This window comes from Magnolia sinica, chromosome 15, assembly GCF_029962835.1.
Source record: "Magnolia sinica isolate HGM2019 chromosome 15, MsV1, whole genome shotgun sequence".
NCBI classification, from domain to species: domain Eukaryota; kingdom Viridiplantae; phylum Streptophyta; class Magnoliopsida; order Magnoliales; family Magnoliaceae; genus Magnolia; species Magnolia sinica.
Genome location: NC_080587.1, coordinates 4437165 through 4509253, shown reverse-complemented (window position 1 = coordinate 4509253; position 72089 = coordinate 4437165). Strand labels below are relative to the sequence as shown.

The following is a 72089-nucleotide window of genomic DNA, read 5'->3' as shown; positions in this document are numbered from 1 at the left end:
ACAGGCAGAGTTAGCAAGCAACCTTCATCTCAGACATAAATTTGTACCATATGCAATATGTGATCATGTGTTTTTTAAGGGTGAATGGAAATTTCAATAAAAAGAAAAAACCAGATTACAACAGGAGCTAGACAAAAAGCCAGCAAAACCCAAACCAAACCAGACAAAAACCCAAACAAATGAGCCAAAACCGAAGAACCAAAATCAGTCCAGTCTTGAATCGACCATAAGCATTTCACTTCTTCCAGACCCACCTTCAGCCAACTCATCCACCATAAAGTAACCCTCTCTGATGTTTGGATGAATGGGGATTTGCTTGCCATTGCAAAACTGTCAAGCTTCATCAACAATGTCTGCTAACTTCCATGTACAGAAGCCAGATAAAGCCCTTGCAATTGCATTCCTCGAGCCCCCCTCCACAACAGCAGGGATCAAATTGAAACAAATTATCGTCTTAACAGCCTGCAGGAGAGCAGCCGCCTTTGCAAAGTATGCAATCACGTACTGGTGGGTTACCAACCATTTTGAGCAGCCAATTACTCAAGCATGACCTTTCATGCGTCTAGCCAATTCTCTCTTAGCAGTTTGCCCGGTAACGACCCTGCTTTGCCTGTTCTCAATCTGGGATGTGCACAGTAGCTGAACTGGGGATCAATAAAGCATGTGACTAGTGTAATGCGTGCCCCTGTCATTGCCAGTTCCAAGAGCTCGGATACAAGAGGAAGGCAGGCATCCAGCAAACAGCCTATCATAAAACTTTTTCCTATCTACCATTTAAAAGACAACCCAAATTGCTGGGAATGGTTTAGATTATGATGATGACAACGATAACAGGACACGAGTATGCAACCAGTAATGAACTAATGTACTATGGATATATAACTTAATGGATGTGTGTGCCATGAAGGTTTCGCCGAACATAGACAGCAAACCAAATTTATATTACTTTGATCATCATCACTTGTGTACTTTAGAAATAAACAGTGTTTGAGTTGTCGGTATCGTTACAAGTTTCGCTGGCCAGAGATAAAGATATAATATCGTTATCGCCGATAATATCGCCGATAACCGGAAATTCAGAGAAAAATATGATAACAGTGAAATTTTTTCATGAAACTTCAAGACATGCCTAAATACACATATTTGTATATTTAGAAATTAAAAATTTGTAAAAAAATGCATTAAATAATAAATTTTCATTTAATGGGGCCCAAAAAAGCATACATTTCCATAAGAAATTACTCTAATAATAACCAAAATAAATTTATCTTAAGTTTCAAGTTGACCACACCATATGAAACAGTGGTAATAATAATTTCCACCATTGAAATCTTCATAGGGCCCAGTGATGTTTATTTGTCATCCAAACTGTTCATAAGATCACAGGGACATGGTTGAATAAAAAATGGAAATATCATGTTGATACAAAACTTTTGTGGCCCCCAATAATTTTTCGATGGTAAACATTCAATTCACACAGTTTCATGTGGTGTGGTCCACCTAAACTTTGGATATGCTTCATTTTTTGGCTTGTGCCTTGAAATCATCTAATAAAATGGATGGACTGAGTTTGATCAAATACACAATTACTATGGGCCCACATTTTACTCAGTGTGCAATTCACTTCGTTCCAGCACAGTCCGTAAGCGAAATGGCAGGTGCACCTCATCCCAGCTATTGACATCAGCAAGTGATATGGGTCTGATCATGAGGTGTGTGTTATATCCAAACCGTTAATCCATTTGAAGAGCTTGCCTTAAGCCTTTAGACGAAAAATAAGACAAATAACTATGAAGTGGACCACACTGCAAAAAACGAGTGGGGGATTGAACGTCTACCATTGAAATTCTTTTCGACGTCACAAAAGTTTTGGATCAGTATGAAAATTGGTTTTCCACTTCATTCAGATATTTATATTTTTACGAACAGATTGGATGCAAAATAAACGTTATGGTGGGCCCTACAAATTGTTTAACGGTAAAAATCATTATCTCTGCTGCTATCTATGGTGCGGTCCATATAATCTTTGGATATGATTCATTTTTTGGATAATGCTCTAAAATGAACTCTAAAAACAGATGAACGGTGTAGATATAATAAATACATCACTGTGGGGCCAACGTAACTTTGATCTCCTTTGAACCGTTCGTACAACTCGGAGCGCGAGGAGCGTTAATGCTGGACTTCGCACGACACGTACCTACAGCAGCTATATAGCTGGTGTGAGGTACAGTAGCCCATCCGCTTCTCATGAAACCCTATCTGTGGGACCCATTATGAATTATGTACCTTAAATCTGCACCGTCTATTATATATGAAGGCTTATTTTAGTGTGTGATATAAAAAATGAACCAAATTCAAATCTTCAATGGACCACACCACAAGAAACTTTGTGAATTGAACGCATATCATTAAAAGTTTCTTGGTGGCCACAGAAATTTTGAATCAAGCTGATATTTATTTTAACCCTTCATCCATGCCTTTTTATATTTAAAAAAAGGTTTGATGACAAATAAACATCACTCTGGGGCCTAAGAAGGTTTCAACGGTGAAAATCATTATTCTTATTGTTTCTTGTGGTGTGGTCCACTGGATCTGTGGATATACTTTAATTTTGGGATTTACCCCTAAAATAAACTAGAAAAATGAATGGACGGCGTGGATAAATCACATACATTCACGGTGGGCCCGGAAAGTTTACTCAGTACGCTGAAGCGCACCGTGCGCCTGTTTGCTTCCGCTGAAGCATAAAAGCAAAAAAAAAAAAAAAAACAAAAGAAAAAAAAAAGGGTTTCGTCTGCGAAGAGGGTTTTCCAGCGGACGGGGGCGATTTTCGACGAGGTTTCAAGCAATCTCCCTAAATCTCTGGTTTTTCGCCAAAATCTCTGATTTTTCGCCGAAATCATGTATCTGTGAGTCACACGAGACGAGCGCTGTCGATTGCTGCCCATGAGATTCTTTGCTTCCGAGTTCCGATCAACCATCAACCAGGTATTACCGAAATCAAAGGTTTATTTTTCCATTTTTACCTATTTTGTCGGAAAAAATCAAAGATTATCGAAGATATCGCCGATATTTCGCCGATAATCCAGAGAGAAACGAAAAATGGGGGTTTCGGTGTCGCTAGACTAGCGACACCGATATTATCGGCGATATTATCGACATTTCGTCGACAATGCGAACACTGGAAATAAAAAGATCTTTTAAAGGTCTTATTAGCAAAAAATGGAAGAAAAAAAAATGTGTGTGCGTGTGTGTAAAAAATGGAAAAAAAAAAAAAAAATGTGTGTGGGTCCTTACTCTTGCTCGGGTAGTAGACTCTCAGGAGTTTCAACTCCCGGTCAAGGGTTTGAGTACCCATAGGTGGTGAAATTCCACCAGCGTGAGTGCATGGGGGGTGTGTGTGTGTGTAAAACCAAAAAAAAAAATATGCATACTCACAAAGGGCAGACAAGACATGTTTAATGCCCTTTGCAGCGGCTTGAAATTTTGAAGGCTTATTGAGCATATAAGATAATAACAGCTTAGAGGAGACCTTACTGGGGCATGACTGAATAAATATCTGCTTACATAAGAATACCTGTTGTATACCTTTTAAAAGTGCTTAAACTTCTTGAAGGTACTGATTCTACTTGATACATTTTATCACTTGAGTGGTTCAAAGTTAAAAAGACCTCATTATGGCATTGTAAGCGTGGATCAAATTAAGGTACACATTCAGGGGACATACCTGTTTTATGTCCTTCCTAACTGCTTGAACTTTTGAAGGTTTACTAACCACAGCCTGGCTTTCTGTTTTTCCACTATCAATTGCCAAAACAGGTGTCAAAGGAGAACGAACAGGTGTTATGTTTGCATCAGACTCTGCTAGCAATTTCCTCGAGCTGGAAATTCCCTACAATAACAAAAGATCAAACCATAACTGATGGTGAAATAGTAGCAGATTGGAAAGTGGAATTGTAACGTGGTTAGGCTGCATAGGCATGAGAATAAATCTCATAGCGCAATCCTTCTTAAGGGCCAGTATGACAAAATCAATACTGTAAAAAAATTTTAAGGGGAAAACAAAAAGGAAATAAAACTAAAAATGATAAATACAATTCCAAAGCAAAGATAATGTAGTCCCCACTCCCTATAACACATGCTAGCCTACACAGATGGTGAAAACAACGAAAATACAATGCTGAAATGTGTAAACTATCGGACATAAGGCCCGCATATTTAAATGGATTTACGAAGAGAAGTGTAGGAAGAAATAACCATTTGATAGAACTCATTGAGCACTATCATGGACCCATATCAATAAATAAAACATGTGTTGCAGGCCATAAGGGAACAAGTATTACCGACTCTTGTAGATAACGATAAAAAGACCGCGGAATGACATCTGAAGATAGACCTAATGCCCTCTGTAGAAAAGGAAAGTGCCCTGCAACAAGAATCCATGTTACTCAACCACCATCAAATCCATGAAACTTCTTAGATCACATCGGAAAGCAGGAAAAACAAGGACTTAGTGGAGCAATTATGCCGCTGAGTGAGGAATCATGGTGTATTGAGCCTCAGGAAAATGTATGGTTCGGTAAGACTCCCAATAACACACCTTCAGGGTCAATGGCTCAGTGATCCAAACCATTGATCTGATGGACCCAACATGGAGGGGAGATTCCACCAAAACCTCCCTACGAATAGATAGTCAAGAGACACAATGCCACAACAGTCCACGTTCAACAGGGGGAAAAATGACAGAGATCAAAATATTAGGATCTTCTGAATCTGGGGTATTCTTTGGGAATCCCTTATCAACCTTGGGTCCCTTTTATTTCTTTTAAGGCTCTAGAGTACATCGGCACAACAGTTTGATATGTGGATCACTGAACCACGGGCCCCACATGCATCAATTCGGAAGATTCACGAAACTGTTCATTTCCTGAGGATCAGGACCCAATAATTCCTCATGTATCCCGTACATCGCAAAGCAGATTCAAAGATCGATGAGCATGTGAATTTTTACACAGCAGATTATAGACAACTTTGAACACTTTTTTAGAAGGTATGATACGATGCCAGCACCAAGAGTTTGAAGAGTACTCTGGTCTTCAGTTTGTACATGTGGGCATGCTACATGGTTTAGTAAGGCAAACAATCGATATTAAGGATCCCACTGTGGATTGCTCCCACACCAAAACCAAAAATCTCCCTGGTGGGGAAAAACCTAACCCTTCCAACTGGTGGACAGCAAAGCAAATAGATGGTCAAGAAGAGAACTGCATCAACTGTCTGCATTCAACCAAAGAACGAGGCAAAACATTCTACAGGTAGGATCTTATAATCTGGGGCAGATTTGGTGAATGGGCCATACATACATGGTGAGGCCCATTATATCAATGGTTTGGATTAACAAACCATGGGTCCCACTAATAGAAACTGAGAGTTCAATCACACTGTACAAACTATTGACCCAAGCAATGTATAGTACCCATTTGTTCAAATTTGTTCCTACGAGAAATTACATAACCCCAAGCTGAGGATATGCATGGCATCCTCGAGCTCTCAGTTTGTACAAGTGGGGCATGGCATGGTGATCCAGACCATTGATACGACAGGCCTCAACATGGACATGGCTTCCCAAAATACCTTCGATGGACCAATCCCAACAGTTCAAACAGAAAAACTGATGGTCAAGAAAATGCAGCAATGGCCCACATTCAATAGGTCAAAAGAGACAAGTTGGATATCGACAATATTTGAATCCAGTAAACTGTAGGCGAATCCACCATCCACTTTGGTAGCCATGATCAACCTTCCACTTTGGTGGACATGGCGCCCACTTATAACAAGCTCGGAGCTCGAGGATAAGAAAGAGACATGATCACACACCAACATTGTAAACCTTCACATAGAGCCACATGTATTCAGCAAGCCACACCGCGAAGATCACCAGCCGTGAATATCAGCCCAATCCACTCATTAGGCAGGCCACAACTGTATGCCCAGTCAGGCCATCATCTGTCTATCGATTCCAAAGCATGGCCCACCCTATTGAGTACACCATCCTGATTTTCAAATTTCACCCAAACACAAACTGCTCACATCGCATACACTACCTGTATGCAATCATTCCTCTGCGGAAAACAGTGGAAATTCAGCGAAAGAAAGGAATGAATGGTTTTAAGTTCAAATTACCTGGTAATGGAGCCAGACATATCCGACCGCTAGAACATTCGACACCTGCAGAGAGATTCCGATGCGGGCTATTGCCGACACGACGGATTATAGAGTGTAATATATGCCTCCGCCAACCCACCATGAATCCAGATGCTGTAAGCAAGATTTTTCCTTCTTTCCTTCTTTTCTTTTTTTTTTTTTTTTTGCCTTCTTTTTCCGATCGACGGTCTTCAGAGATTTAGGGGCCGTTTGGATGCCTGTAACTTCTGTAAAATGTAAGAAAATTACAGGTGACTTTCTTCAAGTTTGTGTTTGGAGGAGAAATGTTACAGGTAACAAAATCTCAAGCTGTAACTTTCTATCAGGTAAGATTGCAAGAAATGTAACAGAGGAATTAGGTGTTTTTCAAGTCACAGGTTACTCTGTTACAGGCAACGGCTATCCATTTCGAAGTTGGGGGAGGGAGGTGGAAACGCAGCTGCAGTGAAAGTGCACATACCTGCTCTGACCCAACGTCTCCTTCTCCCTCTCTCACCGTCTACTTCCCTCTCTCTCTCTCTCTCTCTCTCTCTCTCTCTCAGCGTCTCCTTCTCCCTCTCTCAGGGTCTACTTCCCTCGCTCTGCTCTATCAGGGTAAGCCCTAACCCTTGTTTGTTTTTCTTTTTTTCTTTATTCTTTTTTCCTCTGTTTTTCCCTCTTCATCACTTTTTTCCTTTTGCTTAAGTGCGGATCGGGCGCTGTTTGGCCAGGGTTGGATCCCTAACTGCGGGGCCCACCTTGATGTACTTTCCTTACATCGACACCGTCCATCCGTATTGAAAGTTCATTTTAGTATGTGATCCAAAAAATGAAGCTGATCAAATCTCGAGTGGGCCACGCCACAATAAAAAATCTTAACTAAGTCACTACCATTAAAAACTTCATGAGTCCAATATTTATTTGCCATCCAACCCATTGATGAGGTAACAAACACTTTGTTGAAGAGGCTACGCAAATATCATCTTGATTTAAAAACTTTCGTAGCTCACAATCAATTACTACTGTTTCCTATGCTATGGTACACCCCAAATTCAGATAGTAGATTGTGTCCTAAAATGAGCTTTCAACGCCGATGAGAAACGGGGATGTGAGGATTGCGATCCCACCCACCTCGATGGATCTTCTCGCGCTTGGATAGTGACATTGGCCAATGGCTAGATCGTAACTGGTTGGTGCGTTGTGAACGCTGCCATGTTGCATATGTTTCATCCATGTTCATAAATTTTTTTATATCATTTTAAGGCTTGATCTCATTACGAGGAAACTGAGGCATATCTCAATCTTAGGTGGACCACACCGCAGGAAAACAGTAGTGGTTGTTCATGATTTAAAAAAAACTCATGGGGCCCACTATAAAGTTTATTTGATATCATACCTGATAATTAGGTTATAAAGACCGGGATGAAATAAATAACAAATATTAATTTGATTTTAAACTTATGACCTCTGATAAGTTTTTAAGTTACATATAAGGGGGCCCACTTTTACATGTTTTTTAATATGCGGGCTTACTTTTATGATTAACTTAATGATTAATTTAGCTTAAAAATCGGTTAAATTATTCATCTAAATTAATTTAATAAAATTATATATTTTTATTCAAGCTTTTTTATATGTCAATTTAAATTTTATACAATTTCATACTCCATACTCAGGTGAGTGTGAATAGACAACCGCTTACTTATAACTAACTTATGAGTTATTCAAGCACATAAATTAAATTACCTATAAGTAAGTTACGACTAACACACAAATAAAATTACTTATATTTTTTTTTCACTCATGAGTAGGTTACTTTTGACTTACTTATAACTTAAAAAATTTATAGCCGTCCAAACGCAGCCTAAGTAACTTACGGGCCAACATTTTAATTTTTCAAAAAGAATGAAAGATGGAAAAACGCACCTTTGTGCTTCTTAAACTATGACCGATCGAGGATACGTCCCACCAGATGGACGGTGTATGTTGGGTTTTTTCAAAATAAGAAGAAAATAAATTTTAATTTATAAAAGATTTTGGAAAAAGGATTGTGGCTTTTGGTGATTGTTAGTTATCATTCATTTGTGAATAGTGGTGTCTCTTAGTAAAGGGAGCATCATTTAGATTTGAAATGGATAGATGTCATTGTTGAAAAGACATCGTGGAAGAAGATGTCTTTTTATTAAAGGAGTCTTAAGCATCTCTTGTGATTATATATAAACTCAACTTTAGACCAATTTGAAATCACAACTCCTACAATCTTCTCTCCATCTTCTTCTTCTTCACCATTTTCGTTTTTAGAAGGTTTTGGGAAAGTACAGTTTTCAGGCGCTAAACTGTAAATAGTTTTCAAGCAGTAAATTGAAAACAAATTTCAGGAGGTAAATTGTAATAGCACAGAAGTCAGAGTTGTACGTTGTATAAGTGTGTTCGGGGTACGGTTATTCGGTTTTGCAGGCCGAAAATAACATTTCTCCGGTCTTGGAGAGGAGGCTTATTGTATGATAGGGGCGGATTTGCTGTAACCCTCTTGCAAATTGGTTTAATCACCAGTAGGGTGCAAATATCGCCTTAAATATAGCGACATCGTAACGCACCTTAAGTCTATCTTTAAGTGATTCATTTTCTATTTTTCCACCTCAACCATAACAATGAAGAGAGAAGCGTAGGTGGGTTTGGAGAATGAAAATCCAACAAATTGAAGAGAATGATAATAGTTTATTGTAGGAAGAAGCTGGGATTTCTGACTCATTTCTCAAACTTCATTCGGATTTGATCTTCCCCACTGAAAAGAGTCGAAACGACAAGGACGTGATCTTCCTCAAAAAAAAATCTAAAGCCCCTCACTCGAAGTTACTACGTTGGGAAGCTAGGTGGGGCCCACTGAGAAGCTAGGAAATCCGCACCGTATGCTTAAAACTTTGTGAAGTCCATCATGATTTATGTATTGTATCCACCATGTCCATTCATTCTACTAGATAATTTTGGAGCTTTAGCACAAAAATGAAATGCATCCAAAGCTCAAGTGGACAATATGAATTGAACGTCTATCCATCGTAGAAAAATCATAGAAGTACCGTAAATTTTAGATCAAGTTGATATTTGTGTTTCCCTTCATCCATATCTACCTGATCTTATGAATGGGTTAAGTGACAAATAAATGTTATTGTGGGCCCTAGGAATGTTTAAATGGTGGAAATCAATATTTCCATTGTTTCTTGCGGTGTAGTCCACTCGAGCTTCGAATATGCTACAAATTTGGAATCAGCTCTTAAAAGGATATGGAGAAACAAATGGACAGCATAGATAAACCACATTCATTCATAATGCACCCAACAAAGTTTACTTAGTAAGATAAGAGATTATAGGTAACTCAATACACCATTTGATTTATATGGATCATAAAATTAGAAATAATGTACAAGGCAACCCTCACTCTCTATTTTGTTTTTATTCATGTGGCCAATTTAAGTTATAAATATACCTAAATTTGAATCCTACATTTTATATAATTGCCATGGTGGTCTATAAATATAAATCAAAATCGAATGATTTCCTCTAATTATTTCAAGGGTAAACTTCTACTCAAATTGTTCCCATTTGAATAGCCTGTCTAGATCATGAATACAGAAGACATTTATCATTATGGTTAAAATGAAATAATTCACTTGGTGATCAAGGTAGATTTCACTCAAACCATTATAGTGAGATCTACTTTAACCAGCTTACATGTTAAGACAATAGCCAAGGTTCCGTGCACATGGACAAGTGTAGGAGACTCTCACACACACACACACACACACACACACACACACACAAGTGTATATATACGTGTGTGTGTGTGTGTGTGTGTGGAGAGGCATGCTCACATGCGCACGTGTACACCTTTGCACATGTGTTATGCGCGTTTAATCCAAATGACCTATGTGATGCGGCATCCCATGAAACCCAAATGGATCAATTTTCACCCTAACATAAAATTCTTGTGGGCTATAGAAAAAGAGAGATGCAAATCAAGGGAGGAAACTGTTTTTTTTTCCATGGCCCACCAAAGGTTTGGGTCAAAAAAAAAGTTGGACTATGGTGGTTTCATATGGTGTTCCATCACGTGGACCATTTAGATTTTAGACTTAAATCACATGTGATGGAGTTCTCAAAAAGTTCGCATGAGTTTCGTGAGAACTGATGAGCAGCTAAGCATTTGGATATACGTGTGAATACGTATGTATGTATGTATATTGGAAATGGTTTCATGCCGTCGACCTCGTAAGAATTTCCCACAAGGTCGAGCTATGTGGGCCCCACCATGATGCATGTAGAACATCTACCCCATCAGTTGGATGCACCACTCCATGGTGGGTCTGGGGCTTAAAAATCAAGTCAATCCATGACTTTCGTGGGCCACACCACATATAAAAGTTGAGAGGAGTTACCCTCCCATTAAAACATTCATAATCATTTGTTGAGTCCACTGAGATGCGGTCCACAAATCCGGTCATCCATTGTGTGTTTCCCACTTGGATGAGGGGTTATATCAAGTTTTAGATGTATCCAAATTTTAGGTGGGCCCCACCAAGTGCTTTTATATGTTTTAGGCATGTCTTCACATGATTTTAGATGGTATGGCCCACCTGAGTTCAGCATATGGCTGATTTTTGAGATATTCAATATTTTAAAGGGTACCCATCAAATGCACAGTGTTGATGTTCGACATGCATCACGGTGGGGCTCACGCAGGCCAACCGCGTAGAACTATATATGAGTAATGCTCACACACTACTAATTGGACATTGCGTTCTTGTCCAACTAGCCATGCATTTAATGAAAAAATTCTCTTTTAACTAATGTAAGTAAAATAAAAGCTTCCACGGTAAACTAATTCCATTTTGGCATGGAAAAGGGCCCACATCTTGGGTGGGCCCACCATTGCACTAATGTAAAATCAACCCCTTCCATCAGGTATGTCACCCCATTTTAGATCAATGTCTCAAATTTCATTCACTTCCTTATTTCAGGTAGACCACATGACTGGAAATAATGTACATGGAAAGGTTCACCCTCTGAACTATTTCCTTCGGTGTGGCTCACATAAATCACATATGGACCTAATTTTTGGGACTTAGGCTTAATTTTGGTGTGATATCTAATGGCTGGAATGGATTTCATAGTTTCGTTATGATGGACCCTGTGAAAATCAAGGGTGAATATCTCTCTCCTAATTGTTCATCTGAATCACGAGTTAGACTGATTTATTTGCTATGAGCCTATTAATGGATTATACGTTTAATGGTCGGAGGGGCGCGTGGGCCCGTAAAAAATCAGAGGTCAGTCCCTGTGGTACCTGCTCCCAAAACATTACTATTTGGCATAATTTGAAGTTGTAATTAATGCTCATGGTGCTGGCAGAGAACTGGGTTATTTTGGTAATTAATCCTCGTAATCCTGGTAGAAGAGTTATTTAAACACAGCTTTGGTAAAGAGTGGCCCGTTTGGATAAGCCTACTATGGTGTTAATTTAAAATCTACCCGAACATCTGATGGGTCACCTCACTTTACACCTAAGGCCCAAAATTTAAGCCCATCCGTACTTCAGGTGGACCACACAACTAGAAATAGTTGATAAATAAAAGCTCACTGTGGCCTACTTGAAAGATGGATGGACCTGAATTTTGGCCCTAGGGCTAATTTTTAACGTGACATCTAATGATTTAAGTAGAATTGGTATAATCTCCATGGTGGCCCCGTAAAAATCAAGAGTGGACGTCTTTATTCCAACCATTTCTTTGGTGTGCCCCATCTGAATCATAGGCGGGCTTGATTTTTAGATTCCATGCCCAATATAAGATTACACATCTAATGGTTGGAGTGGATCACAAATACACATCAAGATGAGCCCCATAAAAAATAAATAATTTTTTTTAAAAAAATCATCAAGACAGAGGGTCCGTTGAAATTCTTTATTCCAATTAAAAAAAAAGTCCAAGTTCAATGGCTGGAGTATCGTTTAATGTCCACCAGCCAACACAAATCAGCCAATCTACTGTGTAAATATGACATCCAAATCGTCTAATAGGTTGACCCATTACAAGCATTACTTTTTGTAAAAAACACAACTATCATATATACAAGTCACTAGGCCACACACAATTTGGATTATTTTAACAGTGAGACTTTCTATCTTAACTATTTACCATGGTGTAGCCCAATCGAGCGTTGAATCGGCCTTAGTTTTGAGCCCTTGCCCAAACACGAGGTGGCCCACTTGATGGACGTGGTGAATCTACTCCACGTGAACTCTTTCTTTCTAAGTATGGGAAAGCAATGCCCCGTTGCCCTTAGGAAGGTCATGCAAATGTTATCCACATATTTGGGAAGAGACATGGGAAGGGAGAGTATATGTAGGATGGATTATACACCCATTATAAATTTAGATCATCCAACTCAAAAACAAATCCATGCATTAGATATATTACATTGTCAACGTGCTAGGGGTAAAAAAAATATTTGATGATCTCATGATCGAACATGTCAAATACTTATGAAAAGAATGGGTTGTTAATAAAACAGTCGAACGATCCAGATTTATATGCATACTTGTAATTTCCTTAAAAGTGTAATTTCTTAGTTTTTAACATATTAGATCTCTTTGGTGGATCTCAACTGATGAAAGGCTTTGATCTTTGACATGTATGCCACTTTACATAACCATGACATGCATTCTAAAATCCCTTAATATAGGCATATGCAATGTATAAAAGCGGGAATTTTCTCATCTAGTTGGTGTGAGCATTCCTCTATTGTGAGATGGTCTGGATGAAAGTGCTCTTATGCGCGAGTTTAAAAGAGCGAGTTTTCGTCTCTGGCACACCTCTTCTCCTTATTCTCTAACTCTTCGAAGGGAGTGGCAGAAGCCTTTCACATGAAGTTCTTCCGCTAGGATGCTAAGTGGATCCCACCAAGATGTTAGTGATAAATCCACGCTGTGAATACATTTTCAAAAATAATTTTATGGTATGAACCTAAAATTGAGGTAGATCAAAATCTCAAGTGGGCCATACGGTGTTGATTGAACTCTCGCCATTAAAAACTTTCGGGGGCTACGAAAGTTTTGGATCAAGCTTATATTTGTTTTTTTGCCATCATCCAAGTCTGTATGACCTAATTTACGGGTTGGATGTCAAATAAACATCACGATGGGCCCTAAAAATATTTTAATGGTGAGAATCAGCATCATCGCTGCTTCATGTGGTGTGGTCCACTTAAGATTTGGGTCTGCTTCTATTTTGGGATAATGCCCTGAAATGATGAGGAAAAATGGATGGACAGTGTGGATAAAACCCATACATCACGTGACCACTCAAAGATCCTGCCCATTCATAGCGGGCAATGGTAGGACGCGATTTGTGCTGATTTCGCGAGAGGTTATTGGACGCGGATTAGCTACTGACAGGTTGAGCAATGTTACTGAATATTGAATTGATGTCATCAAGTTCTGTGGGATCCATCATGATGTATGTGTTACATTCACACCGTTCATCCATTTGGAGAGATTATTTTAGGGCATAGAGCAAAGAATAAGGCATATTCAAAGTTGTAGCGGACCCCACCACATAAAACAATGGGGAGAGTGACTCCCACCATTGGAAACTTCCTGAGGTTCACCATTATGTTTATTTGAGATCCAAACTGTTCATAAGTTAACGCATACATGAAATAAGGGAAAACATAAATATAAGCTTGATTGAAAACTTTTGTGGCCCTTAGAAGTTTTTAACGGTGGGCGTCACTCTCCCCATTGTTTTCTGCGTGGGCCCACTAAAGCTTTGTATGTGGCTCATTCTTTGAGTCATGACCTAAAATGATCTCTCCAGATGGATGGACGGTGGGAATACAAAATATGCACCGTGATGGGGCCCACATTACCTGGTGATGTCACTTTAATAGCGAGTCTGGCTATTCAACCTATCCGTAGCTAATCCACTTCCAAAGTCACTGTGCTGTAAAGACGCTGATTTCTTGCTAAAGCCTTTTGCACAAAGTTCTTGCGCTAGAAACCTAGGTGGGGCCCAATGTGATGTTTTGAGAAATCTACCCCGTTCATTTGTTTTTTGAGCTCATTTTATGACTCTATACAAAAAATGAGTAGGATAAAAAATTCAAGTGGGTTGTGCTAAAGTAAAAGATAGGTAGGGAAATTTCTACCGTTGAAACCTCTCTGGGGTCGACAATGATGTTGACATGCCATCCATACCATTCGTAACATCATTCCTATTGAGATGAATTGAAAACACGAATATTAGCCTGATTTAAAGCTTCTGTGGCGCCATGAATATTTCAATTGTTTATGTTCGAGTCTTACGTTTTTGGCCCACTTAAGTACTGAATCTTGTTCATTTTTGGCCCTATGTCCTAAAATGATCTTACAAAATGGATGGACCGATTAGATTTCTCACAAACGTGACGGTGGGCCCCACCTAGGTTTCCAGCACAGGAACTTCCTGCGAAAGGCTTTCACAGGAAATCTGCGTCCTACCAGCGCGGTGTCATGCCCCAAACTCGGAAATCGAACTCATAAGAACCCCGATCGCCGAATCCAATGCCGATAGCCTCCGTAGTACCATTCTCTGCTCCCAGCGCTTATATGCTAGATTCCGATCCTGGGATCCCACAAGGAGAATTTTTCGGTGTACATTTATCTCATAATAAGCATAACCACAAGTATACCCAAATCATAAAGGCAACATCATCATCACATATCTACTAATATAAACAATTGAATACAGTGCTGAAAGGAAAATACATATGTCAAAAATCAAAGCTCCACAAGTCCGCTGCACACTCCAAGTTTAATGCTGCTGCAACCTAACGCCACCTGCACGTATCTATCGTGCATAAGCTTATAGAAAGCTTAGTGGATGGTGAAAGTGTGTACACAAGGTAAGTGTCAAGTAAGCAATATTAGAGTAATCAGAGTAAGCGGAAATACTAACAGACACATAAATCATACAATATCAGAATAATGCGAAAACATACTGATAGACCCATAAATACCATTGGCCTTATTCAGGATAAACGATGCAAAAATATAATGATCAATATCATATACTGAGGAAGCAATGTGGATCAACTATGCAATGCGAGATAATACGCCAAATATTATGTGCTGAGGATGCAATGCAATATACGATACAAATGAAATGACCAAGCTAGAGTGTGAAGTCGGGATGATAATATGTAGTATCGCAAGTTACAGGGTCCATCATAAGGGACTTATATCTAAACCAATTTCATACCTAAATTTATATAGTCAGACTCAATGTGATAAACTCCTGATCTTAGGTTAGTCGCGCCCAACCGAAATCCTGGCCATGTGAAGGTACACAACAATAAGTTGCGTACCACCAGCCCGAGTGGATAGTGAATGAAATGAATGCATGAGTATGCAACTCCGACTCAATAAGTCCACATATCAATACAGTTCCTCTCTGAGAAATCATCGGGGTCTATTACACTCCAAACCAGGTTGCCGTCTCATCGCGCACAACAAGGTGAGTGGAAAGAGACCTCACTATCCACCTGCTAATATCGGGCCCAGCTCGTCGATAGCGGACCCATTCCTCGAGCTGGTCAGACTCAGCCTAGCATTACCCCATCCTCTTGGGCGGGTAAGGCCGTACCCCCTTCCAACCGACTACGACACAGTGGGAGACACGGTCTAACGGTATATGACGCCCATGCATCCACTCGGTTTAGACGTTGGAGCAACCTCTGAAACCAAGAGGGTTTAGAGACTTTCACCCAGGGATATCTATAACACCCCATGTAGAATAGATTTTCGGTGTCCCATCTAGCCATCTACGAAAATACTTGTGGAGGCTACGACCCTGATGTCGCTAGGGCGTACAGTAATCACAACACACAATGTAAGATGCATGAGTCATACAATCCAGTCGTGCATCAATCCTGCGCATACCATGTACTCATGTGAGACAATCTCCACCTATCATGGAGTCTCATAACAATATGCCCAATGTCACATGCAATGGTCAACCACATCTCATAACAAACATACAGATGATGTGTATGAGCATGTATTGTGATGTTATGCTGTCACACACTCATAATCGATATCAATAACTGGCACCGACAATCGGCATTGACAATCGGCCTCGACAATGTGGACATTTAACCAACATTATCCCTAAGAAGTGACTCACATAGAGCCTAACATATAGTGGACCCATGGCCTTACAAAGGGCCTGATATATAACACCATATGCCTCACTCAAGAGCTTAATACACATCACAATGAGCCTTTCACATAGGCCTAACATACATCACAATGGGCTCCATCGCCTAGCCCTCAAATGCATCACAATGGGCCTCATCACATAGGCCTCGACAATCGGCCTCGACGATCAAAATCGGTCTCGACAACCGAAATCAGCCTCAATAATCGGAATCGACACTCGTAATCGGCCTCTACACTCGATCTCGACAATCGAAATCGCCGTATACAATCGGCCTCGACAAATCAGAATCAGCCTCGATACTTAGCCTCGACAAATCAGAATCAGCCTCGATAATCAGAATTGGCCTCGATTATTGAAATCGATCGATAATCGGAATTGGAAAATTGGTCATGTTAATCGAAATCGACAATCGGTCATGACAATCGAAATCAATCGATAATCAGAATCGGCAAGTCGGTCACGACAATCGGAATCAATCGATAATCAGAATCGGCAAGTCGGTCACGACAATCGAAATCAACAATCGGTCATGACAATTGGAATCAATCGATAATCAGAATCGCCAAATCGGTCACGTCAATCGGTCACGATAATCGGAATCAATCGATAATCAGAATCGGCAAATCGGTCACGTCAATTGAATCGGCAATCGGTCACGACAATCGAAATCAATCGATAATCAAAATCGGCAAATCAGTCACGTCAATTGAATCGGTAATCGGTCACGACAATCGAAATCAATCGATAATCAGAATCGGCAAATCAATCACGTCAATTGAATCGGCAATCGGTCACGACAATCGGAATCAATCGATAATCAGAATCGACAAATTAGTCACGTCAATCGAATCGAAAATTGGTCACGATAATCGAAATTAATCGATAATTAGAATTGGCAAATCGGTCACGTCAATCGGAAGTGACAATCGGTCATGGCAATCGAAATCAATCGAATCAGAATCGATAAATCGGTCACGTCGATCGGAATCGATAATCAGTCATGACAATCAAAATCGACAAATCGGTCACGTCAATCGGCAATCGGCAATCGGTCATGACAATCGGAATTAATCGATAATCAGAATCGGTAAAATCGGTCACGTCGATTGGAATTAGCAATCAGTCATGACAATCAGAATCGACAAATCGGTCACGTCAATCGAATCGTAATCGGTTATGACAATCGGAATCAATCGATAATCAGAATCGAAAAATTGACCACGTCAATTGGGATCGGCAATCGGTCATGACAATCGGAATCGATCGATAATCAGAATCGACAATCGGTCACGACAATCAGAATCGGTAAGAATGAGCTTAACAAGGCCTAATGAAAGGTCACAATGAGGACATCTAACCATCATGGCCCATCAATGTGTACATTTAACCAACATTGCTCTGAAGGAGTGACCCACATGAGGGATTCGTACGCAACGTAACGACCACACATACGTCACATCGGGCCACGTCCATAGGCCTCAAATACATTACAATGGGCCACAACCCATGGGCATCAAATACACAATAGGTGAGCCCTACACATGGGTCTTATATACATCAAATGGGCAACGTGTCATGGGCCTAATACATGTCACAATGGGTCGCACGATAAGGGCCTAACACACCTCAAAATGGGCCTCGTGGACATCAAGTTGGGCCTCATATACGCCAAGTGGGCCGCATCAATGGGCCACACTAATGGGCCTCATACACATCAAGTGAGCTGCATCAATGGGCATGCTACACAACACAATGGGCCTCATACTTGAGCCATAAATACACAACAGGCGGGCCCTGCATATGAGCCTAATATACATAACAGGTGGGCCCTGCACCTGGGCTTTAAGTACATAACAGGTGGGCCCTGCACATGGGCCAAAATACATCATGATGGGCCTCATGGATGGGCCGCACCAATGGGCCTTAAGTGGGCTTGGACCACATCAAAATCATTTCAACAGTTGTAGGTGTAACATGTGTACCATGTACACAATTATTCCATGGGGCACATGGCCCACTAATGATGATTAGCACTGTCCAAACGCTACCTTAAGTAAATCCGCACCATCCAAACATTGGACAACACGTCCAAACATTGGACAACATGTCTAAACATTATCCAGCATTGTCCAACATAATATGGACGGTGTGGATGAAATGATACATCATGGTGGTGTTCACGTGGTGGCCCACAAGAGATTTGAACCTGCCTCAGTTAGGCACAAGCCTTAAAACGAGCTTGCCAATGGATGGACGGTTTGGACATCACGTGCATGCTATGGTGGGGACCCACCGTTCAAACCAATGGACGGCTAGGATGTAAGGTGGGTCCCACGTTACTGGGCAACGTTAATACAACAGCTATATAGCTGCTGTACACGTACACCAGCAATCCGTGTCCCAAAAAGGTGGATCCCACATGGGGCCCACACGTGTATTATACCACTGATATGTATATATATTATATACATAATATAATATTATATCATATTATAATATTATAATATAATATAAGATTATAATATATATACATAACATATATATATAATATTATTATTTATATAAGCAGGTGTGAAGTACTCCAGTGGACCCAGCCTCCCACCGTCCAAAGGTTGGACGGTGAGGATGCAACACAACCATAGTGGGGCCACACGTGTGGCCCACCATAACGTTTATTCTCCATCCAATCTGTTAATAAGGTCATAAAGACCAGAATAAAGGAGGAAAAACAGATTTCATAATGATCCAATACTTCTGAGACAACCCAAAAAAAAGATTTCAATGGCAGCCATCCAATCCCACTGCTTCTTATGACGTGGCCACCCGAGCTCCACATATTGCTGATTTTTGGTGGGGGCCCACTGCCCTAAGGGGCCTACCCAATGCACGGTGTGGATGTTCTACCACATCGTGGTGGGCCGTACAGAAGGGACCCACGTTCATGGCCCTCTGGACGTCGCAACAGCGCAGGATGCCGCTGTGCACGTTGCAGCAGCAGCGCCTGCTGCTTTGTTTTTTTTTTTTTTTGAAAAAAACTGTATTCTCGCAGTTTTTCTTAAGTAGGGCCCACATCCAGAAAATCCAACCCATCCATTGGACTCCATTCCTTGAGAATGTCCAAAAGAGCCTAATATCCAATATGTTTTGGTGTACCGAAATATCAGGGTGAGTTTTAACGGTGAAAACCACCATTTACTACGCTATAGCCCACCAGAACCTTGGATTGGCTCCATTTTTCGGCTCAACGCTTAAAATGAGGTAGGAAAGGGGATGAACATCTTGGATTAAAAATATATACAGGTGTGGCCTGCATGAGCCTACCCATAAACCACCCTTTTTGGACAAGGTTTGTGTTTTCCAACACCCACCGTTAGCTCACACTTCACCGAGTTGTGCTTAAAACATATATTTTAGGTGGGCCCTGCTCACCTATGGACATGCTGTCCTGGTGGGCCACCCAAATGGTTGGATGGTGTAGATACATCATGGTGGGTGGGGTCCATCGAAGTGGGCCACACAACCACCTATCTTCAACAGAAAAAAATGAAAAAAATAGAGAGGGAGAGAGGGAGAGAAAGAAAGGGAGAGACACGCGTGATGGAGGGAGCCCGGCACTATGGGCCCCTCCCTTGCACATGATTTACAACATACATCGAAGTGGGTCCCATCCCACACGTGGGTCCTTAGAAATTGAAATCAACGGTGGAGATCCTTTCTCCACTAAAATGAAGGTCTAGATGACCCATTTTTCAAACATATAAGGAAAGTAAACATCATGATGGGGTCCATGGAGAATGGCCCCATCATGGAATGACCATGATAATCAAGGTGAGGCCATCGGCCACATCTTAGGGTCCAAAGTGAGATTCCAAACCATCGATCGGTTGGCCTCACTTGGCCCATCATTAAAAATATCAAAATCTAGCCCTATAAGAAGCATCCCACCTTTAATCTCTTCTTCCTTGGCTTCCTTAGCCAATGCATGATATGGCTCCATAGATAGGAACAATTTCAACGATTGAGATGAAACTTGGATGGTAGAGATGAGAGATGAAGGGGTAGGAAAGGTGGGCCTCACACATGCAATTTTCTCACCATGGGAGGACCATTTTTGGACGTTGGGTTGCTTGGAGTTTTTTGCTTGGAAAAGTTTGAAAATTAGAGAGAGAATAGTAAGTGAGAGAGAGAGAATGATGGGTGATGGAGTGATGGATGGGAGAGAGGGATGGGTGTAAGAGCTCTTTTTTGACTTTTTTGGCAAAAGGTGTAAGAGGAGTTATGGGTTGTAAGAAACTTTTGACTTTTGGGGCTTGCTTGGGAAAGGGTGAAAGTTGATGTATACTTGACATGATGGGATTGATGGGATTGATTGATTGATGTGACACCTTGTAGAGATTCTCTCGGGATTCGCACGCGCGGCGTTTCCTCGCACCGAACGCTGGCCCACAACTCCCAACCAGGGTATCGCATCAGCGCACGAGTTGCGACATCGGAACCGCGGCGACGACGCGGTCGCTAAGGTATAAGCCCTGGGTTGAGTCGACTCAGGTTGACGGCACGAGAATCCAGGTCGCGCGTAAATACCGATTAAGGGTCGAAGGTCGCGGGAATTCGACCGGGAAGACCGCGGAAGCCTATGAAACGGTATGGTCTAGGATACGAGGCTTACAATGACACTCAACTGAGATCCGTTTGCAAATGAAGTTTGGGATATCCAATAGCGTAAAGGGGACCCATCAAATGCACGGTGTTGATGTTCGACATGTATCACGGTGGGGCCGACACATCACGGTGAGGCTGACCTTATAGTACCATTCCTCCCCTCCCCGCGCGCACACACACATATTTATTGTGATTTTTATAGAAAATTATTAAATTTAATAATTTTATTATTTTTTTACATTTTCTTAAATTTTAAATTTTAAATTTCATCTTTAAAAAGATTAATCATAATAATGCTAGGAATGCTCTAATAAAGATACTTTATAACCATTTATTTTTGGTAAGACTTACCGTTTTGGATAAGTTATACTCAAGTTGAAATATAATTCATATTGGAGTTTTAACATTGCTATTTTGAATACTTTCTAAGATGGTTTTATTTTTTCTTTACTAGTTATATGATTAAAAAATCTATACATTAAACACTATTTAATAAAAAAAAATTGAGTTATATCTTTTTATTTTTTGGTCTCATGAATTTAAGAAACTATCTGAGAGTTTCAAGGCCTTTATTACTGTTTTACTCTTGACTTTTTCATGCTCTTTCTAATCACAAGTGACCAGGTAAGCTTGGTATTGCTAGTATTAAATCTGATATTCTATACCTGTACAAAGTACATGGACGTTCATTACTATTTTATTAGCGAGAAGTTACGTAAGATAAATAAAATTAATTTATATTTTAAAAAATACTCTAATTGTGAATATTTTTAACTAAAACACTGAGTACAATCAAATTAAAAAATATAAATAAAACAAGCCCGGCAATGATAAATGAAAGTAGGATTTGACGGTGAGAGAAAGTGTTGATAATCATTATCAAATCATGATTTAATAAAAATAGTATTGCAACAAGCTTTAGTAGAGTTTAATTATAAAATGTGGGTGGTTAGGAATTTTCTACCTAAAATTGTTGTGTTATCTTAATTAAAAGTAATGATCTTTTATAGCAAACTTTGGCAAGGTCGAATTATAAAAAGTGGGTGGTTGAGAAATTTTCTACCTAGAATTGTGGTGACGAGAGGATTACAAAAGATACAGTGACATAAAGCTCTTGATATTTATACATGCTCAGCTGTGCATTGATTTTCACAGGAACTCATGAGCACTTCTTGATACGTCCTTGATTACAAAATCTAAACCATCCATGCGATGCAGCACTTTATAAAAATTTCTCTGTCTCAACTTTCAACATAATCCAAAACTCTGTTAAGCCATGGAAAATGGAAACATTAACTCCATTGATTTGCCTGTCTTTTTTTATGGCCCACCAAAGTTTTGGATCATGCTGAAAGTTAAACTTTATGGTGTGTTTAGCCAGGCGCTAGATATGGGATAAAGACGTTTTACGAGGGTTATACTATTTACATCCCATCCCCTTTTCTATTTGGCACGGTGGGATAAAAACTATTCCACCCCACCCTCGTAAAACAATGCCTGGATTCTGCCTTTCCCGAGAAATAGGTTTTCACGGCTTTGTAGGGCCTGTCAAAATATCAATGAGAAATCTACTCCCTCGATTATTTTCACCTGGCTACATTTAACTATGAAATTGTTTTGAGGCAGCTATAAAGTAGTGAGTGGGGCACACCATGAGAAGCAGTGGAGATGCAAACCCATCCATTTGTGACCATCCAAACACCCTGCTGGATATCTCATGGGCTATCCCAAACCCACGGGATCAACGGACAAACACTGACACCACCATCATTACCTTAAAAACCATTCCATCCCACCTAATCCCATGGGATCGGTCCGGCCAAACACACCCTTAGTGGTTCCATCGGGTGCAACATCATATGGACCGTTTAGATTTTGTGCTCGTGTCACATCATACGGACGGTTCAGATTTTGTGCCCGTGACATATGTGCAAAAGTGTACACAACACCGTGCATTTGATGGGTCCCCTTTAAATTATAGGATATCCCAAAAATCAGCCGTATACGGAACTCAGGTGGGCCATACCATCTAAAATCAGCACTTGGTGGGGCCCACCTGAAGTTTGCATGCGTCTGAAACTTGGTCTGAACCCTCATCCAAGTGGGACACACATAATGGATGGGCTGGATTTGCAAACCACATCTCGGTGGGCCCAAAAAATGATTATGAATGTTTTAATGGTGCACGGCCCCTCTCCACTTCTATATGTGGTGTGGCCCACACAAGTTACGGATTGACTTGATTTTTGAGACCTAGGCCCACGATGGAATGGGATGGATTGACTTGATTTTTGAGACCTAGGCCCACGATGGAATGGGATGGAATGGTGCATCTGACTGATGGGGTAGATGTTCGAAACGCATCATGACGGGGCCCACACAGCTCGACCTCATGGGACGGTCCCATCAGCTCGAGCGCACAGTACCTTTTCCCATATGTATATATATAATCTTACCCGTGGTTTTGTGATTTTCTACGTATAGGGTGTCACCATCTTCCGAGAAGAACAATAGGCCATCCTATTCATCAGCCGGGCCACCAACGCACATTGGATGTGGACCCTTGGTTAGCCGTTTCTCCACCGACATTCTCATAGGGTGAGCCATACGATGAATCAACCGTATCAAATATTGGGCCAGCGAACCCTCGTAAAGAGACAGCTTGATGAATGCCCTGGATCTTAGGCACGTATTCCTTGCATTCACACGCGGTGCACGTGTAGATGCTCATGGCTTTTCGGACCCGACATATCAAGACCGTCGGTCTCTTGCATCACACCGTCTACGGACAACCCCCGAAAAACCCCCCGATTCAAAGTAGTTCACAAGCTCGTGTTTGGGAACGTTTTCAGCTGAATACACGTCTTTGGTGTACTTCTTTATCAACCGTTAATATATAGGTCATATATCAAACGGTCAAAAATATTCCACGAGGACTTTTTTTGAGTCATAGTCCGTTCAGACAGTGGAAAACATATCAACGGTCTAGATTAGAAATAAAATGTCCCCGCCAACCAGAAGAGAAAATTCACGTATACTTTGCAAGAAGGATCGCCGTGTATCATGTAATGATATAAATCGTCGGCGTCCCATATCCAAATGAAACTTGGCGCGTTTCCTTCTGTCCGGAAGTAGGGTTTTTGCTCTCCACCCGTACAGAGAGCGAAGAGAAAGACCAAAAAGCCCTTATCAAAGCCCCGTATTTTACATTTTCGCTTCTTCGCTTCTCTGCCATGGCATTCTCAACGGGCCTCCGTTTCACGGCGTCTTCTTTCCTCTTCCGTCATAACCGCCGTTTATCATCTACTTTCCTCTACTTAAAACCCCGTCCCGTTCTGTCAGACCTCCGTTTCATCTCGTCCGTCTCTCAGAGGCCGTCGTCCGTCGGACGTCTGCGGGCGAAACGGAGGGACGGGATCGGAAAAGAGGCGGAGAAAGGCGACGGGGACGGGGACGGGAACGGGAGCGTGGCGCTGAAGGAGAGGAGGGACGGAGCTGATGGAGGCAGGATCGTCGAGGTGGAGATCGGCAAGGAGCTGACGGAGGCGTACATGGCGTACTCCATGTCGGTGCTGCTCGGACGGGCCCTGCCTGACGTCCGCGATGGACTGAAGCCTGTCCATCGGCGGATACTGTAAGTGCATTCTTCTCCCTTTTCCCCCTTTTCGAGACATTCTCCCATTCTCGTTGTGGATTGCATTCTCACTGAGATAGTACACATGTAACTCACATTGCTGGAATTGAACCGTACACATTGTAGGTCCCATTTTAGATGGGTTATGAGCTAAATGTCGCACTGAAATGATGCTCTCACTGGCTGATTGGTGGACATTTGATATTGACGGTTAAAATGGGAAGAAACAGACGGTCTGGATTTGGTGAAGATATATCCATTAACCAGAGGTTAGGGTTAGTTTTTTCGATTAGTCTGATTTTGGGGTTATGAGTTTATTTGATGTGGGTCCCAAGTTTGGGTGGTTTGATTTGAATTACACGTATGCCACGTGTCTAATTTCTGAGTGGGCATCTCCACTTATATATAAGGGATTTTTACGGCAGAATTCCATAGAGATTCTCATTTTACCAAAAAGTGCCTGAACGTGCACTCCAGTGGATGAAATGACTGAATCACCCTCATCTAATGTTTATTTATTTATTTTTCCATTGGAATAGTTCAATGTGGGCGTGGTTTGTTGGCGACATCCAATCTGTTCAACAGTTACACCTCATCGTGATGATCAGATGAACTGAAAATCATGTGGATCCAGCATCAGCTGGGCGGCACATGAATTTAGAGTTTTCTGGGTGGTGTAATTGTTTTTATGGTTGTGGCCCACCAATGATTGGATCACCTTGAATTTTCATTTATCCGATCATCACACTGGGCCACACCTATTGGAAGGGTTGGATGTCATACAAACAGCATGTGGGTCCCACAATCCTCGGCTCCACCACTCTTTAGAAGAAAAAGTGGATGGGGACATTTTGGTCATTTCAACCTCCAGAAAGCATATTCTCATAATTTCAACGTGTGGGAAAACCACAATCCTGAAGAATTCCGTAGTAAAATTCCCTATATATAATATCGCAAGGACTAGGAGCAAGCAGACATTTTGCACACCTACAATTTGTTTTAGGAGAGTTGTAACCTTTTAAATGGGATTTGCAATATAGATCAGGGATATTTAGGAACCTTTGAAATTCTGTGTGCTTATCAATGGATTGCTTGAATTTTACTTTCTTGGCATCAACCAAAGGCTCAAAATTTATTTTTAAGCTTGAACGAGCGAGTTGGTTTTGCCCTAACTCACCTTGTTTCGGTCAAATTCATCCCAATATTGGCTTTGAGTTATTTTATTTTATTTCGTGATTTTATTTTGTTTTGTTTTGTATTTTTGAGAGGTAGGTAAAAAGGTTAGGCTTTGATGCATCTAACACAAACTGAAATACAGTTGGCTTGTTTGAGTTGACACGGTTTGTTTGAAATGAGTCACACAGGCCGAAGCTAGATTTTAAACCATGCTTGAGGCTGGATTGAGATAATTATGCCCGACCTGTGGTGTGGCCAACCTGAGGTTTGGATATGACCAATTTTTTTGGGGGTTCCATTCTCATGATGGTCAGCATTTGACCCATGGTTCAGATGCCACACACAGGGTGGGCCCCACACCAAGTCAAATGTATAAGACACTTGACATGGCCTGAATATTCTCCGATACATAGGTACATAAGTACATACATGTACATATGTTTGTACGTATGTGTTCACGGTATTGGGCTATTGTGGGGCCTACGTGATGCGTGCATAAGCTCCATCCTATCCATCATGCACATCCCTTCATGTTCATCAGAGAGCCCAAAAATCATGCTGATCCAAAACTCTGGACGGGAGCAATTTAAAATCACGCTTAACCTCGATATTTGTGTGCTGGCCCCCTGATTTTTGATGTGTTCCTTATCCTAGTGGGATGCGTTGGATGTGTGGCTTGGATGGCATATGCACAACATGGCGTGCCCTGCATTTGGTCTAGAAGGTTTTACTGGTCGGGCTGGGCGTCCCTCCCAACTGTTCCTTGTAGAGTGTGTCCTACTTGAGTTTTGGTCATGTTGATTTTTGGCCCCTAACATCAAAGGGCGATTCTAAAGGACGGAGTGTATTTAATGCACATATAATGTGGGGTCCACTTGTGGTGGTAGTGGTACTAGTACCATGTGATCCAAAATTGAATTTAGAGGTTTTAGGCATGATATTGGTCCCTTAAGTGGTCACTACACCAGGATGAAGGGGAAACCTAAAGAAGAAGAAGAAGAAGAAGAAGAAGTAGAAGAAGCAGGAGGGGGAGGGGGAAGCGGAAGAGGAAGAGGAAGAGGAAGATGAAGAGGAAGCTTGATCCCAAACCTAGGTGGGCCACACCATTTGAATTTTGAGATTTTAGGCATTATTTACATCGTCTCCTGTAGCGTGGCCCACTTGGCTCCTTGATTAGCAATTTGGCACGATGGGGTGCATCTGAAGGTATAAAAAATGCTTATGTAATGCAAGTTATGTGAAGGTAACAGTGACCGCTGTTATGCGTTACAGGGTCGTAATGGACGTTATGGAAAAAACGCGGAATACCATGGACTGCATCTAATTCATGGTTTGGATGCCATATGCACATTACAATGGGCTTACATAGCTTGAATCCATGGGAATGATCCATATTTGACTGTCTTAGATCATTACCTATATGAACGTATATGTTTATATTTACTTGGGTTGGGAATTTTATAAAGAGAAACACTCCAATGATCTTAGAGCACTATAAATTACAGTGCTCCTAGTTGCATCGGGACACTTAAAGAGTCCAATCATTGATCTAGACTGTTCATTAGGTTCAACGTACGTTTCATGGGCTACCATGCAAACATCAAATCAGTCGGACAATGTTAATCATCTGATCAATAACCTTTGATATTCACGTTGAAGATTTTGACAATGTTAATCATCTGATCAATAACCTTTGATATTGACGTTGAAGATTTTTTTTTTTTTTTTGAAACACAAAAATAGGTCATATAAACAATTTAATCCATCTATTTGTAAGGCACATCATGGATTGTTTATGATTATAGAGAATCACACTTGTTAGGCAATCCTCACCATCCCATCCATGGCTTGGAAAAGGATGGCTTAAAAACATAAGTACAGAAGGCCAAATCAAGGATGGATTGGATCATCTTGTAATTGTTTGCATGGTAGCCCATGAAATGTATTTTGGACTTTAATGGTCCATAGTTCAGATTGATTGAGTGGACTATCCAAATGACTTTGAAGCACTGGAGCATTGCTCTTCTATAAATGCGATAATAAGTGATTGGTTTAAATGGGTAGCTGGGATCAAACATGTAAAAGTTCATTGTGTTTTTTCTATTTTAGATCTGTATGCTTGATCTCTTATGCGGTTTGTTTTTTTTTTTGTTTTTTTGTATTCTTTGCTTCTTTGTTAGTTGCCGAGCAACTTTTTAATAAAATGAGCTTATTATCCCTAAAAAAATAATTGGTTTAACTGTGAACTGGATGTATGACTATCATGTTATTTAAAAAGTTCACATTATCTCTCTTTAAACTCTCCCCCGGAAGAGCAAGCTCTTATCTTTGGGATGCTGAATTACTCTCACTAAAGCGTCTCTCTCCAATATGCCTCTTTATTATATTTCTTTGTTTTGGTGCCCTAGCTCAGTTATTAGTCGAATTGATAAGCTTAGAAGGGAGTTTCTATGGCAAGGGGGTTCCTTTGGCAGAAAATTTCTACTGCTCAATTGGAAAGAGGTTTGTTCTCCTTATTCGGAAGGGGGAGTTGGGATTACACGTCTTAATTTGGTTAATGAAGCTCTATTGGGAAAACGGGCTTGGAGCTTTGGGGTGGAGGGGTGTAACCTATGGAGATCCATCCTTGCTACAAAATATGGGGTGACTCAGATGGGTTGGAGGACCAAACCATATTCCCTTTACCATTCCTCTCCTTTATGGAAAGTTATTGCCAAGGTGGCCACCAAGATCTTCCCTTGTGTGGGTTATTCGGTTGGGAATAGGACCGGGATTTGCTTTTGGGAGGACCCTCAGCATGGGGAATCCTCCCTTGGATCCTCTTTTTCGTCCTTAGCTTCTTTATGTCTTGTGGCGGACATCTTGGTGGTCAATTGGTTTTTAGTTTCCAATGAGGAAGGGATATGGCTTCAATCCTTTAGGCGCAAAGATTCGATGATTTGGAAGCTAGAAAGCTTGGGAGTGTTCTCAGTGCTGTTCTTCTACAGTCTTCTGGCTCTTCTAGTCAGAGCTATACACGAGTCGAATCGAGTCGAGCTTGGCACAACTTGACTCGGCTCGGCCACTAGCTGACCCCAGCTCGAACTCGGCTCGGCTCGATCCCCGAGCCTGACTAGACAACTCGGCTCGGTTTGGTTAGCAGCTCAGGCCAGTTCGAGCCAAGATCAAGCCTATGCGGCATTTTCTCAAACACATGGAGTGCACCTTCAATTTTTCACGGTATATAAAACAACAACAACAATTTATAGGTATTTTATCAAACACTCAGTTGGCAATATCAAAATCAAGATACAAGGGTATTTGTTTCATAATTCATATTCATACCTTCCTCGCCACCAGTCGACACTTTGTTGAGTCATTTCATCACACATGTGGTGAGCAACATCAATATCAAAATAACCGAGTCACCGAACTGGTTCGATCCGAGTTCGATTCGAATTGGGGTTCGATCTGAGTCGAGTCGAGCTCGGGCAAGCTCGAACTCCGCTCGAAATTTTTTCGAGCTAAACAAATCGGCTCAACTCGGCTCAAACTCAGTTTCGAACCGAGTCAAATCGAGCTTTTTCGAAGTCGGGTCGAGCAAGCTAACTGAACTAACTCAGTTCGTGTACAACTCTACTTGAAAAGGTCTCAGCCTTTGTGTGGTTGGTGGGTATAAACTAGATCTTAATGATTGATAATCTTCAAAAGAGGGGTATGGTGCTGCCGAATGTGTGCCTGCTATGTTTGGAGGAGGTAGAATCCGTGGATCACTTTTTTCTCCATTGTTTGTTTTCTGTGTCTATTTGGCCTGGCATCTACAACCTTGTGGAAACTCCTTGGGTGATACCCTCTTCTATCACTACCATCTTTTGTTCTTTGCACACCTACTTCCAAGGGAAGCTTGGTAGGAAGAGTTGGAGATTAACTCTCCTTGTGGCTCTTTGGGCGATTTGGGGAGGGGAATAATTGCTGTTTCTGTAATAAGAGGCAGTCTTTGGTGGGGGTGTTAGCTAGGGTTATTTTGTTTTTTAGGGATTGAGCATTGTAATGTGGTCTTGGTTATCTTCCTATTTGTGGGTTGGGTCTCTAGCTGTATTTTAGTCTTTGTTTTTCTGTTTGTATATTTTGTTCTCCTAGGGTAGCTTTTTCTTTCTTTTTAGTTACTGTATAGTTTCTTTATCTTCTTGCATAGTTTTTTCTTTGGCTCTGCCTAATAAATTGCATCATCTCTCCAATTATTTTTTTTTCTTTAATCTTGAAGAGGTACAATACTCAATCATTCATCCTCAATCTCTATGAGATTTTGTGCAAGTGAAAGTATCAAATATACATAATGGTAAATGGCACCTATGACAAAGATTAATTTGGTTTCCTCTTTTGCCACATGTTGTTTAGTTTGCTTGTTTAGAGATACCATCATATTTACATCACCGTAATCAAAATAATAGATAATTTTCCATTCATTCTATCTTTGAATTGTGGGTTTGTGGCTACAGATTTGCAATGCATGAATTGGGCCTTTCATCTCGAAAACCATTCAAGAAGTGTGCTAGAGTTGTTGGAGAGGTATATATTACATCTTTACTCATTCTTCCATATCATTGTTTTTTGAGAATTAACAAAAATTTTATTGAGAAGACCCAACTTAGCAAAACTAAGACGGGAGATTGCAGCCCTAACAAGGGCCAGAAAATATAACCATCCAACTCTTTGAGGTCGGAAATTCAGAGTCGCTGAGACTAGCTTTTCTAACAAACCTATCCACGAATCGCTTCTATTATCAAAGCACCGACAATTCAATTGTCCTCAAATGGCCCAAAGAACTGCCATCAAGACCATCCGCCAAACTGCCATTCCTTCCTTAAACCTTACTGATCCACCCCCCTCGTGCCACAATGAATGCCTCAATTGTTCTAACCCACACCATCCTAGCAAACTGTCAGGGAATGAAGAGATGATCGATCGACTCGACATCGAACACACACATGATGCAAATGTTGGGAATGATCGTAGCTCTTTTAATGAGATTGTCGACAGTATGCACCTTCTTCCTACTGACTCGACAAACAAATGCGGACACCTTAGGAGGAGCGCCGTAGTGCCAAAAGGAGTAATTATGACTCCAATCACTCCGGCTATGATTCCTGACCATCGTGTAGAAGGAGTGCACCGAAAACTTGCCCCACCTGTGAATATGCCAAATCAAAGCGTTGCCTTCCCCCACCTTAGGATTTGCACTTTGCAGTCTAACGAGAAGGCTCAAGAATTCTTCCACTCACTGTCCCCAAGTGATGCAGGGCAATTAACAACTTGCTCTAAAAGCTCGAACTGTTAGAGTATGACGAATTAATCCCTTTATCTCATATAGTCCAGGCCCCACATCTCATGGGTTAGGACCTCGGCCGACCCCCCTTGTGGGCCCCACATCACATAGGCCGCTCACCTCGAGTGTGTCCTCGCATTCCACGGGCTACCCCAGTTGAGCCCGGTGTGAAATGCGCATTAATCACCCCCGATGAGGACTCTTGAACACGAGACCTCCCCCGTGGGCCCCAAATCGCATGGGTCACCCACCCCAAGTGTGTCCCCGCATTCCACAGGCTACCCTACTCGAGCCTGGTGTGAAAATGCCCCTGCATTACTGAGAGCCCTGCGATAAGGAGGAGACCACACCACCACTCCGCCTATCAAGGAGAAACACCTATCCACTGTTAAGTTCCACACTGTCGATGGAATGTTGAATTTGTAATTTCTAATGGCTATCATTTTGTGTATTTAGTTTGTTCTTGAGGTTGTGCATATTCATATGCCAGTGGAGTATTTTTATAGTACCATGTATTAATTAACATATGCTCTTTATGTTTCTTATTGTTTAACTCTAGGCAAATTTGTGTTATCTTGCAGGTTCTTGGTAAATTTCATCCACATGGGGATAGTGCTGTTTATGATGCATTGGTGCGGATGGCACAGGTACTTATATGCTAGTGAGCAGCACATGTATTTTTGGCATTATTATAAGCTTCATTCTTATTTAGTGGTGAACAATATCCAAAACCCTAATTCCACACACCCAATTCCCACTGACACAAGTCCCAACCTTAATTTTTTCTCAGAATCTCGCAAATCTTAACTCCATGTACCTACCAGGCATATTCCTGCTTAATGCAAACCCACACCCCAGTGATTCTAACTTAGTTGCATGATCCTTCTCACTAGGTGCCAGTCTTAATTGTGCTTCAGACTTGCACTCCTACTCCCTCATCCTAGCAGTTTATACTTGATAACTTCTTGAAAATTCTTCTCCACTGCCACACCACCACACCCTAATCTGTTGCCGCTTCATTGCATGCTTCATGCTACCATAGATTCTAACAATAAATCCCCACCTCTACAAATACTTACTAATATGAAATCCCTACTCTTGTAGTCCTAATCTGAGGTCTCATGCATGATAGTATTTTTTATTGTTATTTTTTGTCATGACCAACTGATTGAGGAGAGGAAAGAAACATGAAAGCCAAAAAACAAAGATTTCTGTATATAGTTGATAAAAAATCCAATGAGTGGATTTCCATCATGAAAAGCAAGGGTGTTCTAGGAACTCCTTCCTAATTCTCTTTCCAGTGGATATGATGAAAAATGACCTCAAAGGCTCCATATATGTTCAAGATCTTTTCATCCATGGTTGACCTCATGAGAAAGGTTGGTCTACAGGGCCTTTCAAACCTAGAGGTTCGATACTTAGAAGGCTCTTCACGTTAGCAATTATGTGGGGGGAGTTTGGAAAGGACACAGCTAGACTTTTTATGGTATCTCATCACCCTTATTTAAGGGCGGCGGAGCCAATCAATATTCTTTGCCTATAAAAAAAGGAGTTCAATATTTCTTCAGTTTGATGTGCTAATCCTCTAGGTATGACTCACTCTTACCAATCTAGTAATATTTGGAGTCTTCCCCCACAGATATCATAAGAGAGAATGGAAAACTCTGAATCTCCACAAAATAGTAGCAGCTCTACTTCATTCGTATCTCTAAAATCTATAATCCATGAGAAAACAACGTCTCTGAGTTTATTCTGCAGGTGTTCTCATGGTGCATTTTTATGATGCACAGAATGAGTACTGATTCCTTTTTTTTGTTTGTTGTTGTATGTACCTTTTGAGTTAAACTTCATTGGAGGCTAGCTTCTAAAGGTTATGTTATTGTTTTGCTGATTTGTTTGGAAAACGTGATATTTATTGTTGTTGCTATCTTGCAGGATTTCTCCTTGCGCTCCCCGCTAATTCAAGGACATGGAAATTTTGGGTCAATTGATGCAGACCCTCCTGCTGCCATGCGCTATACTGAATGCAGATTGGATGTAGGTTCTGATATCTTCTCTTATGAGTTATGAGTCATTGCTTTATGCTCTTATGCATTACTCAGCTTCCTAGTAAGGTTGAAGTGTTTATAGCATCTGTTTTGAGGGTTTTTTTTTTTTTTTGCTTCTTTCTTTCTTTCTTCTTCTTTTTTGGAATCATTACAATTGGTCGTCAATTGTTTCATTTTTCTTTTAAACTGCACTGTAGTCAAAATTGATTTGTGACAATGGTGAGACTACTCTAATGTTCGCAGGACAGTATTTCCTTGATGACAATGGCTAATATAAAACAATACAGTGATATTCCAATTACCTAATCTTGTGGATTCTCATATTGATATTGTAATCATGACCAATGTATGCATGTGTAAACCGAGTACAATCACAATATAGGACTGATTCTCAGCTGAGTGGATGTACATAGTTGTGATGCTTCATTGTGCATTTTATCCATTATTTTGTACATGCTGGAAGCGTGTTAACGATATTTGCTTCTGTCATGATTGCAGGCTCTTACAGAAGCGATGCTTTTAGGAGATCTACAACAGAATACGGCAAGAGCTCTATATCTCTTGTCATGTTTCTATGTAGAACAGCTTCTTTGGCCTATATTGCCCATCCCATTTTTGTTTTATTTTATTTTATTTCAGGTTGACTTTGTTCCAAATTTTGATGATTCACAAAAAGAACCATCTCTTCTCCCAGCTCGGATCCCGAATCTGTTGTTGAATGGCTCTTCTGGGATTGCGGTAATCCTAATAATTCCTTTAAATTCAGGCATCTTTATGTAGCTTCTTTCCGTACCTAGCTTTCTATTGTTTATTCAATGTTTTGGCCTTCTATGCCATCAGGTTGGAATGGCGACCAACATTCCACCTCACAATCTTGGGGAGCTAGTGGATGCACTTTCTGTGTTGATTCATAACCCTGAGGCTACGGTAAGGATGCCTTTCTCTATTGTCCATAGATGCAAATGTTTGAAGCACATGACATGGGTCTCCTGTCAATAGTAGAATTATTTAAACTTGCTTGTCCCATTAATACCTGTGTAAGACACTTGGAAATTCAGGCACAAGTTAGAGTTGCTGACATCAATTTTGTGGAATAATAGTCCATGTTGCTTTGTTTTCATTTATTTTCACCATGATTGGATTATTTGAGAGGGACAACGAATTTATCCAAACTATAGCGTGCATGGTTTGTAGGGCTGTCAATGGGCTGGGCTCGGCCAGGCAAAATTAAATTTTAGAACAGGCCCAGGCTGAACAGTTCAAAATCTGGGCTGAAGCCAATGCCGGGCCTGGCTTGTTAACAACCCTAATGGTTTATTGATATTCTTCTTTTTATATTTTTGTATTCCTTATGCAATCTAACTGATGGCTATTTAACCATTTGTTTTTGTTAAAAACTCTCTCACTCACTTCATTTTGCTTGTACTTCATGCAAATCTCCGCTTGAAATGCATTGTTCCTCTAAGAATGAGGTTTTGCTGTGAAAGGAAACAATTGATAATTGATAATTTGTTCTTGATCCTCGTATTTCCTGAGCTTGGTTTTGTGGATTTTATTGGCAAATGATAACTATGGCACTTAAATTTTTTACTTCTTGCTCATAGACACCTACAAGATTCATGTTCATGCTCAACCTTATCTTCTTTTGGGCAGAACTGCATTGCACTTGATAACTGGTATTTGTTATTTATCATTTTGCATTTTTTGAGCCACTATTTTCAAACTCTGTTGAACAGCTTCGAGAGTTGCTGGAACATATGCCAGGACCTGACTTCCCTACTGGAGGACTAATCATGGGGAATGTTGGGTATGTAGAAGTATTCTCTTTCCTTTTTTACTCCTAATGACATCATAAGATGCACGTGCAAAAGTGTTCATAGTTTAGTTGAATTGGCTTTCTTTTGTTATAGCATCTTACAAGCATATCAAACTGGACGTGGACGTATAGTAGTTAGAGGAAAGACTGATGTGGAATTGCTTGACGTTAAAACCAAACGCTCTGCAGTTGTTATTAAAGAGGTAAAGATCTTGGTTTTCTTAATTGGTGGGATTGCTTATCAGGAATTACTGTTTTTTCCCCAAATACACAAGGTTGACAATGACAGTTGGTGGACACTAAATTTTCTTTCCAAGTCTGATTTTTATTTACTATTTATTTTATTACTATTATTATTGGTGGTGTTATTTTTACTGCCGTAGGTTCCTTATCAAACCAACAAGGCTGCTTTAGTGGAAAAAATTGCAGAGCTTGTGGAAAGTAAGGTACTGTTTTTCTTCTTGCTGATGTCCCTTTCATTTGGTCTTCTGGTCAAGAGTTCTTTGAACATTCATGCGCTTGCTTCACCGTTTATTGTTTCACCTGATAATTTCTTCTTTCTTTTCAAAAGGAAATGATGTGCATACTATGATGATCAGCTATTATTTATTATTTACTAGTTGTGATGTTGGTGTTCGATACAGAGTTTAGAGGGCATTAGTGATATCCGTGATGAGAGTGATCGTTCTGGAATGCGCATAGTTATAGAGGTGTGTAAAATCTCTCTAATTTTCTTTGGTTCCTTGTTAATTTTAAGTATGACGCATACTTGGGAGCTTGTTACCTACACTGGTTTTGGGTGAATCAAGACTTAGCATTTTATTTAACTATTTGTTTGTTATTTCCTTGCAGGTAAAAAGGGGTTCAGATCCTTCAATTGTTCTCAACAATCTGTACCGCCACACTTCTCTTCAATCTAGCTTTAGCTGCAACATGGTAGGGTGAGTAGCTTCCAAACCTTTTTTCTTTTTCTCATAAGTCGTCATTGTCATCATCATCATCTTCTTTTTTCTCAACAAATGACTGGTCTTTGTTGACAGAGAAATACATATGCAGTGGAAATATTGGATATCCCCTTCAGTAAAAGTTACAAAAGGCATAGAATCCATGTTCGTTAGAAACATTATGGAGGTTCCTTCTTCTATAAAAGAGGCAAGGTCCTTATTTGCCTTCGTACCTAACATTGTGGAAGATCTTGAGAGGAATGTAAAGGGCAAGGATCTCTTGATAGTATCCACAAGTCTCCCTAATGCTAAATCCTTAAGGGAGTTAGGTTTGCAACTCGGTTGGGCCAACCCGGTTTTGGTTCAGGCATAACATGCCTTGAACTAGATTATTGAATATTTAAGTAATGTAGGAGGGGATGCACCGAATCCACGTTGTGGCCTCCCGTAGTGAGGAACCTAAATCCAGCGAGTTTCTCTAGCATGACTCGTCACCCCCTGAAATCTGAGTATCTAAGTAGGTGACTTGAAACCTGAATCCCAGGCCCGTGAACTATGTTATTATGATTATTATTATTATTATTATTATTATTATTATTTATTTATTATTATTATTTTTTTTACGATCACAATTAATACAACTCCAAATGTAAAGATGATAAAATAAATAGGAATTCTGATGAATTAAATTCCAAACGCCATTCTCTAATCAAATGTCCAGGGTTTTTAAATACATCAATAATTGAAAATCTAAATAATCTAATACACTGGATGAATCAATACAACTTTTCTATTACATTCTGAAAATTTAAACTAAGCCTAGCTGCACTTTCTGCTCTACCGGCAGAGATCTGCACGTTTGGAGAACTCTAGCTCGGTACCTAAAATGGTTAATTAGACGAGGTGAGCTCCACGACTCAATGGGATAATTTCATACCCAAAATTTGGAATTTTCAAATTCATTTCCAAATATATACAATAACAATATGTACATGAATTATAAAGCATCAATTAAGAAATATAAGTAGAGAAGTATTAAGATCACAGGACATTACAAGTACTATGACGACTCATGAAATATAAATTAAATAGTAACATTCATTCTTGAGATCTTTTAGAGGTAATATAGGGCGGAGCACCCGTGATGAGAGAACATAGGGCAGAGCACCCATGCAGATCTTTTAGGGAATAACTCAGGACAAAGCACCCGTGCAAATCTTTTGGTGAATAACCCATGGCAGAGCACCTGTGCAGATCTTTTAGAGAATAACCCAGGGTAGAGCACCTATGCAAATCTTTTAGGGAATAACCTAGGGCAGAGCACCTATGCAAATCTTTTAGGGAGTAACCCGGGGCAGAGCACCTGTAATTGCAATTTAAATTCGCATCCAAATACAACAAACAAGTAATATAAATACAATCGCATAGCCACATAATCTATCATTGATTCCACGTAACTTAACGCATGTAAATAAAAGCAAGATCATATCCAATTGTAATTCAAGATGATTGCAATTTCTAGTAAGAACAATAACTAAAGATTTAATTAAAGGCATCATCATACTACGATGTAAACTAAAATCAAGTCAATCTTAATCATTGAATGGAAAATTGCACTAAGCATATCATATTTGTATAAGCTTGAAATTTACAAAGAATGGGAGGATTACCCACCTGAAAAGGTGCACAAGGGTCCGATCTATCGCTGGAAATACGTTTGCACGTTCGAGGTTCGATTCCACTTACACATGGTTTAACTCAGTTATACCTTATGTGACTTCGTAAGGTTTCTACGCGAATATGTGGAGTTTCTCTGCATGAAATCACATAAGCTAGTCACATGACTCCAAATTTAGGGTTTTTGGTCTCCTGGATCCAAAATACAACAAAACACCACATCAACTCGGTGAGTCGACTCAGTGAGTCGCTAGAACCAAAGCTACAACTAATGCATTATTTCGAATCAAAGGAGCTGGAAGAGGTCTTACCTGTGAGTTGGCGTAAACGGAGTTTGATTTAGATTTGGAATCAACTTGATCCCGATATGTCAACGGGTTGACTCAGTGAGTCGACTTGATTAGACGATTCTTCTTTCTTCTCTCTTTTCTTCTTTTCCTCTGTTTTCTTCCTCCATAAATGTCCAGCAATGGACTAGATGGCTGATACAACGCGACTTAGAGAGTTGTATCTCTCTTCCCCCCCCTCATATCTTTCTTCCTTCTGTTGTTGTTGTTTTTTTTTTTTTTTTCCTTCAAACACGTCTAGCAGTACTATAGGGTCACTTTTTTGGATTTTTTTTTTTCCGTTCTTATCTCGTTGCAAGCTTTCCAAATCCGGAGTCTAGAGTCATATGCTACACGGGTTTCGAACGAGTTAGGGTGAATGGTTTTTATGCTGGTTTTTGGAGTTGTGAATGGATTTGCTAGGTCATGAGGTGGGGCCTGATCTCGGTTGGATGCCAAGGATTATGCTATTTAGATGGGCTACACAATCATGGTTTTGGATCTTGAAATATGGCCACCCACGATCGTGTGGTGGTGGGTTTTCTCAAGAAGGATGATAACTCTTCAATAACAGATTTCCACCTAGGGTGTCTTTCGACATCTTGTTGCTTGTGGACGGTTTGGATCAATGCGTGGAAGCCTAGGGACTAAAGAAATTGAAGGTCCAACGCTGTTTGCTTGGTGGGTTTCAAGGATGAAGCTTGTGGCTGTTTTTTGTTGCTGCACGCACAAGGAAGCGTAACGAGGAGGAAACGGAAAAGGAAAGATATTTGATTGGTTCGAAGGCTGGAGGGGTATGCGCCATTGGATAATGCGAAGGGTTCAAAGATCGAACAGTGTAATGTTCTAGATTGAAGTCAGACGGTTGGATAGCTTATTCGGGCCATGAAGAGTAATCCTAAAGTTTTAGATCGATCATAGATCAAGTGTGCAATGATATGAAGCTCAGGATGTGTAGCAGGGTGTGTATGTACACGTACTGGTGAGCGGGGTTGTTAGATAACAATCTCGATCGTTTGATATGCGAATACATTGGTGGTAGATAAGATGAACGGGTTAAAATTTCATATGAATATGTACATGAGTGGATGCGATGATCTCGAGTCGGTTTATCATGATCGGGCGGTCTAAAAGTGGTATGAATGGTCGGTTGTCTTTTCTTAGCGATGAGTAACTATTTTAGTGGTTGGTTTGAAAATTGATCTATTATATGTAGATATAAAGGGTCTCAAGGATTGCTACAAGGTTTACGAGGGTCTAAGCATGTGTTGATGTGCATGAGTCCAAGTGTCATTCTCCTAATAGCACAGATTCAAACTGAGACGTACACTAGGATACGCACTCGTGTACCTACATGAGCGCGAGAATTTTCGGGGTATTACATAGATTGTCGGAAATCTTCTAAGATTGAGCGATCTGCAGGTGTCTTGATCATCAATCAAACTCAATCTTACAAGAGCAAGATAAGGGAAGTCATCTTCGTCTTCTCTCCCTCTGTATACTTAGAAGAGAAAATATAATTTCATTACAAAAGAACTAGAAGCCTCTTATAAGTTCTTAAATATAATATTTATAGAACAGCCCTTGCTAACCTCTAATTAATCTTGGTAACGGTTCTGCCATCTGTTTCTGGAAAGATCATTGGGTGGGTGAAAAACCGCTGTTTCTTCAATTTCCTCTCATTTATCGTCTTTCCCCCGATAAAGATACTTTCATCAACAGATGTTATTCCTCTTCTCTGGCGCAAACTGTCTGGTCTATCAAATGCATCAGGAATTTGAAGGATGAGGAAATCATCGAATTCACGAATCTACACAATCTCATATCGAAGACTATGCCTCTTCGCGATCAGTCCGATGAAGTAGAGTGGAAATTGGACAAATCTGGGCTTTTTTCTGTAAAGTCCCTATATGCTCTCATTCTCCCTTCCGCGCCCTATTCTGGCCTTGCCAATCATTTCATTTGGAAATATCTGGCTCCTCCAAAATTCATTTGCTTTGGATGGCTTGCGGGTCGTAACAGAATTCTCACGATCAACAATTTGGCCAAACGCGGTATGCAGTTAGCTAATATATGTGTTTGTTGTATGCGGGAGGCGGAAACCGTCAACCATCTTCTGGTTCATTGCACCTACTTTTATCCTTCATGGACTGATATTTGCTAGAGGTTCTCGATATATTGGTGTAACCCTGAATCAGCTGCCGAGCTCCTTGCGGCTTGGCATGGCCCTAAGTTTGGGAAGCTCAATTCCATCGTGTGGCGCTTACTTGTTCTCGCAATTTGGTAGACCATTTGAACTGAAAGGAATGATAGACTGTGGGTGCTAGGGCTAAGAAGATGGTCATAGAATGGGCAATGAATGTGAGAGATCTATGTAATTTTGATTTCAGTTTTCTAGGTTGTTAGGGCCTTTCTGCTATCTCAGCAGCTTCGCTTTTCTTTCTTTTGTTTTTTTCTGTTCTCTTTCCTCTGTATCCTCTTTTCCTTTTAATGCATTTTCGTTTCGTTGCCTTAAAAAAAAAAAACCTCTAATTAATCTTTGCAATTAGTGTGTTAATCACAACAAGGGCTGTTAATGGACTGGGTTGGCCTGTCGGGCTTGGCTCGCTTCAGCTTGGGGTTGGGCCGAAATACTGGGCTTGAGGGCTGGACCCAGGTCGAAAATTTTAGCCCATTTATTAATTGGGCCAGGCTTGTGCTGCATCTAAGAGCCCGTCAGCTTGGCCCTTTAAGGTTTGAAGGGCATTTTTGTCAATATCATGCATGATTGGGCACATCAAATGAACAACCTATATCTTGCACAAAAGAGGATGACTGGGCTCGGGCCATGCATAATCATCATTGCCTGGCTCAGGCATGTTGTTTTGGCTTGTCATGGGACTAGGTCGGACTGGGCCATAACTTATAAGTTTTACTTTGGTTGCCTGTCTTGGATACACCTCGTTCCAGCCCGAACCCAGCTCGTTGATAGCCTTAATCACCAGACCACAATTAACCAAAACTAACTCTAACAACCTTTGTAATTTCACAACTAATAGTTATCTACCAAAAGAAATGACCAAAATAACCTTACAAATAAAGCTTTATAGAGGTGCCATAATCTTGCCAATGTAAGGGAGGATTGCGTGTGGCAGGAAAGCTCCTGTATTAAACTCCCTCAATTGGAGAGAATTTGCCCTCGAGTTGACAATTTCTTCTTCACTCACGTTCATGTTGTATCTGAGTGTTTGGATGTAGCCCATGGGGTCACAATAAAAGGCTCCACCATCCTCTGGGATCAAACACAACATTCCTCTATCGAATCACCGGAAGCTTGTTGTCCGATGGACAATGAACGGGACCTCTATAGAGATGAATGGTGAGATATACCCATAACGTCGATGCTCCTGCACCGGCATATCGATCGGTGATGAATCTTATGGCGTCGAATGATTCACAATCAAAATCACACGCCTCTTGGCCCATGGATATGGACATAGAAATTGAAAATTTCAGAATGATACCGTCCAATGTATGATTGGGGCATGGACTAGCAAAGTTGACCCTTGTGATCATAACTTGGATGAGAATTGGCCAGTGCTTGTATCCTTTCGACATGGATCAAGGCAATCACCATAGGCTTATCTTTTTTTTGAAAAGTAAAGAATCATATTAAAGGAAGCCCAAAGGCAAAGAATACAACAAAACAGAGAATAGAAACAGAAAATACACATGATCACCCTTCATTGATCGCCCTTCAATGAGGGTCCCATTCCCTTGTCGACAAAAAGACCTTTGAAACTGTCGTCTATACTGGCAAATATTGACCATAGGCTCATCTATACCAGCAAATATTGGCACGACAACACCTGTCTGTAGTCACTATCAATAATGATAAACTCCTCCGGCCCTTCATCTAAGGTGCTCACCAAATGGGAAGCTCTTCCGGCTTGGATGGTTGAAGCGTTGAGAGGCTCTTGCGAAGCATCAAAATCTTGCCTCGTCATCGTATGCATCTTTATGGTTACAATCACAAATCAGATCTTCCAAAATACATAGTAACTCGATCATTGTCGCATCAAAAGATTGACTCTCCTACGATGTTTTGAGACTCGACCAATTCACTTTCATCATAGTAATCATATGCTGGTTCTTCATCTTGACAATCAATATGGGAAGCTCTTCTGGCTTGAATGGTTGAGGTGTTGGGAGGCTCTTGTGAAGCATCAAAATCTTGCCATCATCATCGTGCACAAGTTCGTTGTTTGCATCTTTATGGTAACAATCACAAATCAAATCTCCCAAAATACTTGGTAACTCTATCATTGTTGCATCAAAAGATTGACTCTCCTACGATGTTTTGAGACTCGACCAATTCACTGTCATCATAGAATCATATGCTGGTTCTTCATCTTGACAATCAAGACCCCAACTTTAGCCCGATTTTCTGCCAATTACATTTCGTTGCCATGATGTATTGGTTTCTTGTGACCTCCGACTTGCCGTTCGTGCATCTTATTGGTTTGCTTTTTTTTTTTTAAAAAATTGTTTTTGTTGTTGCCAGAACTGACCAATCCCCTTGCTGGGATTTAGTTTTGCCCTGAACTTCCAGAACTTCTCCTTAGAGGTCTGGCAACACGCCTCGGAGACCATCTGCAAGAGTTTTGCATAGCTGAAAGGAAGCATTGCCTCTATCATAAAATGAGGTCATTGACCATGTGACAATCTTGGACTACTCTCGGCGTTTCCATGTACGATAGATTTGTTCTCATAATGACAACAGGTGGCTCATAATCGGGTTGTCAATAACTTGATAAGCCAATTTTTCGGAATTTCGTGGGATTCCAATATATTTTTTATCACATCAAGCCATTCTTCAAACTCTTTGGCATTGAATCTCAATGGAATTCTGGGATGTCATCATCTTCAATCTTGATTCCAAGATCATATCGCCATTCATAAAACATTGTGTTAATTCCTTGGTTTGCCATTGAAGGGTTTTGATCCGTCTTTTGTGTCAAGCTTAGGCCTTCCATGGCCTCTTGGAAACCAAAGAATTCTATGGTCGATGGATTTTGCAGGAGGGATTGTGTTGAGAGAGGTTCTTGATGGTCCTTATATATGGTTATGGGATGTAAATCAAGTGGAAATGGGTAATAGGGCTTCATTGCGGTTGTCATTGTAGGTGCCTTGATATGGTTGTAATTAAGTAGAGAGCTGTCAAACTAGGAAAGCAGGGTAGTGATTGAAGGTGAAGGGGATGATGATACCTTTCAAGCAAGATAGCGTTTCAAAGCTTCAACGCACTCTTTTGATGAGTAAGACGTGGATCCTACAATTCATCAAAGGTCTTGGATGAATTTGGGGTGACCTCTCTATGTTGACCTCGATGTGCATCTAGCAATATGTTAAAAAAACTCAGAAAATGAATTGGGCTCTGATACCACTTGATTACCAAAGGGGATGCATTGAATCCACAGTGTGACCTCGAGGAAATGAATCCGGCTAGCACCTCTAGCACAGACCGTCAAAAGCCTTCAAGATTGGGTGATTCGTGAGTGTCTTGAGTGTTGATGCCGATCTCAACAAGAATAAGAGAAGGAGATTCCCCTTCTCCTCCTTGTCCTCTCTCTCTCTCTCTCTCTCTCTCTCTCTACTTGGAAGAGAAATCAAATTTCATTTTAAAATTCCAAAAGTCCTTAAAATCTCTCAAACATAGTATTTATAGAACCTTCACTAACCTCTAACTGCGATTAGTGTGCTAATCAGTAATCACAACTAAACCTCAACTTATTAAAGCTAACTATAATAGCCTTTGCAACTCTCTAACTAACATCTGACAACCAAAAGAAAGGAACCATAATGACCTTACAAAAAAAAGAGTAAGAGATGATCTAGTTCTTTATTGATCCTGTATTAGATTTTTGATGATTCGATTTCTGCTCCCGATCCATGCATATAAAGGTTTGATAAATGTAATTTTTTTTTTCAAAAGGAGACTCTTATTAACTTTCCAATGCATCTTGACTCATGGTAATCCAATATTGTGGTAGAGAGCTATGATCAAAACAATCTAGCATTTTGTAGGTCTGCCTCACTTTATTTTGTGGGGTTGGGCTGGTATCCGTATGTTTAGTTACTGCTGTTTAGAGTTTATCATTGCGTACTCTTGTTAAATTATTCTTTGCTGTTCTGATGATGAATTAAAGTATATCTCTGGGGATTTTGTTTAATGTTTCCTATTTATTACTTTTTTCACAGTATTCTTGATGGGCAGCCAAAACTAATGGGGTTGAAAGAATTGCTTCAGGTATTGATGAGTGTAGATATTATTTTTCGTTCTCTGTGTCTTTTACATTGTGAAAAGCGGGGTTATGACATCATTGTTGTTCCTCACTTCTCGGATAAACAATTAAACATGTATCTTGTTATTTGAGATTCTTCCCCTTTGTTAGAATTGCCTTTTTTTCCTTGGGGCCAGTTTGGATTGGGGTAAACTAAGGGAATGCAAGGGAAAGCAAAAATTTGAAATTAGCAGATGGTAAACTGACATCAGTGCTAGGGGAAGTAAACCCTTTTCACTTGTTTGTTTTTCTAAAGAAAAGTCTTGGAAACTGCCTTGTTCTTGCATTGAAACTGTTTGGTAAGCAATTATACAAGGGGAAACCTCTTTTCCTCCAATTTTTTCATTTAAAATGTTACATCAGGGCAAACTTTTTTCCCACCATTCAGCTTTTCAAAAAAAAGAAAAGAAAAAAGAAGAAGAGATTTTACTCCCTTGTTGAGGAAAGAAAACGGCAAACAGTTTGCCACGGCTTCCTTTGCTTCCCAGGCAAATGCAAATGTCTTGTTGACATAAACTGGATGCTTCCCCTAGTTTACCCTTATCCAAACAGGCCCTTAATAAAAAGCCTAATCTTCGAAAGAAAGAAAATGTGTCCTTGTTTTCACCTTCAATTTCAACTTCTTTTTGTCTCTTTTTGTTGGCATGGCTAAACTTCAGAACGGGTTTTGCAATACCCTGTTCAAAGGGTGCTCAGTCTCATATATTCCTCTTAATTTTCTTTCTTGCATTTACTTTGAATGCTAATGGGTAATTAGAAATAATCATGTAAGCCTTATCCCAACTAATTGGGCTCCAAATCTAGGAGCGTGATTTAAAACCTTGGTCTTCCAAATTAGAAAAGCCTGTTTCAACTGTTGTTCTCAATAGGCTTACTGATTGTGAGGCAAACTGAAGCAGAAATGGTATTTTCTTCTGCAAGTTGGATAAAATTGGTGATGAAGAATTTGACACCTTATACAGTTGAATCGAAAGTACTAGCCACAGCAGGTAACAGAGGAAGGCTAGAAAGTTATCATGGAGCAAGAAAGAGTGAGAAAGTAGAACTGATAAATAGAAGAAACTGATAGATCAAACAGACGATAGATCTTAAAATCTGAGAAATTCTAGGGCCCGTATGGATTTTGGGGCAGCAGCATGTCGCCGCTCTCTCCATTGACGAGTTGGGTTTTGTTTTATTGAGGTCTACGGCTCCCTGTTGGTTGTATCAGTTGCTTTCTCTTCTTAACATATATCTATTTTGACTGTACATGAAAAAATGCCATCTTTTTGTTTATGCTTCAGGCTTTCCTTGACTTCAGATGCTCTGTTATTGAAAGACGCACAAGATTCAAGCTTTCTCAAGCTCAAGAAAGGAAACACATTGTAGAGGTATGTTAAAAATAACAGAAAAGATAGTGTTTAATTTAAGAGGATACATTATTGTGATTATGTTTGATTGAAGAGTATACTTTAATGTGATTGTTTGTTCAGGGTCTCATAGTGGGGCTTGACAATTTGGACGGTGTAATTCGTTTAATTAAAGAAAATTCAACTAATGCAATGGCTTCAGCTGCTTTGAAGAAGGGTAAACTTCCTTTCAAAAAAAATTATAAATCTTGTTATAGTCTAAAAATCTTCTTTGCATAGATCCACATACCACATCTTAGCATGATGAATCGGTCTGTGCAGTAACTCTACTTATTGACCTCAAGAAGGATTCTTTATGATTTTCACCTGGTTTTGAATTGTATTTGGCCTTTGTAAGATGTATTTAGTTTTGTTTTTCTACTGGTAGTTCTCAGGCAAAGATGTGGATAGGTTAGATACTTGAGCCCTTGAGCTTTGACATTTGCCAAATTAGCTTGCACATGTGAAATTCACATATCATTGAAAATTGTACAATGTTTTGCACTTTTTCCTTTGATGCATATGTGCATCATCATCATCATTTAACCCTTCTCCCAACCAATTGAGGTTGGCTACATGGATCCTGTTCTGCCATTCCACTCTAGCTTGAAATGTCCAATTGTCAGTAAATGAGAAGAAGTTGTGGCCAAAGGAAGCTGGCTGCCAACCTGATGCAACCCTCCTTTACTTGGGCCAATTAGAGCACAAAACTCCCGCTGGTGGAGTTCCTGGATGAATATGCTGCAAGACATAATCTGCATAACCAAACTAACCCTATTCTCAAGTGGAATGCATATCTCGCGTACAAAATAAGCAAAATAAAAAAATTCCTGTACTAACAGTTGCTGTCAAGTCGAAATGCATACCATATTTCTAATCTTGCAATTGAACAACTGACATCTATCTTTGCGGAACTCCTTTGCGAGACTATTAACTTCACATGATAAAAGAAGTTTCTTGATTAGTCCATGATCTAATTCCCTCTAACAAAATGGTGGTTGATCTTCACGTTTTCAGTTATATCGTGCGAAAGATAGTATTTGAAGCTTTATGGATGTCACTTTAATTGTTTCAACATTAGCCTAGTGGCTTTTGTTACAGCAGGCATTGTCTGTAAGCCGTTTCATTGGATATAGATGCCATAGCCTGATGTTATGTCTTGGCTGGGGATTTAATTTCTTGCTGCATAGACTGTCTAGCCAGTGGTGGACTTCAGATATCCTGTACAACCTGCTGAATCTGTAGGATAGTGTACTGAAATTGACTTTTCTGATGGAACCCTTCATACATCTAAGAATCTGGTATAATACATTCACTTTTTAAAAAGAAATAAGTATAGTACATTTACATGAGGGTTTTTGTATGAACTGGCTCACTGACATAACATCAAATGTTATATTAGGTCACACAGCGGTGAGATGGACCACAGTTATCTGATTCACTGTTTGACTCGTGAGGGTTTGAGTTTGCAATTCGTACTTCGACAACTCTTCAAAAGAGAGAAGGATACTGAGATATTCTCCTTAGATCTCTCTAATTTTCTCTAACCAGCAAGAGAAGCACCAAGGAAAATCCCAACTGAGCTCGCCCATTTAATCAATAATGGCCGAAGGAGATTGGAGACGCCTCAATTTCCTCATGCTCTGCAGAAGTGCACTGACTTTAGCTTCATTGGGATTGGCTGTTCTGATATTTCCGTGATCATCTCTAATGATGCCTCCTATTTCAGCTCGTCCAGGATTACGTCTCAAGCTTCCGTCAAACTTAAGCTTTCACATTCCAGCTGAAGTTGGATGCCATATCTGACGGAGCTCAGATTAACCTCTACCTTCATGACATACATCCAGCCAGTCCCTTCACAACACGTGGACTGACATATTTGAGAGCCTTCCATTGAAGTTATTCAGTTCATTTTTTTTTGTTCACCTGATTTGCAATTCAAATTTGTCTGGTTTGATGGACAGACTTGATAATATGAACACAGAAAAACTTTGATTAAAAATTGTTAAATTTATGGTGTATTAGGGAAGGGACATAATAGGCTTGGAGAAATGCAGGGGAAAGGTGAATGGCGGAAAAAAGGATGCTAGCGGAGCCCTCTGAGGAGGTAAGTCACAGGCTTCAACCGGGTAGGGTGGTAATGAATCAGGCAAAGTGGATGGGCAGCTAGCAGTGAAGGAGAACAGAAAGCAGGGAAAGACGATGGGGAGTGGATGGAAATTCAGAGGGAAAAACTGGTAGGGGAGATCGGCGAGAAGCCTCTCGCAGAATACCCTATGCTCCATTTTATGGGGTTTGCTGATGGTTGGCTTTCGATTAACTTCTCCATAGTGTTCGGCAAGGCTGGAATTGTCATGGAAGTGGTTATGCCGCGGGATCGGTTCATGGGGGAGTGTCAGAGATTCGCTTTCGTGTGGATGAGTGATAAGGATGTCGAAAAGGCAATCAAACTTTTACGTGGGGAGAGTTTCAGGGGAAGAAAACTGAGGGTTCAGGTGGCCCGATTTGGACTAGATGTCAAAAATAAGGAAGGGGGGAAGGAGGAGCTCAAAGGGAAAGGGGGAGGTGGTTTTCCAGTATCTTTGGAGGGCAGAGTCTAGAGCAGATATGAACAGAAGGAAAGAATGGAGGCGAAAGGGAAGACCTCGGTTTCCTACAAGGACGATGTGTCAGGGGAAAATCAAGGGGGGGGGGGGGGGGGGGGGGGGGGGGGTTCTGAGAGAGGGGAAGAGAAGTGGGTTTGGATGGAAGGAATGGAAGCTAATAGGGTTGTTCAAGTTAAGCCGGAGGTAGTGGAGAATGCCCTCAGTTGTTTGCAATGGTCGGTGGTTGCGATAACTCAGACAGGAGCTTCGCTTTCTTTAGTCGAAAGATGGCTATCCGAGTCCTGCAATCTCAATAAGAAGGAGATTCTGATCAAACCTATATCGGAGATGGAAATTTGGATTCATTTAAGGCTGGAGGTGAATGTGGATCATGTGATCTTTGCGGGAGCTTTTCAAAGATAGACCGGTCATAGCTCTGAAAAGATGGGCAAAGCACTCCTACAACAGGAAAGATGTTTGGTTTTCCGTTTGGGGAGTTCAGTTGAGTTGTGGTACTTGGAGGTGTATTTGGCGATTGGATTGTGCATTGGGGAGACAATCCTCCTTGATGAGGCAACGGAGAAAGGGGAAGAGATGGGTGTTATCGGGATCAAAATCAAGAAGAAACGATCTCTTGCAGATCCCTCGGAAATCAGAATCATTGAAGGAGACGATGAGTTGTTGGCCATGGTAGAAAGGGAGAAGGAAGGGGAGTGTAACACAAGATGGGGGGAGATTTGGGCCGCCAGAGAGAGGCGGGGGGTGATGGGTAGCCATGTCCGTAGATGGTCTTATGATGAAGGTGTACCAGTGGAGTGCTTCCACGGTTATTTCCCTTCTCTACAGACGACGTTTCCTTTGCCAAATGAGGAGATGTGGTAGGTGGGGAGTGCATGAATCTTGTTGCTTCGGAATGGGTAGGGTGTTACGCAGATGTATGCTTGAGTGTAGTCCACTTCCTAACCGTAGGTTTGGGGCCCGATCCTAAATCAATATCTATTAACTACAAGACCCCTGGTAGCCTTGGTTCAAGCTTCAGTAATGCATGTCATTCTAAGAGAGCCCTATCGATCCCGATTCCTCATGTTGTCGACACATGTAAATGTTACAATGCTAAGGTTTCCTCGCCGAACTAGGGTTCGACACGTGTTGATGATGCCTCTGGCTTTTTGAAGGCGATTGTTTTATCTCCAGCATGAGTGCAAGAGGTGAAACGTGCAGAATTTGATTCCTCTTTTGCACATTTCATTACTAATGGCATGGGTGACCTTATTTCCATTTTAGTCCGAAACTTTGGTCATTCCCCCAATTTTCAAGCTGTGACTTTCCAAGGAATACAGAGAAGCGATGTCGAGATGGCTCGGGCCTTGCGGGAAGAAATTCAACCCCTTCAGATTATTCTGGTGGATGTTGGTAACCTTGTAATGGAGACTTTTAGTTAGAGTAGCCATTCGTTCAATGAAGCATGGGTGGATGCGAATCACTTTGAGGAAGATAAGCTTGATGAGGTTGAAAATAATATCGAGATAGCCAAGGGGGAAGATACGGTGACTACGTTAGCGGATGCGATGTTTGTTACACCTTTGTGTATTATCAATTCTTCCCCTGTTGTTTCGGGCCACTCTAGGCCCTTGCTATCAGTGCCACAAACTGTTCTGCTGCCAGGGAGGGAAGACATCTCTGACGAACACATCTGATGGATTAAAGATGTTCTCGAAAGGGTAGGGGGCTTGCTTGGCATGTCGTATGGAGTTCGTGATGAGGACGTTGGATTTTTTTTTTTTTTAGTTTGTTAGATCTAAGGCTGCTCCGAGTGAGCTAAGTATGGAAGTAGTGATGCCTAAGAAATCTCCGAGGGGCTAGAGAGAGCTTTTGATTCTAGAGTGCTCTATCAATTACGACTCGGCTAGCAACGTATCTGGGGGCAAGAGGGGAAGACCGGGTAGAGTAAGTATCCAAAGATTTTCCTTTCTTTAAATGTGAGAGTTGGGTTGCAGGTTAAGCGAGCTCAAGTGATGAAGATGTGCAGGAAGGCCAAGGTGGATATTTTTTCAATCCAGGAGACTAAGATGAAGGATATTGATAGTGGTATGATGGATTCTCTGTGGGGGGTTAAAAATAAGGGATGGATCTCTGTTGATTCTATTGGTGCTGTTGGGCATGTCCTTTTGGCTTGAAATGAAGAAGTTTGGAAGAAGAATGATTGTTTGCTGGGATCCTTTTTTGCTTTTGTTTTGCTTTCAGAGGTTGCTACTAGTTTCCAGTGCATTTTTGGTTGAGGAATGATTTTTGGTTGGAATTGGACAGGGTCAGACAGAAATGGTCTTCTCCGTGGTGCATGAGGGGGATTTTAATGTCTTCCGATTTGCGCATGAAAAGTCGATAGGTGGCCAGATTAACAGTAGTATGAGAATATTCTCAGAGTGGATGGGCATACATGATCTAGTAGATCTTCCGCTTTTGGGAGCTAAATTCATATGGTCAAATGGCCAAAAACAATGCTGTCTTGTCGAGATTGGACAAATTTTTGGTGTTTCCGGATTCTATTGAGAAATACCTGCTGCTGTGTTAGCATAGTTTTCCTATGATCATTTCTGACCACCGCCTGATTTTGTTGGAAGTGCCCTTCGACAATTGGCGTCCAAATCCTTTTTGGTTCGAATTGGCATGGGTCAATATTGATGTTTTTAAGGAGATGGTAGCAGAATGGTGGACCTCTTTGGAGGTAGAAGGTTATGCGGGTTTCGGTTATGCATAGAACTCTAGTTGTTGAAAGAAAAGTTAAGGTTATGGAAAAAATAGGTTCTAGTGGCTCGAGAGGTGGAATTTGATGAAATGGTTACGGTCACTCAGGAATTAGATTTAAGGGAGGAATTTGGCAGTTTGTTGGAAGAAGATTGGGAGAGGAGGGCTGCGATGCAAGTAAAGTATGCTGCGCAAGCTAAGGAAAAAGAGATCAAGTGGAGACAACGTTCAAGAGCAGTGCGGTTAAAAGTGGGTGATAAAAACACTCAGTTTTTCCACAGTATTGCAAGTGCTTGAGCCATATGCAACTGTATAAGCTCTTGAGTTGTTCATGGTGAGAGAATTATGGCTAGGGATAAGATTTGTGAAGCCATTGTCTCCTACGAAAATCTTCTTTCTAGCGATAGGTGGAACAAACCGCCTCTTGATTTTCTTCCTTTTAAGAGGTTTTCATAAGAGGAAGCTGCCTCTCTCAAGGTCCAGTGTTCTATAGAAGAAGTGAAAGCGGCTATTGATTCACTTGGTGGCGATAAAGCCTTTGGTTTGGATGGTTTCCCCATAGCGCTCTTTAAATTTTTTTGGCATGTTTTAGAAAAAAGATGTTATGGACTTCATCGTAGAATTTTTCGAGCGTAGTAGGTTGTTAGTGGAAGTGGGGACCTCATTTATTGCTCTTATTCCCAAGCTGGAAGGAGCAGAACAATTGTTAGATTTTCGTCCGATAAGGCTGCTAGGGGGTCCTTACAAAATTCTTGCGAAAACGCTTGCTTTACAGTTCAGGGGTGTGTTGTCTAAAGTTATCTCAGATAATCAAGGGTCTTTTGTGAGGGGATGTCAGATTCTGGATATGGCTCTTATTGCTCACTAATGCATCGCAAAGCTGCCGTATTGCTGTTTGTTCATTGTTTTCTCTATTAAGAAAAGTCCACTCATTCCATTAAAAAAATGATAAAAAATTAAAAAAGACGGGGTTAATTAATAGTGATTTTATCGAATGCAGAATATGGTTTATCTGAGAGACAAGCTGAAGCTTTATTGGACATAACCCTGAGAAAACTGACTTCCCTTGAGGTGGGTGTTGTCTTGCTGGAGAGTTTTTGTTTTCAATAATAAATTCTGTTAGTATAATCTGTTCTTCTTACCTTATCGTGCAGAGGAAAAAGTTCATTGATGAAGATAAGTCTTTAACGGAACAAATTTCTAAGTTAACAGAACTCTTGTCAAGCAAAAGGAGCATATTACAGGTAATCTACCCCCTTTTTTTGTTTGTTTTTGGGAAGTTCCATTTGCAAATATGCAGACCTCTGTGACTATTTTTTGTTATGGTACTAAAAGTGCATTTGGGACAAGTTAACTTCTTGCTTTGATGATGCCATGCCTATTCGCGTGCATAGGAAATTCCTTCGTGTAAGTATGATGGCAAGTCAAAGGCCCCATAGGGGCCCTCTCCTGACATTACCATATCCCCAATTTACCCCTGAGAGGGGACCTTTGACCAATCATTGTGTGCATAGGCAGGAATTTGCTTCGTGTACAACCAGCAACTCACTGATTAATGAACTTTTATTTCTAGGAAGAATCACATGGCTTCCATACCCTTCATTTTGAAGTTCTTTGCAATTGCATCTTGATTCATCAATCTCTTAATCCATGCAATATAATGTTCAGTATAGTGATATCATCTACATTGAAATATTGATCAGAGATCACATTCCCAAGATGTTTTCCTAAGAAGCTTAGTCAACTAATGAACAAACTTGTAACAAACCATCAATGCATCTATCACTTTCTTCCATTTTAGCTCATAAATCTCAATTTGAGTTCTTAAATCCCGGTTGTGTTCGTTGTTGATACTTGTTTGACTCATTTTCTAGTCCTTAGATGGTGCCAGGGAAAAACTAGTTAAATACCACATAACAAGGACACTCCTCCTTCTAAGAAAAATGCTATGTTCATACCTGTTCTCCCGTATACATGTTGAATGCATGTTGACCCATATGTTAGGAAATAATCGTAATTTATTTTTTAATCTTTTATTTGAGTAGTATTTAATAGGACTCATTTTCTTTTGAAAGGCAATGATAATTAAGGATGCCGAAGATTGCGAAAATTACAGTGGAGAGAGAAAATATTACACATGTGCATGGACTTTAACCTCGATGCCCATCCCACCTTATCCAACTCAACCCTCGTAACTACCTCTTCAACTGGTCCACACTATTAAGAAAGCAATGGTTATTCCTTTCCCTCCAAATTGCCCATAACACTGCCATAAAGACTAGCTGCCAAATCGCCTTTCCTTCCTTCCTAACCCCTACGCCATGCCAAGCGAAGAGGCGTCTATTAACAAAGTCCGACATTGCCCAGGCAATGTTGAAAGAACCAAGGAAGACATCCCAAACACTTCTAGTTAGGTGCAATGGATTAAGAGGTGATCTATCGACACCGCAGCTTCCAAGAACATGGCACAAACATTGGTATTTAATAGGACTCATCATGATTTGTCGATTTACAAAATCGATGTAGTTGCAAACATTTTATTTTTGGTTTTTATCCGTCATTTGCTACTACTTTTATGCTTGTCTCAACTTTCCTGCAGATTGTATGTAGTTGTTACATGTGCGCATTTTGCAAAATTTTGACTTCTCCATTTTGATTGTTATTGTACCTTTTTATGTATTGGTTGCTATGCCTTCCCTTCATAAAATATATGTTTTACTGCTAGTCTTCTATAATTTATTTGACGCCACAATGTTTGGCTGTATTCAATCGTGTAGACTTCTATCATTGCCAGATTCTTGTTTAGAAGTATTTCTCATCCAACATGTTCATTTTCATTTTCATTTTTTTTCCCTCTTCCATCAACAATTTATCAGTATTATAAATTACCATTCCACACACTGGTAAGACTCCTTTTGTTTCTTAACGTCAATGTTCTTCTCTTTTCCTTTTAATACAGTCTATACGTTAGTTCTTATATTGTTCTTGTTATTTTATTTTTAGTTAATAGAACAAGAATCAATCGAACTAAAGAACAAATTTAGAACTCCAAGACGTTCGATGTTGGAGGATGGAGATGGGAGTCAGCTAGAAGACATTGATATTATCCCAAATGAAGAAATTCTTCTGGTATATAACTTCATCTCTTCTTATTGAAGTCTGTCTTTTGTATTTTTTTCAGAATGCCTCTTTATCGAGCTTTCAACCAATAAAACTAGAGACTTTGCAACTATGTGCATTGACTAATCTAGAAAATTAATAATACGTCTGTAATTTACAGGCCCTTAGTGAAAAAGGCTATGTTAAGAGGATGAAGCCCAACACCATTAATCTACAAAATCGTGGGACAATTGGCAGATCTGTTGGGAAAATGCGAGTAAATGACACTATGTCTGACTTCATTGTCTGTCAGGCCCATGATCATGTCCTTTATTTCAGGTAAATCTTGAAATTCCACTAATATTCAAGTAAAATGTTCTTTTGTTTGCATGCCACACTCATTTTATTTCCCCCCTTTTGGATTAGTACCGTATACTTTTGTTCAAATTATGTCAAGCCTTTACCTGGGTTGGCCATGTATTTATTGACCGTTGCTTGAGAAATGTCTAGTCTAGTTTGCACCATGGCAAACATAATACTCCCTACTGCTAATGAATATGATACTTGGGAGTTGGGACATATGTGCGTCCTTCGCTTCTGTGCTAGGACACTAATTTGAAGACAGCTTGCAACTAATCGGAAATGGTGTAGCGACTTGATTAGAATTCTATATATTGAAGCGGCAATGAACCCTTTCAATACAATCCATCTGAGTTATTCAAACTTCCTGTTCTTCCCATCTGTAAGTACGACAATCCCAAGTATATGATTAACAACAATCACATCTTTCATATCAAATTTCCTAACAAATGAGATTTTAATGCTAGAATAGTATCTCTACTAGTACTTGCAACGCATGTCCTCCGCGTACAAAAACAAGATAAAAAAGCCACCATTACCATAGTTACGAATATAGGTGCAATGATCTACTTCACATTTTTAAAATCCCAAGCTCATAATGAAGGAATCAAATCGCTTGTACCATCACCTTAGCGCATGCTTTAAATAGTAAAGCAATCTGTTTAGTTGACAAACGAGATTCTTCTTGTTTTCTTCGATAAAACCTTCGGGTTGAGTTATATAAATTTCTTCATTAAGATTCTCATGTAAAAAGTCAGTTTTTACATTAAATTGCTCAAGCTCCAAGTTAAGTATTGTTGCTATACTTAAACGATTGATAGTCAAACAAACAACTGAAGAGAAGATCTCATTGAAATTAATATTCGATTTTCGAGCATACCTCCTTTGTGAACCTGCAATGAATGAAGAGATGATCCATGGTTTCCTCATCCTCCAGAAACATGCTGCACACATTGGGTAGCACCATGCCCCTCTTCCGTAAGTTATCCACCATAAGGATCCTCTTTCTTCCAAGCAGTGTTCGAAGTGTCGGTATCGCTACAGGTTTTGCTGGTTAGAGATACGGAAACAATATCGATATCGCCAATAATATCGTTGATAACCGAAAATGCGGGGAAACATGGGAAAAACGATAGAATTTTTAGCAAAACTTTAGGAGATGTTAAAATGTACATATTTGCATATTAATTTAATTAAAATTTTTTTTTTAAAGTAAAAAGAATGTATATATAACAAGTTTCCATTTAATGGGGCCTTAAAAGCATGCGTTGTTGTAAGGAATTAGTCCAACCATCCCATCTGGCTTATTTAACCATTCAACATTCCATCCAAACATTCGTCAATATTGCAAAATATCAACAACACATGATATTTCACCAAGAAATCATCAACAATTGTAAGGGAAATGAAAGATTGTGGTATCAATATCGCTTATGTTGCGATATCGATAATATCAAGATATTATCAATGACAAATTGAACACTACGTAAAACCATGTGCCCATGAAAAAAATTGAAATAATTTTTTTCTAATAAACAAAAATTTGATGATATCAATATGTTGGCTATATTATTGAAATATCCTCAATACATTTATGATACAAGCATTACATAGAACTTACATAGTAAAAAATATTGGTGATACATTAGTGATATTGATGCATTGGCAAAGTGACACCGAGAATTTGCATAATTGAAAATATTGGCGATTACATTAGCTATATTGATACGTTGGTGATACTTAGCGATACATTGCTAATAACCGGAATTTTCGATACCACCAGCGTTATCGGTATCGCTACCAGTGTTATCGGTATCGCTGAGCTGGAGATAAAGATAATATCGGAGATATTTCGATAATATCGAAGATAATTCGAACACTGCTTCCAAGGAGCCATGTAAAAGTTGCCACTTTTGGAGGAGCTCTGTACTTCCACATGAAACATGCATGGTTGGACGTCGATACAACTTCGGGATGATGGAAGGAACCGAGAAGAGACCGAACAGAAAATTCACCTGCCTTATCAAGCAGCTAGCGGGGCCTATCTTTTGCCCCGGTCTGAACAAATACCATGAAGCTGCAAAAGGACCATCGACTCCTCTTCTTCCTCTGACACATTCCTTTGACAAGGAGGCAGCCATACACCACCTTGAGCATGGTCTGAGAAACATGAAGCCATTGAAATGTTTTGGGTTGGGCATGGCATTGCTACATTCAGAAACTCTGACCTCAAGATAAGTCTCCAAGCCACATGTCTTCACCAAAATGGATCCTTTCACCACTTCCAAGAGTAGACCCAACATGATGAAGGACCTTTCTTGGCATCCTTGCTATAGCTTTCCAACAGAGAGAGGCTCTATAAAAGGACGAATCTTGAGTCCACCACCCCGAGTTTGAGACCGGACACTGTTTCAAAGCAAAGATGGCTTTCCGAAGATTGTCAACCTGGGTTAGCATCCGCGTCACAAAATAAAATTGTATCATCCACAAATTGAAAATGTGACACTTGGAAGTCCCCTTTATCCACCTTCAACTCACAAAACAAACCTTCGCTAACCCTTCCCGATAACATCCTACTTGGGGCTTCCGCCACAAAAAAAAAAACGGAGATAGCGGGGCTCCTTGCTTCAGACCCTTAGTTGACTTAAGCCTTAAGGAGACTTGTTGACTAGGATTGAAAATTTGGCCGAGCCCACACATTCCTAGATCCAACTTCTCCGTTTGATCCCACAACCCATTCGACCTAACGAAAGGCCCAATCCACATGATCATAACCTTTCTCCAAATCTAACTTGCCCGCCACTCCACTTTTCCCCTCCCTATGGCAAGAGTCGATAATTTCATTGCCCATCAAAGAACTATCCAAAATTTGCCTCCTTTCCACGAAAGCTCCTTGCGCTCTAGAGATTAAACAACCCAAGATGGCCCTATATCTAGTGGCAAGGAATTTTACAAAGATCTCGTATGGTGCACCAATGAGACTAATCAAACAAAAGTCTTTAATGCAATCTGCACGTTCCTTCTTAGGGATTTGAGCTATAAAAGTTGCACCCAAATCCGAAGACAGCTAGCTATTCTCACCAACACTAAAAAAGCCCAACAAATCTTCCTTCAACAAGTCCCAAACAACTTAAAAGAAAGCTAAAGGAAAACTATCAAGACATGGAGCTTTATCTCGCCCAAGATCCTTGATAGCTAACTTAACCTCTTCCTCCAATATTGACCTTTCGAACGAATCAGCCTCATCTATGGACAACGATGCAAACTCCAAATTATCTTATCTAGGTTTGATCAAATTTGGCCCATAAATCTTATTTGACATTGATTTTCTTTTATATAGGTTTCACAATTAGCCCTACAAACCTTTGACTATAGTGTGATTGGACATGTTAAACAAAACTAAATCATCTAGTGTAAGAAGAAGATCTGCCACATCTAATTGATTTTTTCCCCCTCAAATACTTTTTCTTTCATCTCTATGAGCTTATTATTATTTTCTATTACAATTGTACAACCTTCCTTCACCAATAATTAGATTCATTGAACTTCGACACCTCGAATTTGGTAGAACCGTAGAACTCGAACCAACTATCTGAAACACTTGTAACTCAAACGCTAACATTGATCTTATGCTAAAAGGCTTTTCAACCTTTGGCTCTGATACTAATCGTTGTGGAAAAACACTTGCACATGATGGATGCAGCCACCCCCCCGAAAAACGATTCATAAGTGGTTGTTAATGGAGTTGAAGTTACCAAATCCTGAGGAGTCGGTAAGTGATTGAATCCTTGTCTTGGATAAACACTTGCACATGATTGATGCAACCCCCCCCCCCCCCCCAAAAAAAAAAAAAAAAACAAGGGCCAAAGTGAACAAGAGACAAAGGAACAAAGATTTATAGCAACGCGGAGCTTTCTTCTTCACTTAAAACAAGAGATCAGAAATAGAAGGCTTACCTCTCTCTCCCACTCTTCCACTATACAAGGAATATCCACCTAGAAATCCCCACAGGATACACCCTCTCTTTACCAATGTTCCCTTACATAGACGACACCCACAAGAGAGGGAGCACATGGCAAAGGCCTATGGAAATTAGGCTTCATTGTACACATACATACGCAAGCGGTAGGGAAAGAGATGTCTCTCATCAGGAAATGTCTCAATACGTCTCCTGGTGAAAGGCTTCCACAGCCTTAACAGTCTCTACATATATCTCTAGCTTCATCCACCAGATCTGCTATCCTCCATAGACAGAAAGCAGACTTAGCACAGTTGACAGCATTCCTAGCATCTGTTTCCACAATCGCTGGGATAAAATTAAGTAGTGATTGTCTTGACAGCTTGCCGCAGGGGGCTGCCTCTGCGTGCAGAGAGTCTTTGAACCCAATGAAGCCTCCTGGAACACATTAACACTGTCCTGTCAAAGCCATCCATTGAGTATTGACTGAGAGCTTTCTGTGACTATCAGTGGGTTTGTGAAGAAACTTGACACAGTGAAGGATTCATGATTTCACTCGAAAGAAACTTGAGCCAAACCAAGCTACATTTCTTGGAATCTAGTTGTCTATATTTCTTAGAGATGGAGGGAGGGCGGGAGGGAAAGTGTGTAATTGAGTACTGAATTTGTCCTGCAAGACTTGTTGACTGAGGATTCTGATTGACTACATGAATTTATTCGAATTTGCATATTTTTCTTAAATACTAAATTTGTGCTGCAACAGAGACTGAACTTGTTGGACATCGAGAATGAATTAATAGACCATTAAAATTCAATTGCAGCGATAAGGGAATTGTATACTCAGCTCGTGCTTATAGAATACCGGAATGCAGTCGGACTGCCGCTGGTACTCCTCTTGTCCAGGTAACTCAGATTTTGAATGCATTTATATTGACCTGGAATGCCTGTGATTTTGTGATTTAATACCAACCCTTTTCTTTTCTTTTCTTTCCATTTCCTTTTGGCATGGGAGCCAGATATTATCTCTATCTGATGGGGAGAGGATAACTTCCGTTATTCCTGTTAGTGAATTTGCTGGAGATCAATATCTAATTATGCTGACTGTAAATGGGTACATCAAGAAAGTTTCTTTGAACTTTTTCTCTGCGATCAGATCAACAGGAATTATTGCGATCCAGCTGGTTTGTCCTGTTCCATTGCTTTGTCTATTATTTCACACCTTTCTGTCCTCAGGTGCCTACAAATCTCATTTTTGCAAGGTTCTCATCTTTTAAGTTGGCAGGTTCCTGGTGATGAATTAAAATGGGTCCGGTGCTGCATAAATGATGACCTTATTGCAATGGCTTCCCAGAGCGGGATGGTTATTCTAAGTTCTTGTAGTACTGTGAGTCCTTTTATTGCTCGTACTGGTACCTTATACTATAGAACTGACATCGTGATGATCTGTTTGTGAACGTGGTAATGCTTTAAGTTGTAATGTGGGAAAAAGGAGAAATTTGGTAATGCTTACAAAAGGATAAATGAAGCTTTGAATGCAGGGTTCTCTTTAAGTTATAATGTGGGAAAAAGGAGAAGTCCTGCATTTTTGGCAAATTGTTGAAGGCAAAACCATATTGTTGTCCATCCATACTGTGCAAATTCATTTGTTGGCCTTAGCTGAGGTATAATGTTTTTGTCTCCTTTGATATCATCTAAGTGAAGGGAATGAGGGTGCTTTGAAAAAAAAAGGGTTCGATTCCCTGTTTTTTTTACCGCAGTTTTAATATGTGAAGCTTATCTTCCATTTGTACCTGCTCTCTCTTCTCCAGAGTAACAGGCTGATTGATATCTGTTCATAGGTGGTTTTTGGGATCCCTACCCATTTCTCGGAAATTTGTGAATTGGTATTGGAGCACTAGAAGTACTTACCATTAGATTGGTGGGCTTACCATTTTTTCTAATTCAGTTTCTGTTTATTACCCTGCTTTCAGGTTAGGGCACTAAAAAGAAATACAAGGGGTTCAGTTGCCATGAGACTTAGGGGCGAGGACAAGATGGCATCTATAGACATAATACCGGCAGCCATGCAGAAAGACCTGCAGAGGGTGTCAGAAAGCCATGAGAGCCAGTAATTTCTTCACTCATTTTGGCTATTTGGTATCTCTTATTATCTTCATACCAAGGTTGGCATACTCTGCACTTGGATGCGCCTATAAAATTTGACTCAGATGGGTCAACATGGTTACTTAGAAAATCATGTTTTCCTAATTAAGTTAATTTCTTATTAAGTAAAAATACGTATAAATACCAAGAACACGGAATTGGTAATTACTAATTACTTATAAAATTTATGATTCATGTTTAAAATATGCATCTTAGTTTGTGGCAAAGAGTAGAGCACCCCATATATGCCAAGACGCGATATCCGGGTTGTTCATCAAATGGGCACCTATGATTGTAGCCTAAAAACTTGTCAGGTCCATAGTGGTTTGTTTGTCACTGCTCAATTGTGGAGTCTATATTTTTTCATTTTTCCTTGTTTGATTACTCCAGCTAGCAATGGTTGTTACTAAAGTTTCAATTCCCAATTGGAAAACAGAGAAATAATTAAAAAAATAAATAGAGAAACTAGCTAAAATATGCTTGTATATCTTCCTAAAATAGTATACCATGACATATATATTTAATAGTTATAATATTGATACCACACATGTTTCCTCGCTTTCTTGTGCCTTTTTTAACCTAACACAATGGCCGTTGAGCATTGGGTTTGGCAAGACCGCTTACTGAGCACTAAGAGCGAAATGGCAGAATGCAACATGACTGGGATTGTTTCTTTTGACTGGGCTGACTAGCCGTTTCATGAAGAAACTTGGAAAAAGTCACCAGAGTAACGTTGATTTTGTGGACTCACTGGGTCTACACTTTTTTTTTTTTTTCTCCGTGTGGCGTACAAATAGAGTTGACTTAGGTTAGTCACTGGTCGATTCGCTGATTCAGCCAACTTTGTTTCATATCATACTCCAAAGACTTGGATTATTTTCTCGAAGAATTTGGTGACTTTGCAGTCATTTCTTTGCTTCTGTTGTGTGCATATGCAACATTTTTGTTCATTTAGTTAAATGGTTCATGCAATAAAAAAGGAAAGGCCTAACGATCAAAGAAAAAAAAAGAAAGGAAGCCTGCCCCCATCATGTCTTCAATTCAGTTATCATCATTGGCCCCTTTTCTCACAGCCAAATATATTCATTTAAAAAAAAATTTCCGTCTTATTTTTTGTTTCATGTCTATTTTCTAGTGTACGTTGAGTTTTCTGTTGTTTATTTGTTCTCCTGGTTAACCTGCCCATATTCATTTGATCTATAAATTATTAAATTCTTTGTAGGAGTCCTGGGAGTCCACCATGGCTGCTCTTTGTTTCTGAAAGTGGTCATGGGAAGCGTGTGCCTCTGAGCAGCTTCCGCAGGTCACCTTTGAATAGAGTGGGTTTAAAAGGTTACAAGGTAAAATGGACATCTAGAATTGTACTGCCATTTTCAGTTGCATACATGGTACTGGATGCATTGGTGCCTAGGGCTGAAAATGATACAGGTTCATGCCAAGAAAAATCAAAATTTGATTAGGTTGACAGGTTGGCCTGTGCAAAATCAAATTTTGAATGGGCCCATCCAGGCCTGAATTAAACTGCCGCTTTTGCTGGTGCTATGAATACAGCCTGTATGCAACATGTAACGACATGCATAGTCTGTAACCTATGCTGTTGCTGTTTTGTTGTTATTGTAGCTTCCACCAGATGTCCGTCTAGCAGCAGTTTTTGTCGTTGGCTTTACATTGGCAGGTACTTTTGTTGCTTCATAATAAAGATCTTTTGGTGGCAAGCCTGTTGCAAGATGCATTTGCAATTGTTACTAGTTTATGTACTTCATTTAATTTTACAGAAGATGGTGAAAGTGATGAACAACTAGTTTTAGTAAGCCAAAGTGGAACTATCAACAGAATCAAGGTTCGGGATATTTCTATTCAGTCACGTCGTGCAAGGTAATGTTACTATTTAATCATCATCATTGTCATTGTCATTGTCATTGTCATTGTCATCTTGGCGTTGCTGAGAATGAAAGAATCATTAGCCTGTGGCTTGAGTACCCAACAAAACCTAATATTTCAAGTTTCTGGAAACGACTGATCCAAAGAAATATTTCAAGTTTCATGTACAAATCTGTCCTTCTACATTCCACCACATGTGCTTACATGGAATGTGGGTGGTAAGACAACCCTAATTATGATGCATGCTCATGGACATAATTAAACAGCGGAAATAAAAGGAATAAATGATCTAAAATTCTAACAGTAATCATCATAACTGAGAAAATCATAAAGGAAACATGCAATGGAGCGGGCCATCACTACAACCATGGATTATGGAATTCAATTATTACTTAGGTTGGATCCGGCGAGGGATGAGACTTCCCGATCTTGCATGGTCACACCCAATCGATCAATGAAGATCACTAGTCCAAAGAACCAAGAAGTTTCTCGGATTAGGGATTTGAGAATTTGGGGGTTTAGGGTTTAGATCGGTTCTCAAGATTTTGATCGAAGAAGGATTAGCCAAAACTGGAAAATAGAAGGAAGAAAATTATTACTTTAAAGAAGTTGGAGGGGCACAAGAAGAAATTAGAAGAAGAAGATCAAGGGAAGAGAAGAGAGGAAGGAGGCAACCAAAGGGTTTGCTTTTCATTAATCAATAGTTAAAATTCGAGTTTAAGGCTTTAGCCCACTAGAATAAGCAAATAAAGACATAAAATTACTAAAATACCCCTAGAATAAGCAAATAAAGACATAAAATTACTAAAAGACCCCTAACTAAGTCAAAAAGCGCAAATAACATAAGTACAAAAAAATTGGGTGCTCGGTCTTCTTTCTCCAATATTCCTTCACATGTGTCTTCCCTGAGTGGGGTCTTCTATATGTCCAATCACATGTGAAAGGTCTTCAGCTCCTCAATAGTCGCTTATCCACAAGGACGGCACTTGTGGTTGGCGCTTTCTTCGTTGGTACACCTTGAATGCACCTGTGTCCGCATCAGTATGCTAACCTGTCAACCAGTGGGTGCAAGCATGTAGATGCTTCAGTGCTAAAATCAGGCCAGTCTGTTTATCAGGTGGCTGCAATATATGAAACCATTGGATAGCTGAATAACTTGGTGACATTTTCCTAGCAGTCCATCTGTTTCTTACATTGTGGCGCACCTGATTAGCATACCAGGCTGATTTTGGGCCAGGGCAACTGCGAAACTGGACCCACCTCATGACAGCTTGTTCTTGCACCCAAGTGTCACACTGGCACATGTGCTGGTGAGTAGACGGCTGCCTTCTACGGGTGAGTGAGCTCAGCAAACATGTTTAGTAGATTTTTTTTTTTTTTTTTTTTCAATTTATTTGATAGCATTGTATTTTGGTACTTTCTGGGTGCTTTTGTTCTAACTTTTGAAAAGAAGTGCTTTTTCGTTCCCACTCCCCAATCAGCCCCCTCACAGCTTCCTAACCTTTTCTTGATAGTTTTTAGAATATCACCTGCAGGTTGATCATTTTTCCTTTGTAATCAATGGCTAACCAGGTTGAAACTGTTCATAGTCGTAGGTGTGCTTGTGTCTGGTCTGTCCCAGCTTGATGATAGTATAGGTGATTATATAATATAGGAAATGGCTTGGCTACATGCCACACACATATATATATATATATATATATATATTCTTTTTCTCTGAGGTATTGTATGACCGTCGCCCTGAGGTATCCTTAGGCCTTGAATTCCTTACGAGTGGCGTGTCCATTTCGGTGATCTAGACTGTGGAATAAGGAGACGCATCGTGGTTGACCATGTCCCAAAATAACCAGACTGGAAGATCCCATGCATCCAATCTTTGGCCCTTTTTTGTTGAAGGACCAGTGTTGTGTCCTTGTATGAACCATCTACTCCCAGGACTAGTGTTCGAAATATCGGTCTCGCGTTACGTATCTCACCCTTGGGATACGGAAACGTATCGGTTATCGCATGGGATATATCGGTTGTATTGCATAATGTATCGCTGCTGTTGGAAACATTGGGAAATTAGTCCAATTTTTCAATGAAACTTCAATGATTGTTAAAAAAGACATCAATACACCCTTATAAATCAAATCATTACAAGAAACAAGTGCACATAATAGGTTTTCTTTGTATGGAGTGGAGTCCTAATTTATGTGCTGTGTAACTGAATCAATGCAAATATATTCAAAGTTTATTCATATAATTTATAAATGTAAGAAGATGTGTGAAAACACAAGCAATACATTCAAAAGCAAAAGAAGAATTACTAGATTAGGTTATATGCATGTTTGATTTTATGTTTGGACACAAATATTGCAACTGATTTGTGAGAAATTGGGAAATTTTGATTTTTTTTTTTTCAATTTTTCGCAACTCGGCCTATCTCCTCCAAATCTCAAAATCGAAGCTCCTAATCCATGATTTTTCACGCAAAACATGAAAAATCATGGATTTGTAACAATTTGACAATGACTTGACATGATTTACAGAAAAAAAAGAAAAAAAAGATCAAAATTCGAAAATGCTCAATGGATTGAAAATGTGGGATATATCCCACTACTTGTGCGTTTCGTATCGCACAGGTGGGTTACAAGATATATCCTGGGATATATCAACTGATATCGTCGATATTTAAAACATTGCGCAGGACTTTAATTGAAGAAGTGTGATTATCCTATTGAAGAGATTTCTGTTATTCTTGTTCCATTAGGGCCATCAGATGAGTGGACTGGATCACCTAACAGTGGGCCCTACTTGGAGGAACTTGGGTCCCACTCACAAAATAATAGATATCCTCGAGTTGTGGATCTTATAATTCCTCTTGCAAGGGTTATGGTTAAAGGATTGGGAGACTGTAAATACCTCTCAAGAGTGAGTTGGCGATACCAGCTTTGCATTGAACTGGTGACTGTTTAAAGTAGTTAATAAACTCTACATTTTTAACGCATAGGATCCATACATGTGGGGTCCTTCATTCGGTGATCCAAATAGTTGATCAGCCTTACCGTGGATGGAGATGCTCCTGGAATCTTCTTGAGTGGGTCCAACCCTCTGATATGGTCACTTGCAAATTGAGAGATAAGGAAATACATATACATATACATGCACATACATACATACATAAATGTGTGCGTGCTTGCGCATGTGTGCATTGCGTTTGTGCCCATGCGTGCACGCGGTGTAGCAATATTCCATGTTAAATGGAGGTTCTTTGTGTGTGCGTGTGCACATGTGCAGGTGTGGGTGCGTGGGTGTGTACACTCGTGCACTCCTATCAAAGTGTTACAATCTTGGAGATTTATTTCATTATGTCAATTATTTTGAAACCATACAGAATGCATGCTTCTAGCATGGACTCTAATCTCGATCTGGACCCAAACTGGATCCCAGACCTGATTCTGGATCCCAATTGCATTCTGGATTCTAATTCGTGCTCTAATCTAGACCCGATAAGACCATGATGGGGTAAACCAAATCCAATTGGATTTGTGTCCGGTAGTTTATGTAAGGTACCCATGTCCATATCCCTGAGTCGGGTCCGGATAGGGTACACCAGTACTGTCCTGAACCCTACTGGTTGACAGCCTTAATCACACCTGTTTGTAGCATATGTAAACCCGGGAAGCGAATGGTCGATGTCAGGTGGGTAGCCAGTTGTCAAACTTTTGCCGAGCTGTCATGTGAATAAAACTTCATCAAGCAAGTGCATTCCCTGAAGGCTATGGGCTGCAATTTTGTTGACTCCATACATTGGGGTGCAACTCAGGCGGGTGGGGTTGAGGGTCAACCTGAACCCGGCTCGACTTCAAGAGGACCCAACTTGGAACCCAATCTGATCAGACCCAATCTGGTTCCAACCCAAGGTGCTCAACTTGAACCCAACCCAAATTCTTCTATACCCAACCCAACCTGACCTCAACCAACCCAAACAAACCCAAATACATGTGACTATTCCCAACCCAACCTAACCCGACCTGAATTTGTTCAACCTGAACTCGGGTTGGGTCAGTTGGGTTTGGGAGCCCAAGTTGCTAGCCTACAAAATAGCTGGTACAAGGGTATGATGATTATCATTCACAATCTAATACTTACACTGCTGCTCACAAATGCTATTTAGGGGAGTTATTCTGATGAGATTGGAGTATGCTGGAAAGATTCAATCTGCGTCTTTGATCTCTGCAACAGAAGAAGATGAAATTGGAATGGAAGAAGATTGAACTGCAACCACACTGTACACCTGTCGACCAGCGAAGAGAGGAGTTTGTTTCCGAGATGAAATGATCAGAGTTCCATCACATCATGGGAAGTTGAAGGCTATGCTTGTGACTCGTGGCAGATTTGGAGCGCCTGGCAGGAAAGGAAGATCATTTTTGTTGGAGGAATCTGAATCGTTCATAGGTGTCATAGATGTCTGTAAAGAGAAAAGGTAAGGAGACGGGCCCTATTAGCTCATGAAGACATGACTCGTAATATCTATAAAAATAGTTTTTTTTTTAGCTTCCGGTTCTGAGGAATCTGTCTCTTTTCATTGCATGGCTTCAGAGAGAGCATCATCTTGCAGTGTATGGCTGTTTTGTGATGTACTGCCAGTACAGCTATCTGAATTTGTAATCCAATCCAATCTGATTTCCCTGTTTTCTTCTTTGGGTCATAGTGATATATGATTGGGATCTGTACTGAGAAATAGGTGCATTTGGAAGTACTTCAGGAAATGAGGTGCTTGGAATTCTCTCTCCACTACAATTTTCGTGGCCAAAATGAGAACCTGACCGTCTGGATGTTGTTTTCTCACTGCTACCCCAAACATTTCTGGTCGAGTTCAAAATGATGGTGCTCAACCAAGATATTGCATGGGGATGTTTTCTCTTGCTTTCATGGATTGAACTCAATGGAGGCCGGTAAGAGCCACCTCGTGGTCTGCCAGGGAAGAGAACGCATTCAGAAATGCATCTATGTGGTGCGCCAGAGAAGATGTGTATAAGATTTAGTAAGTACCAATTACACCTTTAAACTGGTGTTTTATATTCTCTTAACTTGTTTCTAAGTGGAAGAGGGTTTCTCAGGAAGCTGGATCCTTCTGTGGGGCCCGCCATGGAATCTCTCATGGTCTTTATGACGGGTCTGCAAAGAGATTGGTATTCCTTGGTGGGTCCTTGGGGCTGTAGATGAGATGCAAGAGGTTGATTTCCATGGTGGGTCCTTGGTCCTGTGGATGAGTTTTTGAATGGCATCTAGATGGTCAAGGGTGTCAAAATCTCTACTTCAAACGTTCAAAGGTCAAAAGAACCAAAATTGAATTTTCTTTTTTGTCTGATTGGACGGTCAAAAGACTCTTATCATTTTGATGTTTACGCAGTTTCCTTTATTGGGTATCTCTCTCCCTTTTATTTCTCTGTGGGAGTTATTTGATACTCTGACAGAAGGTGATGGTTGATATGCAGGCACTCATAAATGGTCCATGTGGCATACCTCAAGTCAAATTAAACCGTGTAAATTGAGGGATGTACCATGAATATGTCATTACCTCGAAATCAGATCGACCGGGCGAATGTAAACGCCAACTTATTGACATTTTCTTGTTGAGTTGGGACCGTTGATTTCTTTTTTCCCCACTTGTAAGTCTGCAAAATGTCCACTGATCTCCCAATTGGAAAACCAAGTAGGTAGAAATATGCAATTTGGACGGATTGATTCGAGTTAATTGTATCCCCATGTACAAGTTTTCAGTGCCCGTGTATCAACTATCACACTGAACCAGAGTACCAGAATAACCGATCTTTCTTTGTAGCAATGGAACTACTGGATTAATTATGATAGAAGTCCTTTCGGTCCATTCGGATGTGGGATCCGCTCCGCAACTCGAAGAGAACGAATCCACTTCACGTTTGGCGGGGCCAGATAAGAAGGTAATCCAGACCATTGGCCTGTTGCCTACTAGTATATGGACACTGAATTTCCCAGATTGGGATATCCCAGGGACTAAGCTCTGGACATTTTTCTGTTGAAACAGTTGTAATTCTCATCTCAACTCCCTGCGGACCACAAATTGGAAAGTTCAAGATTTTGTTATCAAGGAGAGTTTTGGGCAGACCATCGATGGTGGGACCCAAGATTTATGGTTGGTCCGGATTAATGAACCATGGGTACCAGTTAGAATTGAAAACCTACATATACAGTTGAAAGTGGGTGGGTGTTGGAAGAGAAATGAGAGATTGTAGGCAAAGGGTGGAGCTACAGATAGAGGATATAGGATGCTCAGGCAAAAAACGGCATGAGTGTTCCATCCTCACATCTTTATTCTTCTTCTTCTTCTTTTTTATTTTTATTTTTACGGATAGAGGATATAGGATGCTCAGGCAAAAAACGGCATGAGTGATCCATCCTCACTTCTTTCTTCTTCTTCTTTATTTATTTATTTTTTTTAAATTTTTAAATTTTTTTTTTATAGTTTTTTTTATATAAAATTATGTTTGTGGGGCATTGAAGCTTTATGAGTAATTTGGCACCGTGGATTTTGGGGGATCTGAGGGTATTATGAATCCATCAGTCATTTGGCAGGGTGAAACAGAGGGTATTATGAATGAATCCTATATTCTCGTGAGTTTTGCAATCCCTCCCTCTTGCTCGGAGTACTTATCCTCTCCTTCTATTTGCTCATTTTTAAAGGATGGAGAGTCACATGTGTCACTAGGCTAATAGATTTACCAATCTACTGTACACGTGGCTAGTTGATGATATTCCAAAACAATCAAATTGCATGACTGAAATTACATCGATAGAATTATCTAAGCAATCTAAACATTAGTCATGTAAATCAACTGTCGCTTGGTTGTAAGCCTATGCTTGTGGACCATATGAGGCTTGGAATGTCATCAAATTTTTTGCCGAAGTATATATTTCAATGGATTTATTACAATAATTATGTTAAACATCACATATGTACACTAATTTGGAATATTAAAGTTGATTTAGTAATTTAATTCAAACTCCTATAAATATAATACATAATTTAAACTCATATTTATTTTTGTATTGTTGGGATTCCAAATCTCAAAGAATTCGAAACTTAGGGTACTTCAAATCCAGAGGATTTTCAATCCATGTATTCCGAAACATATTAGATGGGCTTTCTAGGAATTTGTGTCATGTACACTAGAAAAAAGCTACGACGTAGTAGTATAAAAAAGGCAAATGATGACAATACCTACGATTGAAGAGCCCGATCAAATCTTCTTTTATTTTTAAAATTTTAATTGTCAAGATAACTAATTGTGAGAGTAAAATAGTTCATCGTTACTCCTATTATATATAAGCTAGGGGCATGGCGTGTGGAATGCATGTGGAGAGGGAGGATTTGGAGGAAAGGGATGCAGGATGCGCAGAGAGGGACGCGACTTGGCTGCGTCCTTGAAACTTGCAATGTGGGTGGGACCTTGATTGTGGGGGCTACCTTGATGTACGCAATGTATATCCACACCGTCTATCCATTTTTCCAGCTTATTTTAGGGCATGGACCAAAAAAAAAAACAGCTACAAATCTCAGGTCGACCACATTATAGGAACATTGGTTATTGACTATTAAAAACTATTTGTTGGCCACAAAAGTTTTGGATGAATCTGGTATTTGTGTTGTCCCTTCATGCAGGTCTGTGTGAACTTATCAGCAGGTCAGATGGAAAATAAACATTATGGTAGACACTAGGAAGTTTTTAATGGTGGGTGTTCAATGACCACTGTTTCATGTGGTGTCGGTCCATCTGAGATTTGCATCTGCTTTATTTTTGGGTCTATGCCCTAAAATAAGCTGGCAAAACGGATGGACAGTATGGATACACATTGCATACATTGAGGTAGGGTCCCACCCCCATGGCTGAGTGCATGCCAAGTCGTCCCACTGATATTGTGCAGACTGCACATTGCATGCTTTTTGTAATTAAAATCTAAGTCGGTTGTTAGCTTTTTACATATAAAATCTTAACCGTATGTACGATGCAACCACAGTTTATAAATATTAAAATACTCTTAATTTCATTTAAAAAATATCTTCTCACGTCAATTTAATATTCATATTTTTCCATCAAAGAGAAATTAGTAAAATTATCCCTTATATAATTATGTCACCTCCTGGGAACTTTTCATGAGGTCGAGCTGTGTGGCCCCACTGTGTTGTGTGTCGAACATCAACACCGTGCATTTAATGGGTCGCCTTTGTATTATGAGATATCCCAAAAATCAGCTGTATACAGAACTTAGGTTGGCCATACCATCTAAAACCATGTGAAGACAAACCTAAAACATATAAAAGCACTTGGTGGGCCCCACCTGAGTTTTGGATGTGGCTGAAACTTGGTCTGACCCCTCATCCAAGTGGGACACACACAATGGATGGGCTGCGGCCTGGTCACCGGGCCAACATCTCCAGCCCGAACCCAGCCCGGCAGCAATCGGGCGAGTTCGGGTCGAGTTCAGGCCAGTTTCAAACCTTCGAGTTCGGGCCAATTTCGAACCTTATGGCAAGTTTATGGGAAGGGCTTTGGTAGGTAATCCGCGTCCCATTATAATTTACAAGTTCATAAGAGAGAGGATATATTATAATTTTACTATATTTACATGCATTTGACAAAGCATAAAATAAAACATTTCATACAAACTGAATACAGTCATACACTACTAACTACTGTCAAGGAGATTCATCTGAGCCCGAGCTGCTACATAAATCTTCGTATACGTACTCATTCACCTCTCCCTCTTCAGAAGGTGGAGATAGCTTTTTATCGCCCTCCTCTTGTATAGTTTGAATTAGATTTTTCAAACTATGTTTGTGAGAAGATTTATACGTAGTTCCCAACGTCCTGTAAAACGCACCCAGACTGGAGAGAAATTTAGCTGAATTCTTACTATTTTTCTCTTTACCCGTGCAGCTTGAACCTGCTTCGACATCATGTGGTCTTGGAGGACGTCGCTGATGTGTAGAAGCTTCTTCCATACTGCGCTTTAAGGCGAGTTGAAATTGTTCTTCTTCCAATGCTAATAGTTTAGCTTCCTTCTCTGCCTCAGAAAGTTTAGATTGAGGAGTGGAAGCTTTTTTGTTTGAATCAAGAACTGCTTGGAAAATAACTTGGATTTCTTTTGAGGCTTTAGGACATGGTCTTGCATCTCCACCCCGACAGGATAAGTGTAATCTAAGCCGATTAGTTTTATTAACAAACTTGGCTCCACACAAATTACACAAAATCTTGAACTTTCCAGACTTTGGAGAATGGACTAAGGAACCATAGTCCCAAACGTTAATCGATGGTTCGCTTGAAGACATATCTACATATTGTGTTGGAAAAGTATTTTAGGCTCTTTAACAATGATGAAATATCGATATAAGATAAAAGCAATTTATGGATTAAAAAATAATAAAAGTCAACATAACTGATAAATAAAAATAAAAGTCAGTAAACAGATGTAAAAATGCATTGCGCAGCTTGCATAACATCCATCAACATAACAGATAAATAAAAATAAAAGTCAGCAGACAGATGTAGAAATGC

The 72089-nt window shown here is 40.2% G+C and overlaps 2 protein-coding genes across 3 annotated transcripts in view; one reads left to right on the top strand and one right to left on the bottom strand.

Annotated features, from left to right (window-relative positions):
• The window catches only part of LOC131227039 (large ribosomal subunit protein uL22c-like), an 11240-nt gene extending 4416 nt beyond the window's left edge, over positions 1 to 6824 (bottom strand). The window contains exons 1-4 of one of the 2 annotated variants that reach the window (XM_058222731.1): positions 6668 to 6824; positions 6187 to 6434; positions 4347 to 4429; positions 3731 to 3895 (exon numbers count right to left, since the gene is read on the bottom strand). In XM_058222731.1, the coding sequence (XP_058078714.1) occupies positions 3731 to 3895; positions 4347 to 4429; positions 6187 to 6310 (372 nt within the window). In that variant the 5' untranslated portion in view covers positions 6311 to 6434; positions 6668 to 6824. Of the gene's footprint in view, positions 1 to 3730; positions 3896 to 4346; positions 4430 to 6186 lie in introns of both variants that reach the window. The other variant, XM_058222730.1, reaches the window with a different exon arrangement.
• A 17363-nt stretch (positions 6825 to 24187) lies between these two features.
• On the top strand, positions 24188 to 67187 carry LOC131227955 (DNA gyrase subunit A, chloroplastic/mitochondrial). Its single transcript, XM_058223772.1, has 27 exons — positions 24188 to 24735; positions 30390 to 30459; positions 31798 to 31863; positions 33152 to 33253; positions 33763 to 33807; positions 33904 to 34002; positions 34105 to 34191; positions 35001 to 35071; positions 35175 to 35283; positions 35464 to 35526; positions 35725 to 35790; positions 35933 to 36021; positions 44268 to 44316; positions 45634 to 45720; positions 45823 to 45916; positions 52069 to 52139; positions 52223 to 52312; positions 54072 to 54197; positions 54349 to 54506; positions 59307 to 59388; positions 59502 to 59666; positions 59768 to 59869; positions 60456 to 60592; positions 61850 to 61967; positions 62248 to 62302; positions 62403 to 62502; positions 66668 to 67187. Exons 1-27 carry the CDS (start codon positions 24335 to 24337, stop codon positions 66765 to 66767), a joined length of 2802 nt encoding a protein of 933 aa, XP_058079755.1. The 5' UTR covers positions 24188 to 24334; the 3' UTR covers positions 66768 to 67187.
• Positions 67188 to 72089: the final 4902 nt, after the last annotated feature.

What these genes read in the sequence shown, in the direction of transcription:
- LOC131227955 (XM_058223772.1), top strand. Translation starts at nt 24,335, where the DNA reads ATGGCATTCTCAACGGGCCTCCGTTTCACGGCGTCTTCTTTCCTCTTC. An exon ending in ATACTGAATGCAGATTGGAT is followed by an intron (nt 33,254 to 33,762) that starts GTAGGTTCTGAT and finishes TCATGATTGCAG; the next exon opens with GCTCTTACAGAAGCGATGCT. An exon ending in AAAGGAAACACATTGTAGAG is followed by an intron (nt 45,721 to 45,822) that starts GTATGTTAAAAA and finishes TTGTTTGTTCAG; the next exon opens with GGTCTCATAGTGGGGCTTGA.